We start from the raw sequence: 72,089 nt of genomic DNA on the forward strand, positions 1-72,089 counted from the left end.
TGAAAGTTAATTTTATTGATGGCAAGCGTGTAGGGCGAATTGACGACTTCGTGGTAAAATACTTCAACGCCATAAAGGTTTTACAAAAACAGTACTAAACCCACGTACTAAATTTGGAAGCTTATATACATTGCGCCATGAAGGTGAAGAATATGTCGTACGTAGAAATGGGTATGTCGACAAAAACTTTTCAATGATATTAAAAACGAATACAAATGTTGATCTTCGTATTAAATGATTCCATCAAAAAATTGCATGAAAAAAAATCGCATTGCATGAAAAAACAGCATTTCCATGTTACAATGTTGCGCTATGTGCATGCACTGCATGAAAACTAGCAGTTTTTTTTTCTTTGTTTGGACAAATAATTGGTCAGGAAAATGTAACCATAGCCCAAAAAACAACAGTACATTGTAATGGTTAAACTACTAAATTTGTCCAAACAAAGATTTTATCTGCAAAAAATAAAACCACTACTGTTGTCGGAACCTTGACGTTGGTGTAGTGGCTTTCAACCAATACCGGCAAAATAAAAATTGTAGGCGAACAGGGTTAAAATAATAGGCCCGAAAAGATTTCAAAAATTGTATTAAACTTAGCGTATTTCGTCAGTTTCGGCATTTGGCCCAAAGAGGGTGTTAGTTAATTGCATTTTGCTGTAATTATCGAGTCGGGTTCACTTTTTTGAAACCGGATTAATAAAATAGACTAAAAGATGAGGCAATGTTGCGAATTTAAAAAAAATAATGGGCCCGAAAAGATTTCAAAAATTGTATTGAACTTAGCGTATTTCGTCACTGTAGGCATTTGGTCCAAAGTGGGTGTTAGTTAATTGCATTTTTCTGTAATTATCGAGTCGGGTTCACTTTTTTGAAAACGGATTATTAAAATAGACTAAAAGATGAGGCAATGTTGCGAATTTAAAAAAAATAATGGGCCCGAAAAGATTTCAAAAATTGTATTGAACTTAGCGTATTTCGTCACTATAGGCATTTGGTCCAAAGTGGGTGTTAGTTAATTGCATTTTGCTGTAATTATCGAGTCGGGTTCACTTTTTTGAAAATGGATTATTAAAATAGACTAAAAGATGAGGCAATGTTGCGAATTTAAAAAAAATAATGGGCCCGAAAAGATTTCAAAAATTGCATTGAACTTAGCGTATTTCGTCACTATTGGCAGATGGTCCAAAGTGGGTGTTAGTTAATTGCATTTTGCTGTAATTATCGAGTCGGGTTCACTTTTTTGAAAACGGATTATTAAAATAGACTAAAAGATGAGGCAATGTTGCGAATTTAAAGAAAATAATGGGCCCGAAAAGATTTCAAAAATTGTATTGAACTTAGCGTATTTCGTCCCTATTGGCATTTGGCCCAAAGTGGGTGTTAGTTAATTAGCGACAACGTAAATGGGGTGATATCATTGCCGATATGCAACGGATCGAACTAAAATTTTGTATATAAGTTTGAATTTAATTATTCTGATTTTTAGGTATTTTAATCTGATACATATTAAACTTCATTTACAAAAGTACCTCAATACCGGCGTTACAACTTCAAAACCTATGACCTGAGTTTACAGTCCTCTCATCCATTTACAACAAGGCGTTTTTTTCCAGTACAAAACTAAAACATTTGGTTGTTTTGCTCAAAATTGGGCAGTTTCGAAGTTTATTCTTGTCAAATTGAAGACGGTGTCTCGCCGGCGTTTGGAATTTATTCGCAATGTCGGACAGACTTGATAGAAAGGCGGAATTGGAGCGAAAGAAAGCTCGGCTTGCCCAAATCCGAGCTGAAAAACTGAGCAAAACTTCTCGCAAAGAGGTTAAGTTTACACGTTTGATATTTGCACATCTCTTGCTTTATTTAAACTAAGTCTGCAATTGCTGAACATAATACGTAAACAGATTTATTGCACTTTTTTTAACAAAAGTGAAAACACTGCTTTTTAAAGTGTTGACATCAAGACTGACAAAGTTGATATGATACATTTTGCTGATAATATTTTTTTGTAAATTATGCTGCATTGTTAAAACTAGCGGATGACAGCGGATAACCGTCTGATATTGTACTGCAATTTTGTTTGGTGTTTTTGACATCAAGTCAGTTTTATAGTAGTTGACTTTACAAACCATTTAAAAAAAATAGAAAGTGCAAATAATCAGTGTGCAAATGCCTAGAAGTGTTTCTTTCATGTCTGCACATGCAAGCATATTTTGCTTCAAAGCGAACTGTTCAATACTTTGCACATCTTTAATACATGTAATGCTAAAGGAACTAACCCAACTTTTGTTAAATAGGAAGTTAAAAAGGCTCCAGTTACAGTTGCAAGTGATTTGGACAAGAAACGACAAGAAGCATCTAAGATTATAGAGGAACTGGGTATTGACAATTTTGCTACTGCTGGTTAGTTTACAAGATTTTGGGTTTGAAAAAATGCTGACCAAAATGTCCTGAATATACTGACTGATAAACTTTTGTTAGAAATAAGGTTAGGTGTGTTATAAGATAAAAGTTTAAATTTGTTATTTTGTTTCCATTAAAAAAACTATTTTTTTCAGGATGTAGTTTCACAATTCTTATGCACAGATTATAACACTAGTTCTCAAACTTTTTTTGTTGTGACGTCTCTGGAAAAGTTTTCTGGACTTGCGACGCACCAGCAAATAAAAGTTAATGAGAAAACTTACTTTTAAAGTTGTGTTTATTGATACAACAACAAAAAGCCATGAAACGGAACTATTCTGTGACGCCCTTGGAAAATTGAAAGACGCACCAGGGTGTTGCGACGCACAGTTTAAGAACTACTGGATTATAAGATAAATTAGTTTGTAATTAATTGGCTTCATCTGTGCTCAAAGTATGTCGCTTTCAATCTATTTCACACTGGGTCTGTTTTTATTCAGTTGCACCAAGTGCTTCACCAAAGAAAACTGGAACAGTTGAACGTGATGGAGCCGGAGAAGGCAACGCTTACAGACCTAGGTAAGATTTGTCTCATTTTTTATTATTGTATCATAAGATGCCTACGTATTTAGCTGTATGCTGACAGCTGCGTCACTTATTAATCATAACATTTTTATGCATTTTTTATTCAAACATTTTATCAAAACGAGACCCCACACTAAAAAACCTGTTTGTAGTTTATTGATATTACCCAAGAAGGCTGTAAAAAGAATAATAACATTATACTGACACATAAAATGTGCATCTGGCTATACCTTTTAACTTAGTGCTTTCCTAATAAGTGCGTTACTCAAAACATACTGATAATTAATAAAGACATGTTATCTTTTTTCTCTATACTATCTTGATTGCTTACATTTTCTAACATTAAAATATACAATCCTTTTCCTAATCTTCAACTTGTTGAGGTGTAACAGTATGGATTGGGACTTGGAACCAAGTTTAGTTGAGCTTCAGGGAGATCAATTGGTGCCCACATGGTAGTAGCCTGTTTGTCTGCACACCTAGTGTTTGGTGTTGTCAATATTTGTGTTGCCCTGCACAGGTCACTGGTTATTGTGTGCTGCACAGTTTCATAAAGTTGTTGTTTGTATGAGATATATCCTGAACAAGTTTAATAAGTTAATACCGAAGTACGTGAACTAAACTACATTTTTCATTTGTCCCTTTTTTCTGCTACAAGGCCAAAGTCTACTTGTATTAATACTTTGGACTTTGTCTTTAAAAAGCAAACTGCCATGGTGGTATTTACTCTAAGGCAGTGGGTGAACAATCGTAATACAGCATGTAATTTTACCCTGTTTCATAAACTAGCAAGGTAACAAGCAATGGCCACTGCCTCATAAATAACAAGATGGTCACTTGGTTAAGGTAAATGGTATAACTTATCTTAAAATTAGACATATCTTACACAGGGTCATTTTTCTACTTTGTTAAAAGAAAACTCCTTACATAAAACAAATCTGCAGTGATTTAAGGAATATATATAGTTTGCTGTTTAAGTTGTTTACGGTGAATTGTTACTGCAGCTATTGGAAATGACTGTTTGGTTTGTTTTAAAACTCATGTACCAATATGTATTCCCTGCTTGTTGTAATGTGTCGGTTCTCCACTAAACTTGGTTCTGCCTCCACTGAAACCCTGAAACCACAAACTGTTGCTTGTCTTTGTTCCTTTTTTTTGCATGTCATCTAATACCTACATATGTGTTGCTTTGCCAGCATATATATTGGATTTATGCAAGTGTCTTCTTATGTTTGGCACAGCTAGTCCTTTGAAGAGCTTTGAAACTGTGATCTTTTCTGTTTTAGGCAAATTAAGCAAACCAAACTCGGACAAAGCAAGATAACCCTAACATCTATTCCACCCAAAGAAGTTGTTTCCTATGCAAAGGAAACACAAACTCCAGTTCAGCAACAAGAACAGGAATCAGAAGGTTAGTTGTATGTGTCAAAACAGGGTGGTCCGAACCCTGGTAGCCTTTATGCAGCCCACAAACACTCTCTGCATATATGCAATTTTTGATTGGATTGCATTTGGCGTGACACAAATCAGACACTATTAATTAGATCAGTATGTATCTATTGTGGGGTACCAGGGCTTTTTTGTGCTTTGTGATAATATAAACACATGATTTTAGTTAGTAATATTCCAGTCTTAAGACATAACAATGATTAGAACAGCAAGTTTAGTCCTCTGATATAAAAAGTATGTTTTGTGACCTGCCAAGTACTTACCAAACCCTAATGTGGCCCTCCATTCTCCCAAATGTCATGGTTTGTTATCTTTTTCTTACCTTATCAATATGGATACTTTTTCTCAACACTATCTGCTAAAAAGTAGTTGGTTTTGTTACATGATCATTTTTAATTCATATGCTTTCTGTAGATGAGTTAGAAAACTACAAAGATGTGCAACAAGAGAAAATCGAGAAGCAAATACTTGAAGAAGAAGCCGCAGAAAAGGAACAACAATTAAAGCTAGAACAAGGTAAAATAAATCAACAACTTGGTTGTACCTTATTATCTATTGATTTTACTTCACCTTTTTCTGAATCTTTTATGCAACTTAAGTGTATGTAAACTGGTAACTAATGTAGCATATTACTTATGTCACTAATGATGGCATAAGCATATGTTGAAACACCTGACCATTAAAGCATGGGACTTTTCTGACTATTAAGGCCATTATATACCTTGTTAAACTTATGAACAGATCCATGTATATTGTTTCATTTGTGCACGCATTTGCATAAAATACAGAAATGACTGATGTTTTTCTGTGCATGGTTGTATCAAGTTTCTCAACCAAGGCTTTATGATGTACAGAAATGATACAAGAACTGTCAGAAGATGACAAGCGACTGATTGAGTCCTCAGAACCCTATCAGGCATTTTTCCTTCGTTCCTCAAAATTTGTGGAACGAGCTCTCGCGCATCAAGTTGACATCTTTACAGAATACAGCTCACAAATGGACGAAGAAGGGTAAAATTACATCATACTGTAATGACTAATGATTGTATTTATAAGTTGTTGTGTTTGCTTTGGTCAGACTCCATTAAAAGGGATTTGGGTTTTTGTGTTGACAACATTTATGGTCAGACTGTCATATGACAAGCGCTTGCCATTCAAAGTTATTGTGTATTTGCAAATAAGCAAATAAGGTGTGTGGTTTATGTACATCAAACCAATAAGGTGGTTAAGTGTTTCAGGTAAAGTTTTTGCCATCATTAGGGTAAGGGACTAAGGATACATATTTTACCTCCGTTTTTCTCTGGGACAAAAACATGGGAAAACTTCAGCCTAGGAGTTGCCAAAAAGTTTGCATGTGGCAAAAACAGGGACTTACCCTAATACTGTATTAATTCATAAGTTTACCCTGACGGTACAAGAGGAAATTTTGCCTCCTCGTTTTCCTTTTTATGTTTGAAAAGTTGCTTCTCTCGTTTTCCCTTTTTCTTGTAAAATGTTGCCTCTCTCTTTTTCCTAAAGTGTCCAAAAACTTCCTTTCACAGTGCTACATTAATTAGACTCTGTGAATATACTGATGAATATTGTTTCATTTTTTTTTGTTAAAACTGACAAGTAACAAAGACTATTTGGCAGTGAGATGGACCGCGGAATGAAACTTTCTGCAAACCGAATTTTCTCAGACGAGCGATGGTCACGATTTCGAATGGTGACTTCACTGGATTGGAGCACTCACGTAAGTTAGTTCATTCGCACAGTGGTGTGTTTGTTATATTGTCACAAATGCTCTGTAAACTAATGGCAAGATTGTTACCAATCGAGGTAGTATAACACCCAGGCAAAATTCTGAAATCTACCCCCTGTTTCGCACTGCATAAATAAGTATGCTTGTATGTGCCTCCATGCGCCTTTCTAGCAAAATACCTTTGAGCATGCACACAAGGTCCCTGAATATAGAAAACCTGTTTGAGCAACGCAGAATAAATTTCTTGTTCGCTGGGAACAGTGTAGCACTGTGTAATTGCAAGCGCAGCTGATGGGACGCTAGTTCTCAATGGTTGTAGCTTGAAGGACATACTGTTTGATATATCAACACATTTTTAGCTCTTCCAGCAGTCTTTATTATAGTATGCCGGTAAAACACACAAAAATTGTCATTACCCTGATAAAGGTGTCTCGTATGGGACATGGGAAACGTCGGAATATTATAATAAAGACTGCTGGAAGAGCTAAAAATGTTGATACATTATGCCTGGCAGCAACAGTTTATTCATACTATTTGATACTTTGTACTTCCATATGATTTTGCCACGTATTTGCGTAGTAAACTGAGTATAATATAGAATCAAGTTAACGTTGCCACAGTTGTACATTGGAACCTATACTCAGTATTGTACACCTAACACTTATTGATTTTCTCCAGCACCCCGAATTATGTGTCGCATCATACGGCACCAATGAAGAAGCACCATATGAACCAGAAGGTGTCGCCCTTGTGTGGAACAGCAAATACAAAACCACCACACCAGAGTAAGACCTACTTCAGTACTGCGATTTTCACTGACAGTGTTTCTAACGCTATATGTAACAGGGGTCCAAATTTAATACGCCAAGCGATGGGTTACAATACACAAACGTGACTTATGCGTCCCTGCAATAAATTCCTAAGATATTTTTATGGTCAATTTAATATGTCCGCCAGATGTCGACATTGGGTTCTCACGTGGTGTAATCTGTTAGATTTTAGTGAACACTAAAAGTTTGCACTGACCAAGCCGAAATGTTGATTTTGTGATGGTTTGTTCAAAGCATCTCTTTTTTGTTATTTTAAACAGTCACATCTGTATTTTTAAAAGCTGTTCTAAGCCAAAAGGTAAAAATGAGGTAACACGGGAATGTTTTTTCGTGTCACTAGTAGTTTGTTCAAAGAACTTAAATATAATTTCGCATTTTCTAACCTTAGCCTACTTGTCAATTTTCTGAAATCGGATAATTTAAAAAAAAATGCCAAACTTCATTTTTATTCTCAAGATATATCTTCCAATGCCAGTCATCAGTGACCGCATCATGTTTCGCGAAATTTCATCCCAATCTTGTGATTGGTGGAACGTACAGCGGGCAGATTGTCTTGTGGGACAACAGGGTGAACAAGAGAACAGCTCAACGCAGCAAACTATCAACTGCTGCTCACACGGTAAGATATATGTATGATTTTTATGGTTTCTGAACTGAAAAGGGATTTTTAGTGGGTGAATATTGCACCTGAATGCCAAAAGAGTGTCTTGTATTTTATTTTACCTTGCAGAAGTACGGTATAAAGGGTCGAGTTTTATGTATGACGTCCAAAAATGATTTTAAAATATAAGTAAACTTTTTAGACTTCTGATTTTAAATAACAAGAAGCAATTTTCTATTAAGGTTTTTGGATAATCTCTTTTCAAAGTTACAACCTGTATTTATCTTGTCACCACTGACAAGCGTTTATAGGTTCGCTCGAGAGTATCTCTGATAACTACGGCTTCTTTTTTATCAATAATGAATGACAGCAATATTTTGGCTACGTCATACAACCGCTAATCTCATCTTGCGGCAATGACGTAATGTTTTACGCATTGTTAAAATGAACATAAATTCAACACTGGACTCAGCCATAAAGCGTTCATGCAGACCAGCGATCCCGACGCACTCGTATATAAATCCCAGTATGCCAGGACCATTAAAGGCATTTTACTGTAAGCGGGTCACCAAGCGTTTCTTTACAGCAAGGCGTAGGCCAGTGGTTCTTAACCTGTGGGTAATTACCCCCAAAGGGGTAATATGGCATTTTAAAAGGGGTAACATAGATTTTCTGTTATAGTTATCTTTAGATTCTTGATAATCATTATTGTAACCAGCAAACATTTTGTAATGAGGGTAAAATTTATTCAAAATTATTCAATAAACAGTCAATCTTAATAGATTTCTCGGCGTCCTGTCACATTTTCAAAATAAAAAAGAAGTAACTTCGATGGCAAACGTTGTCATGCGCTTCTACTCTAAAAGTCTCAATGTTTCACTCATAACCATGCTATTTGTGATGTCATAAAACTAGAACTAGAGTCTCTCGTAAATATCTGTTTCGTATACAATTGACGGTATAGTCCAGTTAGTGATAGGCATCATAGGCGTGAGGTAGCATTTGTTTCTTTTGTAGTAGTAAGGCTAATTTAGATCCCCAAATATTAGGTGATGTTTTTCTAAAAAGGGGTAATTGATATCGATCCAAACATTTTGTAGGTAACAACAGAAAAAGGTTAAGAACCACTGGCGTAGGCAATGCCTAAAGACCGGCCGATTCGGTGTGACGCTGTAATAGGCCAGGCTTACGATGTTTTACGTTGTGGCGACCTTGCGTTTTAAGCCAAACTGTTAAATTACAGGGTCATTGTTGTTTAAATATTTGATTTCTGTGCTTTGTTTTTAGCATCCAGTTTACTGTATAGATGTGGTGGGAACGCAGAACGCACACAACCTAATAACCATTTCAACTGACGGCAAAATGTGTTCATGGAGTCTTGATATGCTTTCACAACCACTGGTAAGTTGGTACTGTTTGCGCTAGACGAGTCCGGTTAATTGCATCATGAGCGATTAACCGGGTAACCAATAAAAACAATGTGTACTTCTTGTAGGAAGCAATGGAACTTCAACATAAGCAGTCGAAATCAGTTGCTGTAACCAGTATGGCTTTCCAACAAAACAATGTAAACAACTTTGCTATTGGGGCTGAGGACGGATCTGTATACACTGCATGCAGACATGGAAGGTAAACCCCTTGCTTACAAATATAGATACAATTGTTCCTAGTCTGGGCTTTTTATGTACGTTTCTATGCAATGCAGCATTCAAATTCGGACTAATACATATATCATAATACATGACACGCCAGGCCCATTAAAGGCGTAATATCGAATCAGCCGGTCACCAAGCATTCTCATATGGCAAGGCATAGGCTAGAAAAAAACAAGCCTGCGATGGGATTCAAAACCACAACTGGAGGACATGCGCAGTGTTTTTTTAAGGTGTTTCGGTCCCCCAAATTTCTCCAGCGGTTTCCCAAAATGAGCAAATATGGCTATTTTTTGGTATTTAAATGAAACACTTGCGGTCTCTTAAAACTACTTAGCGGTCACCCAAACCAAACCTTAAAAAAACCCTGGACATGCGTGCTACCAATTGATCCCAACAGGTTCTTCGGTTAACCTGTCGAAAGTTGAATCACAAGCACCGTTACCTACCTCGTATGCTGCACATGTCAGCTTCGTAGTATATGATCTGCCAGATTGACTAGTAATCAGTTAAGACAAAATTTATTCATAAGTGCAGACCAGCGATCACAACACACTCATATATACACCATAGTATAAACCCCGAGTTTTTGCAAAATTGGAAGGTGGCGGACATAAAATATGACGTCACTAATGCTTGCAACCACAAGAACGCAAATTCAAAGCCAAACAAACTTCCCTTAGAATGCAACGTTCGTAAAAATCAGAAAAAAAGTTATGTTTGAAATAATGTTTAGTTCGCAATTGCATCACGTCGCTGTAACGTTTATCATTGGATTAGCATCGTTTAAAAAATGTTTCGTTAAGTTTAACTATTTGTTACAACACATCTGCACTGTACACACTAATGGCCGAACATTGACTGGCAGACAATTGTGTGTTTGACGTCATAAACAAAGCACTTTAACCAAAACAGGTCGCAGTTTTAAGCCACGTTTTGTGACTGTATCGCCAGTTTGTTTAAAAGCAAAATTCTTCCCAATTTTCTTCAGATTTGACGATATTTCGTACGATACCGCCACAAACTAAACAAAATATCCACGGTGGCCGCCACCGTGCTTTGAAACCCAAGGCGCCACCCCGCCACCGCCTACTCGGCGCCTATGCACCATAGTACGCCAGGTGTATTGAAGGCGTTATACCGTATACACCTACTGATAATGCTTTTCACGTGTTACTAGAGTCACTAATCGTAAGCATATAAAATATAAAACAATGTGATGATACATACAGCGTAAATTAAATGAACAATTTTTGCGTGTTACAAAAGTCTACTAGACTAAATAAATAGCTACTTGGCCTACAAAATATTGATCTGTTTTGGAATGTAAATCGCGAAAATGCAAAATTGTGGCCCAAATTTATTATTTTCAACATTGTCCTTACAGCAAAACAGGAATCAGTGAAATATACGAAGGACACACGGGTCCAGTATCGAGCATCGACTTCCATAGATGTCCAGGTCAACTCGATTTTTCACATCTGCTGCTTACATCGTCGTTTGACTGGACCATTAAACTGTGGTCAATTAAAGTACGTACGTTAACATACACAGGATTCATACCTGTAAATAGGGATAGGATATTTTATGATTCAGACTTTTTCTAAAATAGTTCATACTCATTACACAATGCTGTACTGTTTTTTACGCTTAAGCTTTCCTATTTTAGATATTTTCTTTGATTCGGTTTTTGTAACATTGGGCAGCATGTATTACTCATTACTTAGTGAAGACTGCAATAATAGGAAATTTAAATAGCTTCTGACTTTCAACCATTAATGTCTCAGCAGACAGCCAAAGTTTTGGTTTGTCTACCTAAAAGTTTGCACCAACCAGTATAATAAGTCGGCTTCAGTTTAGGGCCCGGCTTAACCTTAAATTAGAATAAAACGGCTTTCATTCGGGTCTAACTTCTCGCTTGGTCACAATTGTGCAAACTTTCGGACCAAATTTGGCCTTAAAAATTAGATTTGGCCCGCTTTCAACTCAGGTTCTAACTGTCTGATCAGACCAAAAAAACGATTCAGTCGAAATCGGTAATCATTAAGTATTGATTAACGGAAAATAAAATAGCAAAAAAAATAATAAAAGAAAAAAAACGTTTTGTGTAAACCGTTGTACGTTCAATTCAGTGGTTCCCAAACTTTTTCCTTTTAAGGCGCATTTTAGAAAAAACAAAAATTATTTGACGCACTTCGAACATTTGAGGTCACTAACTATGCTGACAAAGGCACTAACTATGAGGTCATAAAGCCGCTATACCGGTCACTCTCATAGTTGAATAGCCTAGTTGAACATCTCAGAGACGTGGAGCATGTTGGCCTAGTGGTCTAAGCACCTGGTACTACTACTCTACTTGACTGATTTTAATTTCAATATTTTTTGCGGCACACCTAATGACATGTCGCGCATAGTTTGGGAACCACTGGTTTAACTTGAACTTGAAAAAAAAACTTGTGTAAACAAAAATCAGGATGTCGGTGCGTTTCTCTTGTGGTTTTAAAATATACTCATCAACACATCCTAAAATTTCGTGTAACATCCGGCAAAACACCTTAAACACTTTAATTTTGACCGCTGTACGTTAAATTTTTAACTAACAACAAACTGACAGTGTTATGTGTAAACGTTTAATTTTGAAATAACAACAAACTAACAATGGTATGGGAAACAAAAAACATGATCTCGGTTCGTTTCTGTTTTGGTTTTAAAAAATGCGCATCAACACATCCTACAATTTTTCCCAGGCCTGAAATATAACTGCAGGATTGCTTAATCTGCGGCCCGAGGGCTAAAAATTCAGGCTATGCAGCCCGCGAAAGCGTTTGGATTCTATTTTTCCCCGAATTAACAACCGTGCTAGTCATAGGCGTAGAGTTTTACAAACTACCGGGGGTGCGCCTTTTGATCTTCAAAAGCGATGCCTATACCATGTGCAGTATCTGTAACCGTATAAAACCAAATAACGACGCTTTTTACGTGCTTTAACATGTAGTTTCTATCACATTAATTTGCGAATAGTCACTTGGCGCAATTTCTTTGTGTTCGATTGGAACGTTTGCTCTGCGTCTGATAACGTCTGATGTAACGAAAGGGCGATTTGCCGAATCAGCAATTTTAACAACGATTTAGTTTAAAGTAACGTGTTACGGCGGGAAATAAAAGTAAAGCAATTCACGTTTTAAATATAGCCGATTATGTATTGTTGACGCTTAAACTTAGGTCACCTTGGATCAAGTTTAGGACGTTTCAGAGCTTTGCAAACGGACATTAAACTCGGCTTAGGAAACAATATATTAACTATTTTTATATTTATTTTTTATTTGCAGAGAGTTATTGCGACAAATAATACTAAAACGTTAGTCTATAAGTCATGTTTATGTTGCATTAAAATGCCCATTTATTGCGAAACAATTGCAATTGTTACGTTTCAACCGACGTCTGTTCAAACAATGGCGTGAGTGCAAGCGCATTTGTTTAGATGGAAACACGTTTTGAAACCGACGTAACTTAAACAAAGATGCGATTTTGACGTTATACAAAGGTCAAGGCCGGGGGTGCGGGGGGTACTCTACGCCAGTGGTGCAAGTATTAATTGCATATTTGCTTGTATAGCTGTACACTCAATATGTGTGTGTTTAGGACGCGCAAAGTCATGTAAAGGTGTACCGCCAGAGTTGTATGTCGGGCCGGATTCGGGCCAAGGTTTGTTAAAAAAAACTATCTTGATTCAGCCCTGACTTTACACTCTTTGTCGGTATCTTTTTAATAAACTAGCTTTAGGTAGCCAGTTGCTGGACCTGACTTAATGTCAAACAGCCCTAAAACGCCTTGTTTAAGACCAATCGTCTATTGTGTTTGTTGTATTGATCTTTCCTGAGCCTTTAATGTATACGCCTGTCAATCAAACCTTTGGGTCTAAACGGGTTTCTTAAAAACGATTCGGGTTCGGGCCAGGTTTCGGGCTTGTATTTTCCGTTTCGGACCGGCTTCGGGCTCCTATTTTAGGCCCGTTTACAACTCTGTGTAGCACGTGGTATAATTTTGTTGGTTATATTTGGTCCATCAGTGTTGAAGGTTCCACACCCCAGCAATGTTGTGTAACGGTATATGACTATCGTAAAGTTTGGTATAATCAAGGATAAATTACGACCCCACAGCAAAAGGAAACATTACCAGTAAATCCGAGAATATGCATCTTGTATTCATGCTTAACTGATCAGCGGCCTCGCAAACAACCTCTTTAGATTCCATACATCACTTATCATCGGGTTATGGCCTTGCCATGGTTTTCGCTGAGTATGAAACATGCCATCATATACACCAGGGCTACTCAATTAGTTTTGTGAAAGGTCCAGATACAAAAAGGTAAAAACACCAAAGGTCTAGACCAGTGGTTCTCAAACTGTGGTTCGCGTACCACTAGTGGTACGCGAGTAGCTTTCTGTGGTACCTATTTCAAGTCCGTTCTAAAATTCGAACACAAAGGACCCAATTGATCAGCTCTGGTTTGAAAAAAGGGTTTTGGTCAATGGTTCCCAACGTGGGGTCCGTGAGATCCCATGGAGGCAAATATGTTGAGTATCTTAACCAACAGAAATTTATTTTAAGCTTCTCAGCAGTTTTTACAATCCTACATACAAGTGCATACAGTATAACAAACCTTAATTAGGTCAAGAACAATTACTTTTTTATAGTTATTTACCCTATTGTGACATCATAACACACATGGACGATAGACTTCATAGGACAAGGTTTGAGTCAAGTTATATATAAACTTACCAGAAAATTTATCGGTTTGTTGTGTTGACCGCTACTGTACAGAAACTTAGTTTAAAGTGAATTTGAATGCTTCAATAACGTATAATGCAAGTCACATGTAAAGACGGTAAATTACGTTGGTGGTACGCAGACTTACAAAAGGGGGCCGTGACTACGAAAAGGTTAAGAACCCAGGTTTAGGTGGTACGCAACAATAAAAAAAATTGTCAAGTGGTACGCGATCCGTACAAATTTGAGAAACACTGGTCTAGACACATCTGTAAATAATGCAACATGTCTTAGCCAACTTTGGTTATAGGTAATGAGGAAAATAGTGGTACAAAATTAACACATTTCTTCAAGCCAAATGTTTCTGTCAGCAAAACAAAAGCTTGAATTGGGCACTGACCATAAATTAAGTTTTGGCACGACGACATACAAAATACAGTTTATCTAGTTTTGCAGGATTACTTCCTAAGCCAGTGTTTCTCAAACTTATACGGATCGCGTACCACCTGACAACTTTTTCTGTCGCGGCGTACCACCTAAACCAGTGGTTCCCAACCATTTTGTAGTCACGGACCCCTTTTATAAATCTTAAGTCTGCGGACCCCCAACGTAATTACCAACAGGTCTTTTTATGTTTCTCGTTTCTTGCGTTATACGTTATTATGCTTTTGAAGCATTTTCATTCACCTTCACAGTCCTTTAATTTCGAAGAAGTTTCTGTATTGTAGCGGCCAACACAACAAATTGATACATTTTCTGGTATATTTATTTAACTTGACACAACACTTGTCCTATAAAGTCTTTTGACCACGTGTGTTATGATGTCACAATCGGAAAAACAATCACAAAAAGTAACTGTTCAGTGTTTCTGGCCCAATTAAGGGGTGATCAATAGTTTGCATTTGTATGCAGGATTGTAAAAACGGTGGAGAAACTTAAATATATTTTTCTGTTGGTAAATGATACTAAACATATTTGCCTGCATGGAACCCCTGAAACCATCTCGCGGATCCCTTTGAGGTTGAAGGCCACTGACCTAAACCCGGTTTCAATAGAGCGTTAGAAATAAGCCTACTTTCTCGAACCGGCTTAGCGTATTTAGCAATTTCAAGACACTGTCCAAACCACGAGTATCGCCTAAACCAGGGCTGATCAGTTGGGTCAGTTGAGGTGCAATTTTAAATTGAACTTAAATTAGGTATCACAGAATTTTACTCGCGTACCACCTGAAAAGTTCCGGCGTACCACTAGTGGTACGCGTACCACAGTTTGAGAACCACTGACTAAGCCCTAAGGTAGTAATTCAAAATTCTGTTATTGCGTCATAGATACAATTGTGCGGAAACAATCGCCGTTTCGTTAATAGTCTATTGGAGTTTGGAAATACTTCATGCTCCTAGCAGTACTCCGAGAATCGCTATGCGGGCTCGAGTTAACTGTCGCTACATAGCAACTATCAAGAAAGTAACACACAATACAGCGTATGTGGCCGCAATCAAAAGACCGTCGGGGTCCAAATCCAACGCCCCCAAAGGGCCGGATTTGGACCGCGGGCCGCCATTTGAGTAGCCCTGATATACACGTTGACGTTTTCGCAATACTTTTAAGCGGATTATATTACCGCATAACGAAAAAACTGCGATCCGTGTAGACTACACCATAAAATATAAAAGTTTTAGATGAGTGTGTTTCAACCTGTTTTGAGTCGCGGAACACTTGATGCATTAAAATAATTTTGCGGTACTCCGAACAAATGTTGCCATAAAATAAACAAGTTGACACCTAATTACTTTAGCAGCAATTAAGGCCCACGCAATTACACTATTTTTATAACACAACGAGTCTTATTCTTAGACAACAATAAATGAAGTAAATACTGATGGAACTTTCAAACTGGTGATATAGTGGACAAATACTTTCATAAATAGAAAACCTATTTACGCCCATTGTGTTAAACGAGTGATGACGGATATTCTATGGAAGACTAGTCAAACTATTATTTTTTTTGCGGAACACCTGACGATCTTTCACGGAACACCGGTTGAAATTCACTTGTTTTAGATAAACACAAAATCAGCATTTAACTAACAATTGTTTTCTGCAGAGCGGCTCACGGACCTGTCTGCACTCTTTTGAAGACCGCAGCGACTGTGTGTATGATGTATCATGGTCTCCCACACACCCAGGACTCTTTGCTAGCGGGGATTGTGCTGGTCGCGTTGATCTGTGGAATTTTAACGCAGATACCGAGGTAAGATACCTGGTAACTTGGTACCGTCGGCGGTTACATGGCTAGATGCAGCAGAATGCCACGTATGTAGTATAGACATGGGCCAAAACTGCTATTCTGCTAATGTTCTGTTTGGTTGAGCACCGAGTATCTCATGTTAATGCTCGGCGCATTGTGACGTCACAAACGTTCCCAATTCCAAACTAGTTTTGTAGCTTTCAAAGGTCCCTTGCGTTACCAGCGGTATATTAAGCTGTACATTTTCCACCATTTAACGCATTTTTAAAAAGTCATTTTTGTTCTTGAATATCCTTTCGTGCACTAGTTACAAATGTTAGCAGGGTATGAATATGCAAACTTAATGCTCGGGTCAGTTTGTGTAACTGTAACAACTGGTCGGCCCAGCACCGAGCATTAAAAACAGCGATGCTCAAGTAGCAAGAGTTATGATACCTCGTGAGTTAAGGATATTCTTTAGCGGTTAGCTCAGTGGCTCTCGAATGTCGTAAACTTGGGTTACACGGCCAAACTTAATCTTTTCCCGGGATATACTTTGCTCGCCTAAGAACACACATTTTTTTCCAGTGAAATTGTTTGTAACTTATGTGTCTTATTAAATTATACATTATAACATCAAATTAGGGTTTCAATGTACCACCACGTGTCATACACAAGTCCTGAAAGCATAAAAAGAGATTTTAGTGCTTTCTTCAAAACGATTTTTAGCTCATTTTAAGAGTCCTTCAGTTTATCGCTTCCACTATAAACCATAAACCAGGGATGGCGAACCTTTTTAGTTGAATGGGTCAAACATGAGATCAAAATTCAAAAAGAAAACAAAGTGGGTCACATATTTTATTATATGTCAATGTCAATGCTAAGATGCTTGTTGCTGCATCTTTTCTGCAAGTCTTGTAATCCTAGGTAGTTTTCAGTTTAATACACACAGCAGTCCTATCTGACCAGAGACGATTCGTGGCACTTGCTTTTATGAAATTCATGTGTGAAAACAAAGATTCGCATAAATATGTGGAAGCGAACAGCGTCAACAAAGTTACAACAAATCGTTTCAAGTTGTACGTTTAAATAAACATATCTGTTGCCTCACAATTAAGTCAACAATCTGTATTTTAAGACAATAGGCAATCTGGCAAAGGGCCTAAAGTTAACTGTTGTGTTGCTTTTTAATCTTGGAAGTCTTGTAACCCTACCATTAGTAATCAGTATAAATTTATAAAACTACAAGTGGGTCACTGGAATTCACGTGGTGGGTCACTTTGTGACCCGCGGGTCAGTGGTTCGCCATCCCTGAAATAAACCATGGGTGTGCAACATTTTTCGTCGGTGGGCCATGTAACCTTTTTTTCTATCAATACATTTTTTTTCTAAAACATACCGATTTTTGCCGCAACACTGGCTATAACATGAAAAAAATGTTACTAAACAAAGAAATTATCATGCGGATTGTGGCCCACGGGCTGCCTGTTGCACACCCGTGATATAAACTAACTTTGTAAATTACCCAAGTCGGAACGGTTTAAAGTACACAGCGTAAATTTCAAGGCACTCGCAAATGCAACAAAAGAAGCCAACCGAAATTTATTTTTGCAACTTTTATGTACTTTCAGGTCCCAGTGGTTACGACGGTCTTGGATTCGGCACCCGCCTGCAATAAACTGCGTTGGAATTCGAGTGGAACTCAAATTGCTGTTGGTGATAACATGGGTCGTGTTCACCTTTGCGAAGTGGGCGAGGTAACAACACAGTTTATTCTTTACTCCTGTATAAATTATTACCAATAGGTTGTTTAGGGCTTTGACCAATTTTTTTACTGTTTTTAAAAGTAGGGCTTGAGAATTATAGGCTTCAAAGCTTCCTGAAAGGAGTTTAAAAACTCTACATTGGTTTTCGTAAGTCGGTTTCTATTCGTTTGACGACTGCAATATTTGTCGGAAATGTCGTTTTCGTATAAGATCATAATTGTCAACATATAAAACAAAACAAAAATTTCAAAGTTTCATCACAACCCAGCGACAAAAACAAACTACAATCGTGGAAAATAAGGCAAACGATATATCAATACTTTGATAGTGTTTGTTATGCCCAAAATGCCACCTTATACGGGGAAAATTTTGTAAACAACTTTTTTACGCTGTTGTGCTGACTATTAAACGGGATTTTGATGGTCAGACACAACCCGATATTGGGTTATGGTGTGTAGTAAACATTGAAATGTCGTATAGCATAAAAAGAAACATTATACCCAGCGGAAATCTACTAATTCAGAATCGTAACGGATTTTGTCTATGTTATGAAAATCAATGTGATTTTTATTTTACTAACCAAAATTACACTCAAATCAGTTTTGAGATTAGGTTTCAAACAACTCAATGCAAAACTGAGGTTGACCAACTGAAATAGATTTTGAAAATATCAGTTACAACAAACAAAATCATTTTTCCAGCAAATCGGCACCCCGCGCCCTGACGAGTGGACACGGTTCGTGAACACACTAACAGAGATTCGAAACATTCAACAGGAAGACGAGGAAGCTCGCATGGTTGCCAGGCAACACTGACCCTAAATTGCTCCTCTTTTCGTTTCTGCTGATCCTACCGAGTGTTAAGAAAAGTTCAAATGTATCATTCGGTGTTGCTTGCTATTGCAATTAAGTTGCAACCTATTTTGTTGTTTATCAAAAAATTGATCAGTGACGTCATAGTCCACGTCATTGATTAAAGTGACGTCATATTTCACCTTGGCGGACTGTAGCAACGGTTTAGTTTTTCTCCGTAAATCGTTATAGTTCAGAGTGTCGTCATCAAATAGTATGACGTCACAGCCGCGAAACTCGGTACTTCATGACGTCATGAACTCTCGGTGCAACGTTGCGTCATAAGGTTTGATGCAGTTACCTATGTCTTTTTGTTGCATGCGCGTTTTCGTAACCCTGTAAGCTATTGTGTGCTGCAGATGTATTAGAGAAAACTTGCAAGTAATTCTACGTACTGTTTGGCATGACTTTGCGATTTCTCTCGGGTCAGCTATCCGCTCACGTAAATTATCTACAGAGTTATGCGTAACGTATCTAAACCAATCACGATGTGCCACGTACCCTGCTGCAATTGGTCGCCAGAGAAGGCGCACTGTTTTTTTGCACTTTCCGCTGTTATTTCCCCGAAGCTGCTTGGAAACACCAATTCGCTACAACGAAAGAGGGACAATACTCGGTATGACCTTTAAAATTAAGGAAAAAAATTGTGTCATTCTGTAACAAATTATTCCTGAACAAAGAAAAACACGTGTTTGAATCTGTATGTTCCACTTACGTTTTACGTCGTCACCTAATAAATTCACGTTCTAAGCATATAAGTTTTGATGTCCGTACAATGGGGTCAACCATATCCATTGTTATAAGACTTTGTTTTAGCTGTTACCACCAGGCTTACTAATGTATGAAGAACTATTGCTCTTCTGGTTATAAATCAACCGATGTTTTGACGTCCCACTTCAAACGCCCTTTTCGGGGTAATGCGATATTACGAAACAAAACATTTTATTTCTAAGAACGCCGATATCGGTTGTTTCACACACAAAAATAAAAAAGTAATGTGTATAAGTATTCATATGAAGATTTAGAATCATTTAATTGAGCGATATCTGACCCTCTGACAGGCAACATACTTATCAACCATCACTGTTTCTGTTCAAGTATAATTATGGGTCCCCTTCCCTGAAGGGGACACATATTGTTTTTGTCCGTATTTCTTTTTTCTGTCTAACGCTGGTTTGTTAAACGCATTTGGCCAAGAAAGATTGCTTCAAATTTATTTAAATTTGGACAGATGTTAGTTATTAATCTAAATTTGATCCTCCTGAAGTTTGACCCCGAATTACCCAGCGGTTCACCCACAGGCCCCCAAAATGCAAACTTTTTAAAACATGGTTTGTTATATGCGTTTGGTCAAGAAAGAGTGCTTCAAATTTGTTTAAATTTTGTCAGATTTTAGTTATTAACCAAAATTTGATCCTCCTAAAGTTTGACCCTGAATGACCCAGGGGTTCGCCCAAAGGCCCCCGAAACGTAAAATTTTTAACGCTCGTTTGGTAAAGAAAGAGTGCTTCAAATTTATTCAAATTTGGGCATATGTTAGTTATTAATCCAAACTTGATCCTTCAGAAGTTTGACCCCGAATTACCCAGCGGTTTACCCACAGGCCCCCGAAACGTAAATGTGTCTAACGCTCGTTTGGTCAAGAAAGACACTGTAGGCAGAAGTCCCACGAGAGTAACTCACTGGTTTACGATAGAAGGAGGGTTCAGCTTGACGTCGGACAGACGTTTTACGAGACGTCGTTTTGGTGATCAGAAATCAGCTGTTTTGCACAGCAATGCTATTTCGTTTTATTAAGTTATCACTCACATTTTCAGTTTTGGCAAAGGTTTCACACCTATGACGTGATTTAAACCTAATAAGCGTGCTTCGGTTTCGTATATGTAAAGCAAAACTTGTTAATCAAAATAAAGTTGAAAAAATAAACTTGACATTTTTGCAAGATAAATGTTTTTTTTTAATGCTCGTTGTCAGGTCGGCCGCCGCATGACCACGGGTTACTTAAGGTCAACTAGTAGGTATTACTTACACAGTTCAGAACTTTCTTTCGTCATAACGTAGCGTTTTTTTGCAATAAATTTAGGAATCAACACTCAAGGCATGTATAAATTAGGTTAAACGGTGTTGTTGAACAGTAAGGACGGCGTGCTATTGAAAACGGTGTCAATAGGTCAAACAGTCGTTTGGCGTGTGCACCCTGAGAGGTTACTACAGGTCAATGGTTTTGCGAAACAAAATTAAATGAAAAACAATTTGTTATGTGTACACTTGTAGCAAATTGCTTTTTAATTTAAAGTGTCTGTAACACAACTGTTACAGCTTTCTAGAAAAAAATGTGTTTAAAACCCGACCTTGGACGACAATATCTGGGTCAAAGCAAGAGATTAAATTGAAGTATTTGTTTCGTTCTTTTTTAATGGTTTTGTAATCATAGGACAATAATAGTGCAAAAAGAATACGAACAAAAATTTTTATTGTTGGGTTAATGCGTTCTAAAAATTTGTCCTTAAAAATCTAAAAGTCACCGCAACATTTGTTTACCGTAAATCCGCACAAACACGCGTGTGGGGACCCATTCGTTTTTGTTTACAAAAACAATCATATGTGTAGATCAAATGATGTGTATAGTAAATTGGTAAATATCGTATAGAATATATAAAATGGAAGTATATCAGAAAGCCACCCTTCTAGTTCTAAATATGGAAACAGGCATCCAAAGAAGCAGAATCAGTCGATAATACTCAAGAAAATATATATTTCGCCTATTGGCACCGTCAGTTTCTGTAAAACCATGCATTAAAACAAGGTAAAACCAACGACACAGAAGCTAAACCACTTCTACGATGGAGAAGCGCTGACTGTGTGCGTATTGGTCCGGCAAGCAACGTTGCCAGAAACCCGCACACCAATCGAGTCTTATCAAAAAGACCGTTGAAACGTACCTAAGAAATAGTGCGGGCACAATAAAATATAAGATGCGGTACTGGAAGGCGCAATGCTAAAACACGAGGTTGGAAAAAAAAACAAAAAAAGAGCAACAGACGCAGCAACAGCCTGGTCCAGCAGGGCTGCTCCCGGACTTTAACAAATGTTACATGAAAACGGCTTTAAGTATGCCTTGGCGTATTCTAAAAGACCGGACCTCGCGGAATGTTCCATGTAACATTTGTTGAGAATCCGAATGCCGCTGCTTACCAAATATGCTAAACTACAAGTATAATTCGTATTTGATTCCAGCCACATTTTGCCAGGTCGCAGAAAACTAGCATCAGGCGCATTAATGAGCTCAAAAATATGTAATAATTGGACTCGTTTGCCAGTACATTTGAAATCCAAGCGTCTCTGCGGGCCGCACAACCTTTAAAGAAGGGCCGCAGGTTGCCCACCCCTGTTTTACAGAAACTGACGATGTCAATAGGCGAAATATATGTTTTCAAATTTAGATTCACGTAAAGATAAATTTATTTGACACCTCAGAACGGCCGAATCATGTCATGTGTGATCTATGAGCAGTCGATACAGCTATTTTTAAACCATGCGTTTAGCTTATGGTGAAAGTTAAAATCATTTATTTACGTTTAACGTTAACTTTCCAAGATGAACTTGTAAGGTAGGTGATCGTTTTTTGCAAATGAATTTAGGAATAAAGTATATAGCTTTGTATTACGGAGCCTCGTATGTTGTTTTTATTTGTCATATGCTGCAACATCAAAATAATCATAAATAACAACGGTGTAACGTCCCGTGAACGCTCCCCGGTTACAGCGCGGAAGGTCACACGAGGGGGGGGGGTTGAAACGCGATTCCTAAAGGTCTCCAACACGCAGTCCACACAGATAGGGTGTTTTGTAGATCTTATATTCAAACACTTTCAATGAAGAGGACGGTGGGAGGCGATAGAAACGAATAGGAAACGGTTTCTACATAAAGCATGACATTAACATTGCGCTTTAAATGTAGAAATATAACTAAAAGCTTACCAACTGTTATGGTAACCGGAAGAAAATATATAACATGGGCAATCCCAGAAATCACTGTCACACACCTAAATACACAATACAGCATGAGACCACAATACGACATTGTGACGCCATACACAATGCTTTCCAAGCTATGTAGAGCGACAGTGTGGAAAAGTCACGCTTCACGTGAATATCGTACAAGAACGCTGCCTAAACAAATACAACTTAAGCAACTTAAATAAACCCAACTACGCGTACAGTACGACTATGAAAAAGGGAAATGACATTTTAGGTCATTGCAGTTTAGGTCAAGTTCACAGCGGTTAGCATTCATTATGGTAATTTACAATATTGAGTCATTAAACACGTATATACAAAGTGACTCACCAATAATCGTCAACACGACAATAAACAGCTTTTCTACAACAACCGACGCAGCACCGTGCTCCACGGAAGTCAGCAACAAAAACAACTAAACCACGTTGCGTTATCACACAAAACTGGTAGTCAATTGTTACGTCACACAACGCAATAGATTACAACACAAGTTGTACTGAGGAAATGCGGGAATCAATAGAAATCGGCAATTACTGGCAGATAAGATGTAACAAACGGGAAAAATGTTAAAACGTCCCAGGCGGAAAATTATCCCCGAATCATACATGTAATATATAAGTTCATGGTTGTAACACGTACGATTTTCTGGTGACAATCGTAGATATATAGGGTTGTTGTACACGGAAAGTTTACATCGGATCATACATGATTTTCAGGTGAAGTTCTTAGATGATTTTCTGAGAATATACTCACATAATCCGTACATATACCTGCGGTTTTCTGGGGTTAATCTATGATAAACCTATCATGATTTTCTGAGAATATACTCTCATAATCCCTAAACATGTGCAGTTTTCTTTCACAAACTAAGATAAACCTATCGTGTATCGTCATTGTTTCACAAATTTCACACTCAAATAAAGAACATATTTTATTGAACGAAAAGCTATCAGAATATACAGTCGATTACAAACATGTCGCAATAAAATAGTTGTGGGTGATCACATTATGGTAATTTATGGGCGACCACAAGGCTTAGTTGCGCTAAGCCTCGTCCTCATCGGATGATGCAATAGGTTCTGTTAGAGAACCACTTCTGCCGTCGGTTTCTTTTTGCCGCTGCATCCGGTTGTTGTCCCAATCGGCTGCGTCTACCAAAACAATCTTGATGTCGTAAGCGATTATTTTGTTCTTTTCATTCTTGCATTCAGTGATTGGAATAACATCCACACAATGTCAAATTCAATTAAGTTGTTATTTTCATCCGAAAAAGCTTGTACACTTCTACATTAAAGTAAATGTTACTTACTGCGAAGAAGGTAATACATTTTTTAATCCTTGAAAGCTTTTTTTGAATGCTGTCGTTTGCATCCCAATCATCAATTCGTTGTATCAGACTCAGTCTATATTACTAACTTCGGTAACTTGCCTCTATTTTGCCAAATTACTGTTTTTTTCAGTTATCCATCTTTTCCGTTTGGCTTGTCGAACAATTTAATCAAATGATTCATTCTTAATTCAATTATTTCAAGTCTTACCTAAATACTCCTCCCACATATAGCAGCTCAAATTTCATTCCAAAACCGCTGTTAAGTTAAAACCAGTGTTTCATACCGGAACGGAACGAAATCAAATAACGTTATTCGTTCTGAGCAAATTATTTATTTCGTTATTTCGTTCTGGACCGATAAATTCATTAAGCGAAAAAATAAAGAAAGTTGCAACACCCAACAATTATTGTCGGTAGTTGTTCCGTCACATAACATTTGTCAATGATGGTCAAACGGATGTAAATTGTGGAGCTTCAATTTTTATTATAGTTCAACGGCGCGAAATTTTCAGCAATTGTTTCATAATAAATGTCCAGAACGAAATACCGGAATAAAAAATAACGGTATTTCGTTCCGTTCCGGTATCTTGAATATTTTTTATTTCGGTATTTCGTTCCGGTATTTGAGCCAAAAATTATTTATTTCGTTCCGGTATAACGTTGCGCTCCGTTCCGGTATGAAACACTGGTTAAAACCCGTCTCTACAACGTTTCCGCCTCTGTGTGAGCCGCTTTTACGCTTGGTATAGCGCCGCTTTTACGCTTGAAGAAATTCCATTGTCTCATTGTCTTCGGGGGTCGGAACGGGAGATAGCAGCGGGTCATTGCCATGCGATCGCTCGGTTATTGTCGCCAAAAGAGTTCGAAAGAAATGTTCGCAAAAGAAATCTCGGAACAGGACGTATACAGATGGAGATTACAGACGTCATTGTGCGGTGTCGCGCAAGTAACCCAAATCGCTTGGATTGTCTGTGACGTTGTTATCAACGTTTGAGTTACATGTTTTTTTTGACTTTTTTGAAAATGACACTCCCTGTACAACTTTCATACAATGCGACATGTGGCCGTATTAAAAAAAATTGCAACCAACTTTGATATAATGCGACAAGTGGTCGCATTTAAAAAAAATCAATTCGTCACTATATCTTACACTAGCGCAACATTTTACTTTTAAATGGGTATGCAACCAATGATTTAAAAAAATGCTTCGGTAAAAGCATCGAAGAATTGCCACTGGAGTATATTCACCAGAAACACCCACAAAAAGCCATTTTCTTTTTTTTAATACGCATAACTAAGTGTGTGTTGGAAATAACTTTATTCCCAATTTAATCGACTATTTCACACACTATTTGCCTATATTGAGGTGTTTTACGATTAGGGATTCTTTTTTACTCTATTTAACCTGTTTAAAGTCGAAATTAGTACCGAATTCCAACACGGGTTGCCATTTAATTTTTTAAGGGGGGCACAGGACTTACAGGCTTACTTGAAGGGGGCCACAAGGTCAAAAAGTTACGTGTAGGGGGCCATGGTCCACGAAAGGTTGGGAACCACTGGTTTAACTCCTTTATTTTCACACACCTACGTGCACTTATAATCGTTTTGTTTGAAGCGTTGCCTATTGGGTATCCCGGCACTTAACTCTGTTATTGTTGTTGTGTTTAATTGGTTTGTTTTGCCAATCATATTTTCACTACATCATATTTCCATGGCATATATCTTGTTTTACCACCTATTATTATTGTTGTGTTTAATCGGTTTGTTTTGCCAATCATATTTTCACTATATCATATTTCCACGGCATATATCTTGTTTTACTACACACCATTCACCTATTTGTTTTATATTGTAATAGTTGTCTTTTCTCCGTTTGTATGATCACCCTTTCCCCGCCACTAATTACGCTTGATGGTTGTATCGTTACCCGGATGTGCCTTTGGTCGTCACGTGATTGTTTCTTCCAGGTACGTGGCCGCGTCGCACGTGCGAGTAAAATAATGAAGGTCAGTCTTCCTCTGGGCGCCGTGCGAGTTACACCTGTTAGTTTCTGTTCTGTGTTGTACTGGCGTTTACTGATTTTTGAGCGCAACGTATTGAGGTTGGAAATACGTGTTGTTTTACGCCAGTGTATTTTATTGTTGTACTTAAACAAGGCGCCCATTAGTGAAACCAGTTTGTGGTCTCTCTTTGGCTTAGTGGTGAGCCGTTATTGCAGGGTTCGGGCCATTTCCGAATTAGGGAGGCAGTTTTGGTTTTAAAGGTACAGAATTAGGCTTAAGGGGTTGATTGGAATTTAATATCGCCACTTGAAAGATATCTTAGCCGAATTCCCAAAGCTGCCGAAATAATTCCGTAACACTTATATATTAGAATTACACTAGAAAATCATATGTACTCGTTAAACAAGAACTTCTGTGATAACCGAACAATATTTCTGGTATATCATGTATTATTCGAAGATAGCCCTTGGATAAAGTTCGACTGAGGTGAGAGAAAAACGACGCGACGTTTGCCGCTTTCAAGCGTAGAGGAAAAGCGCCACGCGGAAAAATGTTTCAGACCAGGGTGTGTTTTCAGCTGATGTGTACTCGCTTAACAAGCCGTCGTGAAAAAATGCCACAAGTTTTAGAAAGTCCAGCTTAGTACTTTTTTGAACGAATACACGTTATTTCTGTGGAAACAGCATTGAAATATGCTGCTTGGAAACATTAAGGCAGTTTGACAAATAGCAAAAAATATTTCGGTATTTAGACTGTTAACCATGGATTTCAGGTTGTCTAGCACAGTGCTCTTCAACCGGGTATACTGTATACCCAAGTGTATACCACATTAAAATTAGGGTATACGACTGAAGAAAGGTATACGAAGGGAATACAGCTGTGGTCAGTGTTACTAAACATCGCTATTTTTATAAAATGCAGGAAGACATAGCATGCTGGTGACCTATGTGAGACTGACCTGCTTGTTGTAAATATTATTGCGTCAGGTTGGGATTATTGCGTCAATAATGTGAATTATGAAGCAAATAAGCACATACATGGAGTGTAAGGTTGAACAATGTACTTTCTGAAATTTTACTTTTAATATCCCTGGAGTAAAGGATTGCGAATACAAAAAATTGAGAACAAGTCAACACCACACCACATGTCCAAATCGCTGAAAGAATGCAGCAACAAGCCAGCCATTAAATCAACTTTTTACGTTTACACACTTTTGTATGCTAAATTTCCTGGACGTAGCACACGGGGTGCACAACCTTTCCGCTTTAACGGCCGCATCGTAAATCCTTATTAATAGTGCCTGATAGCCAATTTAATTTCTAGCTTGTTACGTAGAACAGTGTAGGGATCAGACTTTACTGTTTATAACGTCACCATCTAAATTGTGACGCTAATGATGCCTGTTTTCACATTGTTTACCCATAATAGGCTTACAAAAAGTCTCAAACATGCGGCTTCTGGGCTGTTAATATTTTTTCCAGCCCTTCAAACTAGTTTTGCAAATCCAAATATTTCAGTTTACATGTTCACGGACACAGGTTGTCTACTCCTGGCCTTGTATAACAATAATTCATGCGACCAGGCAAGTACCTATTGGCAGACTGTTACTTTCTGTGCACAATTATAAATTACAAAAATGTGTAGGGTATACAAAGTTGCTTACAAATTGTAAAAGGTATACAACGGGAAAAAAGGTTGAAGAGCACTGGTCTAGCAAGTGCAAAGCATTTCAAAGGCAAAGAGATTGACCAAATTCCCCACTAAAAATATTAATATCGCACTTAACTAAATCGTTTACAGTGTATGAACGCAAATTTTTGGTTTGAGACTAAAACCGCCTGAAAGAAGGTGATGTTAGTAAATGGTTTTAGTCACCTTTATCTTACGTTGTATTTCATTTCTAATCCTATTATACTGCAATTTGTGTTGTGAATTTCAAAATTTTCTGCACTCGACAAACCAGCGATGTCGCTTACGAAGCAGGTGTTTCATCATTTATCCGCGGTTTGCACTTTTGCTGTTATAGTTTACGTGAACGAAGGGGGTGCACGTTTTACACGTTTAATTGACCACATCCGTTGTATTGTAAATAGCATCAACAATGCAGCGTGAATTAGCATGCAAATCATCCAAAGGATATGCCATTTTAGCGAGTTAAAATCACCGTACGCGTAATCCCATTCATAAACAACATGGCTAGGAAAAGTAGGGAGAATGAATGCCGCATAAACCATGCAGAGATCCAAACTTGTAACGGGAGGTAATACCCCAGATTCCAACATATATGCAGTGTTGTCTATTAGAATCCAGTCAAGAATATGATTAAGTTTGGTTTGATTAGTTGCACAAGTCCTAGTTGTTTTGATGCAGTGGAGTAGAGAGCAGAATTTAAAATAGTTGCACTTGGTTGATTTAAGTCACCTACAATGAGACTATATTTTACAGATTGCTGAAAATGGTCCAGTGTGGTACGTTGTCGCAAAAATATCTTTACGGGCTTTGCGGTAACTGGGAGGTTGGTAACCAACACATAGCAAATCAGACTGCAATTGGGAAGCGTAGTAATTTTAAGCCACATTATGTCATAGTCATCGGTCTCATAAGCGCCCATGCGCTCACAAAAATGTCACTAGGAACATAGCTATGTTGGTAATGACATCCGCTTGCACACTTTTCCACTTAACTGTTTTCCCTTGTTCGTAGCACATGTTGGCATGATGAATCAGAAGTTTTATTTGTGATTGCATCGAATTAGGTAGATGCAGTGGTGGGATTCAGCCGGTTCGCACCGGTTCTATAGAACCGTCTCACGAAATTTTATGAGATCACCGAACCGGTTAGCATTACTGGTTACGGTCAATGGACTTTTTGTAACAGAGCCGGCTGAAAAATATGACTTTTGTGATAGAACCGACCGACAAAAAATTTGAATCCCACCACTGGGTATAGATGCCTTGTAATGTTTGCATTGTAAGACACCGGCAAGACATTTTAATAAACTTTACAACGATTGGGGCAGATTTAGGCAAATTACGGCCCGGCAGGCGGTGTATATTACCAAATTCAATCTTAGTTAGATCAGATGGTGGGTGCTGCAGCTTATCCGTCAAAAACATGCGAACAATGTGTTCCGTTTGATCCGGAGATTCGACAGTAGATTGTTGCGGGATGTCGTGAAACAGTAAATTAAACTCTTTTGAGCGCAGTTCGTCTAGGACACGCTCATGATTTGATTAAAGTTGCGTTTCCCTACGGTTGTTTTCTAACGAAGTTACTTTGCCCTCGAGCCCATCATTGCGTTAATGCGCATTTTCGAGACTAGTTTTAGCTTGTCTGACGCGTTCCCGCAGGTCATTTTTTTATTGAGGTCAGGCGCCGATCCATAGATTGCATGAAGTTTAACAAGTCACGTATCTTGAGCTCAAGAGTTTTCTTTTGGTTCAGCTTTTGTATCAGTTCTCTGACTTCTTACCTTAACGTTATTCATGGTTCGTGTCACAACTAACTTTCGAGGTTTACAACAGGAGATATTACTAAAAATCTTCACAACGAAGTCATCAATGTAAGGCGTTTAGAATAGAGAATCTAATAGCAATAACAGCAGCTGTTCTGTACGACGACCAAGGCCCATTACTGGACATATTCGAAGATAAGTGGCTTAACAAAATCGAAACATTCAAGAAATGTTCCTTACGAAGGTAAAAAAAAATTATATCCCTTATCCTTTTTGGCCAACCATTGCTTTATTGTGTGGTCTGTTGGCCAGAATTCTTATCTTGAATTTTCTTAATTGCCGTGGGTTTTATCAGAAAAAAAGCGTGTGCTGCCCTTTCTTACTCCTGGGCCAATTATAAATGCTGGCTCACATGGCATAGTGTTTACTGAATGTAGTTCACTTGGTGTTGACTTCAGGTGCTGTAACTTTGAACGTTCGGTTTTTAACATTATTTTGCATTTTTAAGATTGTTTTATGTGTGTTTCACCGATTGATACTCTTGCTTGCCTTTAGATACTGAAGTTGTCCCATAGACGAAATATATTCATCTCAATTAATAGAAATGTTTAACTCAATGATTTAATAAATTTGAATCAACAAAAATAAGGTTAATTACATTCTTCATTCACCAAGCAATCCGCTGAGAGAATCTGGTTTAAAGTTTACATATGCTGTATTAAACTTTTGTTTATTGTTTACGTTAAAGCCTAACATTATGAACTGCTCAAACTCTCAGTTACTGTTGTATAAATGTATTGTGTGGCTGCGTTTCCTGTTGGAGAGCATCAATCATTTCAAAATCGCCTGTCTGCTGTATTTAATTTCCGCATCAACAGCAGTTTTGCCATTAGATAGATTGTTGGTGTTTAAATCGTAGCCTACTAACCTCCATTTTTTGGGACATAAATATCATTATGAGTAAAAAAATGCGATTTATGTTTCTACAGATGATTTTTCGTGGAAACATCAGTGCCTAATTTTATAGTGTTATAGCCTTTTTAAAGACTCAGTGCTTTTTCTAGTGTCTATTGGGCTTACATATTCCATATCAACACAGAGGGTCAGCCTGATTTTATACTTCTTAAAAGAAAATCTTAAAAGAAACATAGTGTTTACTGAATGTAGTTCACTTGGTGTTGACTTCAGGTGCTGTAACTTTGAACGTTCGGTTTTTAACATTATTTTGCATTTTTAAGATTGTTTTATGTGTGTTTCACCGATTGATACTCTTGCTTGCCTTTAGATCAGTGGTTCCCAAACTTTTTCAAATTTTTTTCAAAACGGCCCCTTTGCCATTATTTCGAGGGCTCGCGGTCCTTAAGCCTAAATGTGTATTTCATAAAAAACGAAAGTTGATTGCAGGATTTTAGCTAGTTATGCAAAATTGCGCATAACAATCATCCAAAGACAGCATGTGACATCACAAACAGGACAAAAATATTACAATTGTGCGCGAACAATTGCATTTTTGATAGTTGTCATTCAATAAAGGCCATTGTTTAGCAATGGAGACAGTCGATTCTCAATTCTACTTTGATTTAAACTTATTTAGTGGCACAAACTGACGCCAAATAAGGTTATAGAATTACTTCAACCGCTTCGCGGTCCCTCCAAAATTGCCTCACGGACCCCTAAAGGACCGCGGACCCCAGTTTGGGAACCGCTGCTTTAGATACTGAAGTTGTCCCATAGACGAAATATATTCATCTCAATTAATAGAAATGTTTAACTCAATGATTTAATAAATTTGAATCAACAAAAATAAGGTTAATTACATTCTTCATTCACCAAGCAAATTCTGGTTTAAAGTTTAAATATACTGTATTAAATGTTTGTTTATTGTTTACGTTAAAGCCTAACATTATAGACTGCTCAAACTCTCAGTTACTGTTGTATAATTGTATTGTGTGACTGCGTTTCCTGTTGGAGAGCATCAATCATTTCAAAATCGCCTGTCTGCTGTATTTAATTTCCGCATCAACAGCAGTTTTGCCATTAGATAGATTGTTGGTGTTTAAATCGTAGCCTACTAACCTCCATTTTTTGGGACATAAATATCATTATGAGTAAAAAAATGCGATTTATGTTTCTACAGATGATTTTTCGTGGAAACATCAGTGCCTAATTTTATAGTGTTATAGCCTTTTTAAAGACTCAGTGCTTTTTCTAGTGTCTATTAGGCTTACATATCACATATCAACACAGAGGGTCAGCCTGATTTTATACTTCTTAAAAGAAATTCTACTGCAGTTAACATGGCAAACTGTCGAGCATGCTCCCCAGGTAAGCAGTACGTTTTCTTTTCTATTCTGATTTTAAAGCAAGTTTTTAACAGGTAGAAACTAACAAGCGTGTAATAGGGTTTGCATACCTAGAGCACTTTATATGACCCCACCACAATCTTATCGATAATACATGCAGAAAATTGGTGTTGCTTTTGCATACCTTTAGAGCAGTCGTTCTTAAACTTTTTTATTGTCGGGGCCAAATGGCATTTTTTTAAGTGTGTAGAGAGCCGCAAAACAACAAAACCTTGAGAAAATCACTAAAGATTATTACTTTGAAAGCTAAAATAGCAATCTTTGGTGGTTTTTGAGGTCTAGTGCGAGCCGCAAAATAAGTAGTTGGGAGCCGCATGCGGCCCCGAAAACCGAGTTTGAGAACCACTGCTTTAGAGTATAGGCTGTTGTGGTTTTGAATGTTTTGTTGAAACGATAAGCGATCACGTAGGTACGTGTTTACAATCAAACGAGTCATGTTGACCAAAGTTCTTTTGGCCAATTTGAGACTGGAAAAAACACAACACTCAAATCTTTACCCATTTAAATGCACAGAATTCCTGCGGTGTAGAGTATCATGGCGACTGGACAAACATTTCTATTTAACTACTGGCTTTGTCTCAATAAAATAGTTTTTCCACTGTAGATTGCAATTTAGCACAAAACCAGGTTCAAAAAGCAATGTGCCTGGGAAAAAGCCCAGCGGTTTGGCGCCACCACACCAACGCAAGATTTTAATTGTTGTTTTCTCTTTTTTCAAAATGGCAAAATATTTAGTGTAAATCAGGCCAAGTTCGTGCAACGCTTTCATAAAAGAAACTGATCAGACACGGCCCTAAGTTTAATATCTGCTACATCTGCGTCCTTTTGACACGTACAGTAAACCACGGTTAATCCGGACCCGTTTGAACCGTCCGGAAAAAATGTCCGGATTAGGCGAAGATACGTTGTATTTGTTGTGTATTCGTATCATGTAAAACTAATTGTGTACGTTTCTTTGCCAAATCAGTTCATTTCGTTAATGAAACTTGCTTGCCTAACATTTGTGCACACTTGCAGTTCTAAATTCGCAGATTTGAGTGTAAAACTATTTTTTATTATTATTTATGTATTGTGAGCCTTTTTAATAGTTTTTGTTGATAATTTTTTCTTAAATTAAACTTGTATGCTATTTTGCGTCATACAAAACAACACAACTGTGCGCACAAAAATCTTTGAAAATCTTAATTTAAGAACCACCGTTTTGAACGTCTAAAATTGTTATTTGTCTGTAGCGAAAATTGGAGAAAAACTGAAGAACAAGCAAAACTTACAGGTCCTCCTTACCTTGGTGGGTGTAGCTGCAGGCATTGCTCTCGGATTTGGACTTCGCGCAGCCAATTTATCCCAAGAGCAATTGAGATACGTGGCCCTGCCCGGGACATTATTCCTGCGAGCCTTGAATTCGATGGTGATTCCAGTTATAGTGTCCAGTATTATTTGTGGATTTGCAGCCCTAAAAGGCACTTCCAAAGGAAAAATCCTGCTCAAGACGATGGTGTATTATATTATGACTACTTTTCTTGCAGCAATTACAGGTTAGTGCTGGTTTTAGTAAAGTACTCATGTCGTTGTTAAGCAGCATTAACATTTAAATTACATTGGTCACACGCTTTTGAATATCATTTATTCTTTGTCGGAAAAGTTGTGTTTACATCATAAATCTATTAGAAAATCCCAGGATAATAATAAAATCTTGATATAATCTGTTAAACATTGAGTCCCAATAATGTTTTTATGTTATGTTAACTTCAATTATAGTTGTTATTTATTTATGTGGCTTTGTTACAATTAACGTTTTATTTCGGGACGGTATTGGCAAATATCAGATCACTGCCAGTCTCTTAAAGTAAAACAAAAACAGCGGTATAACGTGTTTGTCTACAAGACAATTGTATGTCTAATATTTCATTTCTGATGAATACAAAATGATTTCTATTTATGGTCATATAGGTCATTAGAATTTTACCCTATGATATGTCGATTTGATTTGATTTTAATGCACTTTAAATAACCTTGACTTCACTTTACTACAGTTCCCATTTGTTCTTACACTGCAAATTGTCATGCCTCATTTTTACAGGTGTTCTACTTTGCCTTGCGTTAAAGCCAGGGGTCGGAATAAATGCTTCAGATGTGAACGTTACGTCAAGTGAAGCGAAAGCGAAACTGATTTCAGCCAGTCCGAATGCTATGGATGCTTTGCATGATATGCTTATGTACGTACCATTAAGCTGTAACAGAAGTGGCTTTTCGAGCACAGTAAATAGTTTGTAACTGAGGTTTTTACCATGTTTGGGCCATTTATTACCCCATATGCTGGGAGAAGGCAACCTATTACTTTAAAAGTATATTGTTTAGTTTTTATTCAATGAGTTTAAAAAGTAATTAGCGATAATACAGTACAATTTGAAACGTAGCAAAATAGCCAAGTTTAACAAAATCATATAGATTTTTAAGCAAAAGGAAAACGAAAAGACACATAATGGGTATTATAAAGTTGAAAAAATGTGCTACTATGTTATATTTCAGGAATCTTGTACCAGAGAACGTATTCAAGGCAACTATGTACAAATATAAGACTGAGCGGGTATCACTGGAAGACATCAATATGCAATTAAAAGGTAAATCCTTACTCAATCCGTAGGCATATCGTGCACTGGCATGACTTTCTTATTTTTGTTTTGGTAACCAGCGTAGGACCCAGATATCGGGCAGAGGGAATTTAATGTAAAAAAGGTTCGTGGTAACCGTTTGATATTTATAAATTTTATAAATTTAATTTTTTTTTAATCTTTTATTTCTGAAAGTGATTTTTATTGTACAGCCAACGATCTGGAATATCAAATTGGAGTGTTTTGAGATAATTTTAACTGTTACGTCCCTTGTCTTTCACTTTGCTATGTTTATTATGCCTAAAATCCAGCCTTTAATATGGACGAATCTGGCTGCTTTCAAACTGCTATAGAAACCAATAGACGCAATACCAATATTAACCACAAAAATGCATAACAATTTGACACAACAACTATATTGACTCGGGGCGTTCAAGAGGTTGCCAACGGCTGTGGTGTAAAGTATAACAGACCACATTCCGTTATTTACCGGCCCTTGCCGTGGGCTAAAAGACGCACTGTATGAAATTTGACGTTCCCTCTGCCCTTTTTGGATCTGCGTCTGTTTTCATGCTAACTGGCCTCACGGGGCCGAGTGTATCTTTTTCAAATCGCTCTTGGCTCCTATCAGCAGATTTTCCGCCAAGACTTCTGGTCAAGCACTAACAAACCGGACCCTTGACCCAATGATGGGCTCTCACGTTTTTATACCAGTCTGTTGCATTACCTGGAACTAGCAGAAGAGTTCAGTGCAACGGTCTTTTGAACTCTTACTTCAACAAGGCGAAGCTACTTGTTGCGTAGGACATTTGTTATCAGAGCTATAATGTCTGCATATGGCAGGATTTACCCAGTCTTGTTTTATTAGGCGCCGAAATCTGTGCTTATTAAATTCTTGTAACAATAGCTAAACTTAAATTTCTGATGCTGTTCCTGCTAAAAAAAAAAATATTTTCAAATCAAAAACAATCGTATTTTGTTTATTGTGCAAATGTCGTGGTTGTCTACAAGCTTCATAATTTGTTTAACGCTGAAATGTATTTTTATATCGCTTTACAGCACAGTGTACGATTTACAACTGCTTCAATGTACTACCTACCTTTTTTCTTTTGTAGGATTCAATACATCATCCAATATCACCTTATTAAGTGAACTGAAAACCGTGGCAAAATCCCAGCAATTGGAAGGTCCAAACTACATGGGCTTAATTTCGTTAGGCATTATTTTTGGATGTGTTTTGGGCAACATGGGAGCTGAGGTATATGTTTAACGTGTATTGTAGGTAAATATTAGGCAGTGTTAGTTTGTAATTCAGCCAATTTTGCTTTGCAAATAAGTGATAGCGTTAGTCAACCACGATATAAAAGCCATTCTTAAAAGTAGATAACTTCGTTTTCTGCCGGTAACGTTTTCAGCTAGTCTAGGCCTATGTTTTGCAACAGAAGTAAAAACTTACGACCCTGTTTTGAAACGCGAAACACTTTTTCAAAGGTAATCCATTTACAAATATCTTTAGCCTGACGTCTTGTTGCATCCAAATGCAATAAAGGCCAACCTAATTCTGAGCCTTTTGCGGTGTATACTTACTGTGATTCGCTGACATTTGTCAATGTGTTTTTGGCAGGGGCGTGTGATTATAGATTTCAGTTCAGAGGTCTTCAAGCTTACGACTCGTATCATTCTATACCTTATGTGGCTGGCTCCGGTTGGATTAGCTTTTCTTATCGCTCCAAACATCATAAAAGTCGAAAATCTTGAAGATACGATTGAAAAAGTGAGTCAACATAAATGGGATTTCTCGTACAGCTAAAAATATCCCAACTTGACACCGATTTTTATTTTTTCTGGAACTTGTTGTTTAATTACCTTTGCTAGTTTAGAATTTATTTGTGGGTTAAAGATGTGTCTGGATTAGGTAACCTCAAACGCCTCAACGCCTCAACCGGGGGTTCCCAACCTGTGGTACGCGTACCACTAGTGGTATGCGAAGGTTTTTCAAGTGGTACGCGAGTAGTTTCCGCTTTTTTCACTAAAAGCTAGGTGCGCCTGGAAATGACTTTCGATGCGCTGTTAGCAAATTTACACCGTGCATCGACCAATAGGCGGTCAGTAAACAAACACAAAAATATCGTTAAATTTAGTTGTGGTGCTTTAGCGTTATTTTAGTAGACCAATATTATTATTCTGAACAAAATATATTTCGATTAAGTTAGTTGTTCTGCAAGAAGTGGTATACGTGTGGCAGTACAGAGCGTCCAAGGTTGGGAACCCCTGGCCTAAACACTTAACTTCAATTCGAAACGTCCAACTTGTCTAAATGTTTTGCACAAAGAGACTTTGTTTTATGCGCAGAAATTACCCCAAAATTCACAATATGTGCTCGTAAACAGCAATATGGAGAAATTGTTACCAATGTTTTTGCAAATAAACGTTGTTGTTGTAACTGTTGTATCAGAGTTGTAAGTCAGGCCGGGTTCCGGCTTGGGTTTCTTACAATAACGGGCTCGATTCGGGCCTGACCTAATGTCAAACAGCCCTAAAACGCCTTGTTAAAGACCAACTGTCTATTGTGTTGGTTGTCTTGGTCTTTTCTGATTTAATGTTTTAATGCAGGGGTTCCCAACCTTTTTACGATCTCGTACCACTTGGACGCTCTGTACTGTCACGCGTACCACTTGCAGAACAACTAATTTAATCGAATCAAACGCTATTTGTTTAAGCTATAAGCAGTAGATCAGGGGTTCTTAACCAGGGGTACATGTACCCCTTGGGGGTACGAAGCACCAAAGCAGGGGGTACGACATGCAGTGTGAAATTATACGCTATTTAGGCATATTTCTGAAGAAGGCGTAACAAGTTACTTTGTTATATGTCTTTGACTGATTGGAACTGACTGATTGTTGGTGTGCTGTAAATTTTGTTGAACTTAGGTTACAATGCATGCATTCAACACGTAAGCTATAAATACACTGAGTTTAAATTCTATTATTACAATTTTATTTACTTCCCTCGGCCATTGTAGACAGGGGGTACGAGAAAATTTCACGAAAGCTCAAAGGGTACGAGCGCTATCTATCAAGAGCAATCATTTGACAAAATTAACCCACTGTCCCACAGCGTTGCACGGCTTTTCAAAGCAACTGTGCTTTTGACATGACCTGTATTTTGAAGATCATAATGATACGAAACAACAGGAATAGTTACGTAACAATAACAATAGGCATCAGAAAAAAAAAATGTAAACAAAACCAGATAAACAAAATATAAAGTTGTGAATCAAGGTTTTTGTGAAAAAACGGAAGCTACTTGCGTACCACCTGAAAAACCTTCGCGTACCACTAGTGGTACGCGTACCACCGGTTGGGAACCCCTGTTTTAATGTATTCGCCTGTCAATGAAACTTTCGGGCCTAAACAGGTTTTACAAAAACGATTCGGGTTCGGGCCGGGTTTCGGGTTCGGGCTCCAGTTTTAGGCCCGTTTACAACTCTGTGCTCTATTGCAATTCTATAAAGCCATTCACAACTATTGCATTTACGTCAATAAAATTCTACCAAAAAGTAGGGCTTTACACCTAACCATTAATAGTTTCATAACTGCTGCCAATTTCTTTCGCTAATTTTTTTTTCAATTTCAGCTTGGTATTTACTTGGTCACAGTGATAATGGGATTTTCTGTACACCTGCTGTTCAGCCTTTCTCTCATATACTTCATCATCGTCCGTAAGAACCCGTTCATTTTCTTTGCTGGGATGTCTCAGGCATTGCTTACTATGCTTGGTACGGCTTCAAGGTATTATTGATATTTTTCATTCGAATGAATCCTTTTTATGAAACACAAATGTCTAATGGAGTATTTATGCAATACTAATCCAATATCACAGCGGTTCTTAAACTAGGGTCCGCGGTCCTTTAGGGGTTCGTGAAGCAATTTCGAAAAGGTTGAAGTACTTCTATTATCTAATTTGACGTCAGTTTATGCCACTTGATAAGTGTAAATCAAAGTAAAATTTAAGATGGACTGTCTCCATTGCTAAACAATAGTCTTTATTGCATAACAGCTAACAAAAATCCAATTGTTCGAGCCCAATCGTAATGTTGTTTTTTTGTCTGTGATGTCACAAACTGTCTTTGGATCGTTGTTCTGCGTAATTTTGCATAACTAGCTAGAATTCTGCAATCAGCTTTGGTTTTTCTAAAAGGCACATTCAGGCTTAAAGACCGCGAGCCCCGATATAATGGCAAGGGAGCGTTTTGAAATATTAGTGAAAAAGTTTGAGAACCACTGCAATACCATGACTGTTAACAAACATGTTTTTGCTCTTAACCCTACAGTAGCCAACCATTGTTTTTTACCTTTTATCGAGCCGATTTTTCATTGTATACCGTGTAGGTCAGGGGTGGCCAACCCGCGGCTCGCGAGCTGCATGCGGCTCTTTGCCTGGTTTTATGTGGCCCTTACGTTGTTGTCGAAGTTTGGGGCCACCGTTTAATTTTGGTTAGTTTGTGGCGATCTGTTACAAACTCGTTAAATGTAAAGTAAACCTATCACAATTTTGCTTTTGAACAAACTTACTATCGGTATGGTCACAAAAAACTTTCCTTGAAACTGTAACCTGGCAAATGGCCTGATTATGACGACAAATGTCCAATTGTTAAATAATGAATGATTGCTCATTGTTGCGTAAAATGCGAATGAGACACAAAGCAACAGCAATATTTACAACACCGTGTTCCAAAATAAATAATGTTTTAATCCGTTGTGTTCCGGGTTGACCAACGTTAAATTTTATGGGCAGTTTGTCTCCTGGTCTTGGGTATGAATTGAGCGATTGATGGTGTTGCATGCATTAGTGACGTCCCTTGCATATTCCACGCCTAAGCTTGGGACGCATGCGCGTTAGATGAAATCACCGCAAAGTTTCTCATCAGGGACGATCTTTTAAGCAAACAATTTATATTAAGTTAGCCTTCAAAATGGCAGAGAAAAAATATTTTAGTGCGAAACCAGACATGAATCTCATCGCACGTTTGTGTATGCATTTCGTTGAATTGAGTGTTTGTGTGTGTCAGATAGTGCAAACCATTTATTGTTGAAAATAACTGGATCGTGGTCTGTACGAGCGAAATTGTGTGTGTGAGTATGATATGGCTCTTTGTGGTAACCCAACTAAAAATGTGGCTCTTTATGGTAACATAGTAAAAAATGTGGCTCTTTGTCTTTGACCGGTTGGCCACCCCTGGTGTAGGTAGTCAACCAGCTTTATTTATTATTGTGTTGAATTGTCTATTGTGTTTGTTGTATTTGTCCTTATAGGCCAGGGATGGCGAACCACTGACCCGCGGGTCACAAAGTGACCCACCACATGAATTCCTGTGACCCACTTGTAGTTTCAAAAATTTATACTGATTACTATAGAGGTAGGGTTACCAGACTTTCAGGATTAAAAACCAACGCAACAGTTAACTTTAAGTCCTTTGCCAGATTGCCTATTGTCTCAAAATACAGATTGTTGAGTCAATTGTGAGGCAACAGACATGTTTATTTAAACGTACAACTTAAACGATGTGTTGTGCCTTTGTTGACGCAGTTCGGTTCAACATATTCATGCGAATCTTTGTTTTCACACATGAATTTCATAAAATCAAGTGCCAGGAATCGTCTCAGCTCAGATATGACTGCTGCGTGTATTAAACTGAAAACTACCTAGGATTGCAAGACTTGCAGAAAAGATGCAGCAACAAGCATCTTAGCATTGACATTGACATATAATAAAATATGTGACCCAGTTTGTTTTATTTCCTAATTTGGATATCATCTTTGACCCATTTAACTAAAAAGGTTCGCCATCCCTGTTATAGGCTCATGTCATGTCTATTGTAAATCTATCTTTCGTGTCCAAACGAGCTTCTCGGACGGGCTGGGTTTGGGGCTTATACTTTCTCTTATTTTAGCTGTTGTCGGGTAAAGCATTTAGCAAGGTTTTGTTACACAAATTTTAAAGGAACACAGTTGTTTTCTTTTGAAAGTTTAAATTTATTTTCCTTGTCTTAAGCTCGGTTACACTCCCTGTTACTATGAAGTGTGTTGAAGAAAACAACAAGGTGGATAAACGTATCACCAGCTTTCTGCTTCCCATCGGAGCTACGATTAACATGGACGGAACAGCACTATATGAAGCAGTGTCAGCCATATTTATCGCTCAATTAAACGGATACCCAACTGATTTCGGTTAGTTGTTTGGCTAGCTTGCTTTAGCATATAGCATAGCATAGTAAAAAATCTAAAAACATCAAGCCAATAAACGAAAGTTGCAGGCAGTGCATACTGTGTCGACATATTGTGAACCAGTTTACTTGTGGTTTGTGGACGGAATTGTTGCGGAATTGCTTTTCAGCTTTTACTTCTAGCAAACGGAAGTGCCGTTTGTTTCTCAGATGACCACTTGACCGAACCGTTCGGGGCACTACTTTGCAGCCGAGACTGCACTGGGCAATACGGCCTATGTCTTGTCATCAGTTGTACTGATAAGGCCACTTAGGTCGAAACGGTGTTATGGGTCTGCAGCTTACTTATCATTGCAAAATATTCATTTAAATTACCCAAAAATAAGTAAACGGCGGCCAACGCGTCTTTCCACAGACATGGGTATAGTCACCGGCTTTAGTCAAGATGTATATTTATGCACCAAAATATATTCGAACAGCAAAAACAATAATGAAAAAAGCAGTATGTGCGGGGGAGCGAAAGACTCTGCGGTCACCGTGTCAGCTATCCCTTTTACACTTTTACTTTACAGGCACACTGGTCACTATCAGTTTCACTGCAACCGCTGCAAGTATTGGAACAGCTGGGGTGCCCATGTCGTCATTAATTACAATCCTTATCGTATTGCAAGCTTGCGGATTGCCTACAACGGACTGGTATCTCCTTTTGTCAGTGGACTGGATTCTGTAAGTACAAGCCGTTTTCAGCACCACTTTAAACTCATCAACGGCGGCATAAAACTAGTCATGTAGTGCAGGCCTGCTGCCATTAGGTTGCGCTAGCTGCACAAATTGGTGTTTATGATCGTGCCTTGATCAAGTATGCAGATAAACTTTAACGGCACTTTGCTATTAACCTGTCAAAGTTGTAATGAGGCCATATAGCCTATTTTGGGCCGGAACCAGGTCCAAAAATGTTTGGAGTCCTAATAACGCCTGGGTGTTTAATTGCTGGATCAAATGAATTTACCCAGCAGGCTTGTGGTTCTCAACCTTTAGTGGACCATGGTCCCCTAAAACTATATTTTGGGCCTCGTGACACCGTTTAAGTAACAATGTAAGATCTGTGGCCCCCTGCAAAATGTAAATGGGAAACTCGGAGTAGGTAATTTCCGTATTTTGCATATAGACCAGGGGTCGCCAACCCGCGGCTCCGGAGCCGCATGCGGCTCTTTGATCCTTCTGATGCGGCTCAGTTTTTGAATTTACCAAATGTGGTACATTTGAATAAAAATTATGTGACGAACACAAAAATTGAAGTGCAGTAGCATGACTGTACTCGCTTGTTGTAGTTACCTGCAACCCCATCTCTATGCCATCAAAAGTCTGAAAGAGGCAAACTGGCGGCGCGCAGGTTAATACGCAATATGAGACAATACTGTTTTTGTTTGCAGTGTGTGTGTGCGCGCGTAACAATAGCTGTTTGTTGATTGTTACGTAACAAACGCGCTAACAAAGCAATACAAATCTGCAAAAACAGAATATGCAACGCTACGTAAAGTTGTTTTCTCTGCTGACGAGACTAGTATACCAGTGTGTCTAATATGCAATGAAACACTAGCTAACAACAAAAAGTCGAATGTCATAAGACTAAACACGTTTTGCATTTTATTTTAAATTTTAAAACGACTTTGTGGCTCCCAGTGTTTTTTTTACTACGTGAAACTGGTCCGAGTGGCTCTTTGAGTAGTAAAGGTTGGCGACCCCTGATATAGACTCTAACCGTTTACATTTTAATGATTATAAAAAATAAATAGCCCCTGAACTAGGCAGTTACAAAAATATTTCTTGTGTTTGTGTTGTATCCTGACAAGTTTGTTTTGTACAGGAGCCGGGGCCAAGGCCTTATCAACATTCTTGGCGACAGTGTAGGAGCTGCTGTAATAGAAAAACTCTCCCGCGATGATCTGATACCAAGTTCTGCACAAGAAAATGAAGACGAAGAGGAAAATTTGTACAAAACAAACTACGATAAGAACCCGGTTTAATAGCACATAAGTTTGTGATTGCAACTGTAAAATTCGCTGAGAGAAGTTTTCTCAAAACATATTTTTTTTCTTGATGTTACTTTATTAGGCCTATGTATTTGTCATGGTGATTATTAGTATTAATGTAATTCATGAAGTAGTCTTTCCTGGGCTTATAACGTTAAATCACGATTCTGGCATTTATGTAATTAAGTATTTTATAAATTTTTCTCTTAAAATTGCTGCAAAAATTTCTGCGAAAGCTTTTGCGATATAACTTGTTGACTAATTTCTGGCGGATTTAAAACCGGTATTTGTTATCATTTTTTTGTTGTGTAACTTAGTCTGTATAATCGATAGTGAAGAGAAGTGCATTTATTTGCGACACCAAAATACTTACTTTCTCTCCAGCTTTGTATAATACCAAATGTGAAATATTATTTTGTGGAATTCACATATTGCAGTTTGTATGGAATTAAATATTGCATTTTTTGTCGCATAAAATAAGCTTACAAACCTTACTGCCGAAAATCAGTCACATATAACGCTTGCATTCGCAAAACAGGACAATCTTTGCAAGCTACACATGATGCTATAAATGTTATTTTCCTTTTTTGGTTGGATGCAGTCTACATGAAGTGCCTCAGACCTTTCGGTCAACTGTTTGCGTATAATGCGCAGTTTAGCATTATTATATGCGTTTCCTTTAGCAACATCATCGTGTTATTTATTCTGTTTCTATACATCATGCATTTGTTGAGTCATGTGGTTAATATTACATTATGTCGTTTTGGTGATTGTACTTTTTGAAAGCTTATTAAATTTTTGCCTGCCTTCTTGGTACCATACCCCAACTGTGTCAACTGGTTCGTTCAGTTCTGTGATTGGTCTTGTGTTCTGGAAAGCGAAAAGAACACAAGCACCACACACGTGATGCCGTTTAATTATTTTTGGGCTGCTTGGGAGTGGGACGTTTTGGTTGTAACAGAATTAAAGTGAAGTAGTTGCACCAAACAATATGCAGGTAAATATACAAGGAGTTTGGTGTACATTTTCTGTTGGTGCTACGCAATAAATTCTCACAAGGTGTTTTTAGCATAGTAGAGCATTTTTTACGCCGACGACCTAACAGCGCAGCTAAAATCACGTGCGAAATTAACCTTGTAGCTAAACCAAAGTATCAGTGTTGAAGATTACACACCCCTGCCATATAATCAACTGATAGCGCCACACAGATAACCATTGCCAGAGAACGACTTTGTCTTAGTGAAAGAAGTGTGCGTAAATGACTTAAATCAAACAAAAAGCAGCTAAAGAAAAGACTCTTTTCAAGCCAACAGATTTATTTACACTCTAGTCTAGGCACGCAAAGGCAAGAACACAAACACACAACATCACACCAAATCAAATCGTTGTTTTACAATACTAGGCGAGGCAAAAAAATCATTAGCATGTTGCATTTAAATGGGAACCGAATCCAAAAACTTTTTGTATTTTGTCGTTAATGACTTGCGCTGCTTTGGATCAATGTCCCCGGCATCTTGGATTGCATCTATAGCTTTTTCGAAACATGCCCGAGCTTTATCGTTCTTCTTTTGCCCCTTTAGGCTGTTTCCATCATTTGACAAAAGCCAGCTATACACTTTATGCTTTTTAGCATTTTCATCGAATGCCTCTCCCATGATTTCTACCCCCTTTCCCACTATACTTTTACTTGCTTCCCAATCTTTGCTGTTTTGAGCAACATAGAAAATGCAGTAATACGACATGGCGGCTTTCAAGGCACGAGTATCATTATTACCCCCATCGGTTTCTACTATGACATTTGTGAGAGATTGCATACCTGGGGTCATGTGATCGATAATGAAACGTTTTTCATCCGGTGTTTTGAAGCATTCAGAAAGTTCTTTCATTTTCCAAACACATTGTTGGAGCCCTTCGACACAATCATCTGGATCGGATTGTGCTTGATACAGCTCCGCCGCAATCTGATAGAGCAAAAATCCAATCTTCGGACATTTACTGTTCTTGGCTGCAGCACAAACATCGTTGGCATTTGATCTAAGCTCCAATCTAATGACTGCGGAAATGTGTTGGCGAACTTCTTCAGCCTTGTCGTAGTATTCTTCCATAGAGATTAAAGCACTGTAATATTTCATATTTTCGGACAGTGCTATAACCTGAGGCCTGTTGTATCGAGGTTCGAGCATATTTGCAACCTCAAGAAATTCCTGTTGTTGTAGCAACGTGGAAATTCTTGTATCTGTGAAAAACAGGCACTTTTGAGTTTGGTATCATCTGACAGTGATTACGAGCAGCTAGATTGCGAATCAGTCGGTAAACTTACCATTATTTTCAAGCAGACTTCCCAAAGAAATGTCCACGGGCTCAGGATTGCTGTCATCTAAACAACAAGACTCAATTTAAGCAAAAGCATAACTTGCTCTATAACATATATGCCAACGGCGTCAATAGTGTTTTGGTTTTGAATACGATTAGGAGTGCCGAACTAGTGTACTGCCAACCTAATAAAGCCGTGAGGGGTGTAACAAAATACGAAGTTTTTGTAACAACCATGTGTAGCTACGCGTCGTAGTGTGTGTGTTGTTTTATTAAAAGCCCATGTAATTTAAGGTGCGGAACCAAGGTAACGCCAAACGATGAAAGCAACAAACTAGTTTGTATTGACTAGTCGAACTCTGTAGATCAGTGGTTCCCAACCTTTTTGTAGTCACGGGCGTTATTAACTATTATAAATTTTTAAGCAGCACTTTAATCAACCTTCACAGTCCTCAAATCTCAATGATGTTCCGTACTGTAGAAGTCAACGCAACAGAGAGATAAATTATTTAGTGCACGAAACTTGAAACAAAGCACTATAAATTCTAATGTTCATGTGATTTGTGATGCCACAATGGAAAAACAATCACATAAAGTATTTTTTCCCATTGCAAAAGGTTTGATACACAGTCTGCACTCGTATGCAGGAACAAGATTGTAAAAACAGTTCGAAAACTTACAAATATTCCACCACGGACCCCCTAAAACCACCCCACGGACCCCTTGGGGGTCCGCGAACCCCAGGTTGGGAACCACTGCTGTAGATTGACTGCTTGAGTGTTAGAGGATTTGCTGTTTTCGAGATTTTTGTTATTGTATGTTTTTACAAACCTTCTATTTCTGCCTTAACATCCACAGTTCCATCATCAAACGCCTGAGAATTTAAAAGTACGACTTATAAAGGTATTATTTCACCACAGAAAAAAAAACAGCAGCTATGTTACCTTTCCATTTTCTGTAATTGTACTTTCGCTATGTTTGAGTTTCGTCAATTCTTGTTCTTTTCCTGCAAAAAAGCCATCAGCATCAGAACTTTCAACAGCGTGTAGCAAATACTTTATTATGAAGAATCAATTACTTACATAACAAACTTACCCGATTCATTTCTCTCTGCTGCTTGATGTTCCTGTAAAAAAATAAAGGAACATTAGCATCGCTTGGATTGGGATAACCCTAATACTAAGCCTGAAAAAAGCTTGTCCTTTAATTATATTGTCCAGATTTAGACTACTGATATTTATTGATAGTTGTTATGTTATTTAATTCCCGTGTTTACCTGAGGTAATCCGTACTTCACGGTTTCTTGGATGACTTTTTTGGCGTCAGCTTTCAAGTCGTGTGTCACAACAGCATCCCTTGCAAAATTGTAAATTTCAATGCTCTCTAACTGCCCGATTTTCTCGTTTGGGAATTCTTTCGAATACTGGGCCAGGCGACGATTTACCAACTTGACAGTTTCTTTCTCTAAAGTATCTTTTAAAACTGCCTCACTTCGCGGTTTGTTATACAACGCCGTTAATAAAATGCTCCTGTCACGTTTGGCAATGGACAGGAGTAAATCATCAATCTCCAAAAAGGCCTTTAAGGCACTCACAAAGCGCTCACTATGTTGTAACTTCCAGCTGAAGAAACCAGCAGTCTCGCCTTTTATGGTAATATCGTCAGCTGTACAGTAAGCTGCAGCGGGCCCATTTAACTGTAATGTTACTTTATACATGTTTACAAACTAATGTTTTTTTTTTCTATAAATCTGCAACGTATTTGCCACCAAAACATTCCAATATAATTGTTGTAAATGTGAATTGGCATCCTTCTTACTCATTTAGTGATATATTTGTGAAAAAGCTACACAAGAAAGACGCTGAACTCTTTCCATAACTTGCTGTTTCACAAATGACTTGACATAACCTTGCTTGTGCTTTTCATAGGGTCACGAAGCCCTGCTTTATCGCATCTGCTAACAAAAGAATTTAAAACGTAGAGGTCGAGAAGATGTTTTCTGCGTGGAATTTAAGCCCATTACCCCATTCTTCTCGGGCGATTTAACACAACTACTAAGCGAAACTTTGGTTTTGCTCTGACGCGGAATTCGATCACGACCGTCTTGTTACTCGGCAAATAGCGAGGTGTGGGATTCTTACTGTTTTGTTTTTTTAATTGGTTCAGTAACATTCCTTAGCCTGGCCCTATTTATCTAAGTTTTCCATTTTATTTCTCGGTATTAGAGTTAGCGAATTCGGAAGTTTGTTTCAAACTACCAGCCAAATTAAACGCTAAATTACCTAAACCCTGCAACAAGCACCACTCAAACCAAAGTTATCTTAATTAGGTTTAAGTTAAGGACCTTGTGTTACTAACACATTTGGTTTACAGCCACTATATAGTAAAATCCGAAATTTGCTTTAGCTGCGTTATTAGGTCGCGCAAAAACAGCGCTAGATGCATTATTCACTTCAAAAGCAAACAAGTAATGGATTTAACTCGTTGAAGCACTGTTTCGAAATAGTGTAGGGGGTAAGTCAAACTTCTCCATCGGTCGCACAATGTTTATCACATGGGCCATAGGCCGAAACAATTCAAGAAGCATTATCAGGATTTTACAAAGCTTCTAAAATACTGCGACAAAATGCATAATTTGAGTTGTTTGAATACGAAGGGAGGCCTTCGTTACTATCAAACAGTAGGAACCTCGGTTTTAGGGCAGTCAAAAAAGTATGTTGTTGTCCCTTGACTAAGTTGTTTGTACACCGAACAGGATAGTTAACAGTTTCTTATAGGTGCCGTGTGCAAATACCAGTCAGGTTTTTTGATTTTACAGGGTGCTGGTGTTTAAGGTGATGCGTTTTGTATATGCATGTAACATACGGCTTACCAGTCCTTGCACAACTTTGTACAGTAGGACAGTAGCAGAGTTTATTACTTGACACTGCGTTTTTGAAACTTGTGCAGGTGTGTTTTTGCTTTTTAACAAAATTGACATACGCAAAGCCATTTATTGGTAAAAAAAACTTTGTTGAACATATGGCTGCTGAAACTGTACAACCGATTTGAGGGTCAACATTAAAATGTCGCAGTCCAATTAGCCGCTTGACATTTATTTGCACTTGGTTTTGGAAAGCAATGCGAAACGATAGCCTCCAAATGACGTCATAAACAGCTGAAAATGTTTGGTTAAAGTGCGACAACAATCTGTACGTTTAGACATGGGTAGCCTATGACTATGAGTTGAATAGTAAATAATGAACAATATTTATGGCACCATGTAATGGGATTGACATGTTGGACTGGGTTGGCTTGATACAAATTTAATCGCATATTGTGTTAAACGACTTGGCAAATGAACGGTTGCAGTAGTCAGTAGAGCAATGTTATAGAGTGAGATTTTGGGTTATCACACAGCAGGTTTAAAGCTTTTTTGGTGCGTGCCGTGCTGATTGCGCGAGCGGCGCTTTTTCGCCTGTGGAATTTTACTCTCGTGCTTTAGTACTGACCTGTCATTTTGGAAACCACTAGTTCAGAAAGACACAGATTTTTTGTGCTGGTTGACAGTTACTTAAGTCTATGTTTTTAAGCTTTGTGTGGATAAGCAATTCTAAAAACCAGTAGACAATAATATAGATGACAAAGTCAAAAAAACCTAAGATTGAATTAAAAAATAGTTTTGTTAAATTTTAAGATAAGTTAAAGCGTGATGATTACTGTTTTGCAAGTGTACTAGGAAGATCATGTGAGCCTAGAATAGATCAGGGGTACACAACCAATTGTTTGCTTGTTTTTGTTTCAAATTACTGGTTTAAAGAAATATGTTTATATCATATATATACCATCTACAGTCGTCTAAAAAGCCCAGATTAATATTTTTTAACTTTGTGCATAGGTTGAGCTGAGCAGTGCTAACTTTTTATGACGTCATAATCTGCATTGTGACGACTGCCGTGCCTGTTTTTCCGCATTTTTGCACACATTATGCGTACAAAAAGTCAGGCGTATATGGTTACTAGGCTGGTAGTCTTTTTTCCAGTCCCACGAAATCTGTTTAGGGCTGTTTGAAAATCAAAATATATATTTAGAAAAATAGTTTTAGTTACCTTACGGCCGCCAGTACATGTATCTTGATATAGTAGGTCACGGCCACACAAACTTGTATCCGCGGCCGCAGGTTGTGCACCCCTGGCCTAGATAAAGTGGTAAATAATGTTTATGACAGGGTGAAAAATTTTCAAATATATTTGCCTGTTTTTGCAGACATATTATATATTATAATATGGTAGAACAATTTCAAATAGCGCTGTTTTCCGCATTTGGAGAAAAATATACGCAATTAGATCAAATTTTAGTTTTTTTATGGGTATATGTTCAACCGATTTTAGGCAGTTTAATTTGCACATAAAATGTCTTCTAGCCAATTTTATTTACAGTAAAGTTGGATTTTTGAACTAGTACGTGTATAGTTTGTAGAATTTAATCACATAGTTTCAAACAATTTGGCAAATGTACGGTTGCAACTCCAGGTAGTCACAGTAGTGACGCAATGTTGTAGAGTCGGGTTTTAGTTTATCACACAGCAGTTTGGAGCATTTTTGGTGCGTGCCGATCTTGCTACGCGAGCGGCGCTTTTTGCCTGTAGCATTTTACTCGTACAGAGTAAGGTATTGCACGGCCATTTTGGAAACCACCAGTTGAAAAAGATACAGATTTCGTTTGCTGGTAGACACACGCTTCCAGTAACTATTTTTTATATGTTTTTAGGCTTTAACATCCGCATGGTAAACAAGTTTTAATCGAGATTTTGCTGTTAGTGTGATTTCAAGCTGACGCAACCGGCCAAGTCAGGATCCTATAACATTTGTTGTTTGGACGACCACGTGTAAGGTGAGATAAAGGAGTATATTATGTTTGTTTAATTTACCTGCCTTTAACCTGTTTTGATTCTTTTCATCAGGCCAGCCGCCTCCTCAAACACTTTTAATATGACGACGATGTACGAAGTTGGAAAGGTACAAAAATATTGCAGTGCCTTTTTTTACGTAAGCCCTTATGCGAATTATCATGTAACCAACTGTGTCGTGGTTGCTTGTGCTGTTTAAATGTATTGATATTTATATAGGTCAGAATGTGCCTCAAACAAAACCTAAACGAAAATACCATTCGAATATTGAATATTTTAAGTCATTTAGGACAGTGGTCGGCAACCGCCGGTCCGCGGCCCGCTACCGGTCCGCGACACTTCCGTTACCGGGCCGTATAATTTTTCAGGTCAAATGTGTTAAAACATTTGCCCAAATATCTTGGAGATGATAAACATTTGTTTGCGTTTCTATTGATAAATATTTGTAGTTTTTTGAAGGCCGGTCCGTGATAAAATTTCAGTTTCAAAAACGGTCCGCAGTAGAAAAAAGGTTGCCGACCCCTGATTTAGGACATAACATAACCTAACAAAAGTAGTTTTTAGGATACCGCAGAAGAGCAATTGTGCCGTTTACCCAAACCCGAGAAAACCTTTCCCTTATTTCACTCTTTAATGGATTTCAAAGGTAAGAAATGCAATGAATTTACATTCCTGGTCTCATGTCTTTGCGTTTGTCACATTAATATTACTGGGCATTTCTCAAAGTGAAAAATCCTGTTTTTTGTTTTTCGTCACTTTTGTCAGTATGGTCTACATTAGCTAGATAAACAAATTTCTACTGAAGATTGTGACGACTTTTAAACCGTATTTGGAGACAAACATCGACACACACTAGAGTTACAAATTATCCTCTTTTTTTGCTTTTTTGTAGATTGGTTTCTGAAACCTGACCCAAAAACCCAAACCATTCAACCATTTCTTGCCCCACTGTCAGGACATGTCTCCCAGGAACGATTTGTGTGTTCTTGCATGTATTTCCACGTTCGTCGCTACGTTTAGCAAGATGACATTTAACATTAGTTCTTCACACAACACATGTAAGTTGATGTTGCTGTTGATTATTACGCGACTGCCGCCGGTATATGAATTGCCCATGTGATACTTAACACGCTGAGCAGAAACTAACTTGGTGTGGTATTTTCAGCAGATAGTGTTCACAAAATAGGAAAGTTGTTAACATAGGCAACTGTTTAAGAATGTCGTGTTCCATTTGGTAAAAAGAAAAATGTTAAATTGCTATTTTAAACCCTTTTCCATGCTTAGCTAAAGTGTGGTTAAAACTATGATTGTGTTTGCATTCATGTTTACGACTTTTACTAAGAAATTATATGTGGTAAAGCTGTTTTTGATGTAATTTTGCATTTAAAGCTTACATTTACACTTGTACTGCATACGCGTTTCAATCACCTTCATTCCAAAGACATTCTTTGACGCGACGATAAAATTAGTCTTCAGGCAAACGCGCTTTTTTGCCGATTCGTTTCTGGCAAAGCGCAAACGTTCAATCTCGCCTCCTTTGTGTTGTGTTGAAGTAAAGCAGGCAGTCATTGTGTCAGTACTAACTTGTGTTTCTGTGCTTAGGAATTATAATGCTGTAATAGTATTATAAATAGCTGATGCGTTTGTTTATTTAACAGTTTTGAAGTGTGATACGTTCTGCTTGGATATGGATTAGAATAGATGATAAAGTAAAAAATACAGTCAAAGACTATTTGCTTTTATTTGCAGTTACTGACCAAGGCATGAACTCCCATCTTCAACACCGACAACGAAGAATTAGGCGAAGTTACGATGTCAGTTAGTTTGTGGAGATCACAAATGATTTCTTCTGCTGTGGTGATTGTAATGAGGGGGTGGGTGAAGGAGGCCAACCTGGGAACTCGCATGATTGTGAAAGGTGTGTTAAGCTCGTGTACAGATGTTGGTATTGGCTAAGTTTTATATTATTTTGTTTACGCAATCCTTTCGAAAACAATACAAGAATGATGCCACATAGATCACAAAACATAATTTGGAGGTGTTGCTAGTCTTGTTGCAGGCGAAAAACAGATTATGAAACAATCACAAGTATCAGTAAAACAGGCAAAGCTGGATGTAGATGATGCAGAAGATGACCACAGCGGCGATGACGATGTAAAGATGTTTTGCCATGACGTTTTTTAAGATCACAAATGATTTCTTCTGCTGTGGTAATAGTGACGAGAGGCTGGGAGAAGAAGGCCATCCTAGAAATTCGCATGATCGAATTGTGTGAGGTGTGTTAAACAACAATTTCCTTAACGCAAACCGTTCTAATAAAACAATGTTGAGAATTTTCAATGCATAATCAGGTAATAACGATGACTAAAAATAAGTCTGCTTTGATCCTATATGTCCATTAATAACCTTGTTTCACAATATTTTTCAGGGAATATCGGTTTTGGGCAAGCTAGATTTCGAAGAAATACGCGTGGGTTATTACTGTTTTATTGGGTTATTACTGTAAAATAGTTTTATATCGGTTTGTTCTGCCTCCTGCCGCAGCTCCAAACCATTTCATAAGAATTTGGATTTTAAAAAAAAATTGATAAGAATTGTGACTCCTAAATTTTCACGTGATTTGGCGAAAAGTGTGTGGGCTGTAGCCTTTTTTCCGGTTTAGACGCTCGAAAAATAAAGAAAACTACGCATATTTTGGTGGGTTCTCGCCTGAATATACTACTTTTAAACTGACTCCAACCGCTTTTAGGAATAACACCGAGGCTATAGCTTTTTCCCGCTGGGTCGAGATTGGTTTCATGTTGACAATCCGCTTTTTATTTGCAGTTCCTAGTCAAGACCTTCAGGAACATCAACTTCGGGGAAGATGACCTAAGTGACAGGGGCAGTTAGAAGACGTTCGATGAGATCACAGATAATTCCTTCAGCTTTTTGAGGTTGTAATGAGACGCTATGTGGAGATTGTCAACCTGTGAACCTGCATCATAAAACTATAAAAGGTGGACCAAGCTCGTGCACGGATGATGGTATTAGCGCTAAGTTCTAAATTATTTTGTTTGTCCACACTTTTGCAAAAACATACTAGAATGGCCCCTTTTCCTGTACATCGGACAGAAAATGTAGCTCATTGGTGTCTTTAGTCTTGTTGCAGATAATAAATGGAATTTAAAGCAATCACAAGCCCAGATGAAAGTAGATGATGCACAAGATGAACACAGCGGCGATGACGGCGTAAAGATGTTTCTCAAGACCAGACATGATTTTCTTCTGCTTTGGCGATTGATTGAGTTGATTGACATCATTTACATCATATAACTGTATTAGGTGAGTCAGGCATGCATGTAGATATTTGTATTGGTTTTTAACATCAAACTATGTTTTTAATAAAACTTTTAATAAAACCTCCTACCTCAACTCCACACCGTTTTAAATACGAATCGCAAACCTAAAATTTTAGCTCAATTTTAGGAAGAACACTAATGATATAGCCTTTTCTTTTTCGATTTTCGACCCCCCTAAATATATAAGAAATAACGCCTCTTATGGACAGAACAAGCTTCAATGCGATATTCAGCTGTTTTTAGGCATGCGCTGCTTTCTCGTCTTTTGGAAAATGACCATGCGATGTTTGTCACGACAAAACATTTGTTAAAACTTGTACGTTTCCAAAAAATTAATACCAGAGAGCTTGTTTATTGCATTCGGTTTGTGACCTTTAGTGCAGTTCTGTCGGACCATTTAAATCCCCGCTTTGTTTCTGCAGTGCACTGACCCTGAAGTGGAGGAACACCGGTAACAAGATAAAGAAAGCTGTGCTGACTGTTGGAAGACGTTTTGGGAGAGTTCAAACGGTTTCTTCTGCTTGGGCCATTGTGGTGGAACGTTTCACAATCTGTGAACTGGCAACAATAAACTATGAGGTATGATAAAGCTCGGGGCATGCTTTAAATATTACCTTGTGACAATCAAAATCACGGATACAATTGTCCAAATGAAGCAATGTGCGCCATATTGACTCGTATTCAAGGCATTCTATAGGCATTATTTGACCACCACTAGGAGTTAAGGCTATATGGTGTCAGTAAAACACGCTTATACAATATAATTCACGCAAATTTTCTCTTCAGTTGGTTTTCGTGGCATAAAAAATGGACGAAATATGCCAATTTTGGTGACACTGCGCCGAATTACATAACTTTTTAAAGTGCTGTTTGTTGGTTTATGCCTTTTACCGCACCTCCAAACGTTTTTAGTACAAATTGCATCTCATTTTAGGGAAAACACCAAGGCGAACCCTCAATTACGAGAAATATGCGCCTATTTTTGGTGAGTTTTAGCTGAAATATATTTAGTCGATTTGTGTCTTCTTGCATTTAAATGTTACATGTTCACTTCTGCTGCATACTTCTTCGATCAGCGTCACTCAAAACGCATTCTTTAACGCAAAGGCAATTAGTTTTTAGGCAAACGCGTTTTCTTGCCGACTCGCTTTTGGAAAAGCGCGAACGTGACTTAAGTCTTTTGCATGTTGCGTTGAAGTGAAATAATCAGACACTGTGCATTCATCAAGTAATGTTTCTGTTATTAGGTATTTTTGTTCTTAATGCTGTAGTGGTATTAAAATAGTTGATTTGTTTGATTATTGAACAGCATTGAAATGTACCATGTTTTATTTGGATAAAGAAATGGTAGAAGCGAATAACGGTCGAAGGCAGAATTTGCATTGTTAACCCAATGTTTTGTCACACACCGAAGACATTTACGTTTTTCATTCTAAGAACGTAATACTGTAAAACGACTATGGGACAGTGCGCGATGCCTAAAAAATAATGAAACGTGTCACGTTTCAAAAACGATTATTGCCAAAAGTGTTTTACATACAATACATCTTAATGTACTCACCTCAACACATGTTGCCACCATCAGTGCTGGTTTCTTTAACTATTTTAAATACCCGCTTTGCATTTGCAGTTCACTGGCCCTGAAGTGAAGGAGCAGTAGCAACAAGATGAACAAAGCTGTGATGACAGTTGGAAGACGTTTCTAGGAAGCTTAAACGATTTCTTTTGCTTGGATCATTGTGATACAGCGTTTAACGTCAAAGAAGAAGCAATGTACCCATATCAACTCATTATTAAGGTATTGGTTGTAAGCTTTGGTCTAGCAAACATGCGTTATGTGTACGATATCAAAATTTTGGCAACTATTCTTAGAAAACTGTGATAAAATGTTTACTTTGATGCGCATATGTAGGAAAACCTAACTCTATTAATATTAGTCTTGTAGCAGATGTCAGAAAAAAAATCCGAATAAAAAAAGAACAGTTGGAAGTGAAAAATGCATTGAAGAACAAGCAAAGACGAATGTAAGTAATCTATAAACGATTACAAAGGCCATTTTATAACTTTTATCACGTAATCTAATAGACAGTAGTACAAATAAATAAACGTTAAGAGAGAAAAAAAATACTTTTCATTGACCACGAGCAGTTCAATAACTACGAAATAAACTTTAGGAAAAGCACAAACACAGAAGATGGCCACAGCGGTGATGACACTTACAACGTTTCTCGAGAGCACACATGCTTTTCTTCCGCTTTGGTGATTGATGAAATCTTGGATGGAGATTTTCAACGTGTAAAGTCGCACCATCAACTGTATTGGGTGAGTAAAGCTCGGGTACAGATATCTTTATTCGTGTTTAATTTCTTTTCAAACTATGGCATTCTTAAATGGGCTACATTTTTTTTACTCTATTTGAAGACAGTGGTACCCTTTTAAGGAACTAAGCTTTTGTTTTTTGGCTTGTCACTCGAATCATGTTTGACTATCTACTTTTTATTTGCAGTTACTGACCAACACATAAATTTCCATCGGGAACACTGGCTACGAAGAATTAGGCGAAGGGACGACTTGAAGAAGTTTTGGAGATCACAAATGATTTCTTCTGCTATGGTGATTGTGATGAGAGGCTGGGTGAAGGAGGCCAACCTGGGAACTTGCATGATTAAATTGAAAGTGGTGTGTTAAACAACAATTTCGTATGCAAACAAGAGATGGAAACGATTATTGAAAAATAATATGAATACTCAAACTAGAAATAAAAGTCAGCTTTGGTGCAATGTAGATTAGTAATATTGGTTTAAAATATCTTACAATAAATAACTCTATGTTCTTGTTAGTGCTGTTGCAGATCTTGGTCACTAACCATGCGGAGTGGAAAAACGTGTGAGGGACACTAGAGAAGAGTAGAAAACAGTGAACTATCAAATGTGAGTAAAGTAAAATAGACATGATCTTCCCCTATATTGGTTTCGGGCAAGCGTTGAGGAAAATCGCCTATTTTAGTCCGTTTCAGTCCGTTTCTGCCTTCAACCGAACCCCCAAACCGTTTTAAATACGATTCGCAAATATTCTTTCCCTTTTCACGATTTTTGGACCCCTCAAAATTAAAGATAGACGTCTATTTTAGTGAGTTATTGCCTGAATTAGCTGATTTTTACAGATTCCAGTCGGTTTCTGCCTCCTAATGTCCCTCTAAACCGTTTTAAATACGAATTGCAAACCGAAAAATTCTGTTCCTTTTTAGAAAACAAAACTCCGAGGCTATAGCCTTTCCCTTTTTTCGATTTTTGGAACGCTTAAAATTAAAGATACACGCATATTTTAGTCGATTGTTGCCAGAATTAAGTGATTTTAAACCGATCCCAGTCGGTTCTACCTCCTACCGTCCCTCCAAAGCGTTATAAATACGAATTGCAAATCGAAAATTCTGTTCCATTTTAGAAAAAAACACCAAGGCTATATCCTTTCCCTTTTCGATTTTTGGATTCTCAAAATTAAAGATACACGCCTATTTCAGTGGGTAACCGCCTGAATCAGATGATTTTCAACTGATTCCAGTCGGTTTCTGCCTCCTACCGTCCCTCCAAACCGGTTTAAATACGTATCCCAAACCCAAAATTTCTGCTCGATTTTAGGAAAAACACCAAGGCTATAGCCTTTCCCGATTTTCGAAATTTTGACGCCCCGTAATTAAAGATACACGCCTATTTTAGTGGGTGACCGCCTGAATTAGATGATTGTAAACTGATTCCAGTCGGTTTCTGCCTCCTACCGTCCCTCCCAACCGTTTTAAATACGTATCCCAAACTCAAAATTTCTGCTCGATTTTAGGAAAAACACCAAGGCTATAGCCTTTCCATTTTTTGGTTTTTTGACCCCCCTAAATTAAAGATACACGCCTATTTTAGTGGGTTACCGCCTGGATTAGATCATTGTAAACTGATTCCAGTCGGTTTCTGTCTCCTACCGTCCCTCCAAACCCTTTTGAATACGTATTGCAAACCCAAAATTTCTGCTCGATTTTAGAAGAAACACCAAGGCTATAGCTATTCCCTTTTTTCCATTTTTTGACCCCCCGAAATTAAAGATACGCGCCTATTTTAGTAGGTTACCGTCTGAATTAGATGATTTTAAACTGATTCCAGTCGGTTTCTGCCTTCTACCGCCCCTCCAAACCGTTGTAAATTCGTATCCCAAACCCAAAATTTCTGCTCGATTTAAGGAAATACACCAAGACTATAGCCTTTCTCTTTTTTCGATTTTCGGACTTCCCGAAATGAAAGATACACGCCTATTTTAGTGGGTAACCGCCTGAATTAGATGATTTTAAACTGATTCCAGTCGGTTTCTGCCGTCTACCGTCCCTCCAAACCGTTTTAAATTCGTATCCCAAACCCCAAATTTCTGCTCGATTTTAGGAAAAACACCAAGGCTATAGCCTTTCCCTTTTTTCGATTTTCGGACTTCCTGAAATTAGAGATACACGCCTATTTCAGTGGGTAACCAACTGAATTAGATGATTTTCAACTGATTCCAGTCGGTTTCTGCCTTCTACCGCCCCTCCAAAACGTTTCAAATACGTATCCCAAACCTAAAATTTCTGCTCGATTTTAGGAAATCACCAAGGCTATAGCCTTTCCCTTTTTTCGATTTTTTGACCCCCCGAAATTATAGATACATGCCTATTTTAGTAGTTACTGCTTGAATTAGAATGATTTTAAACTGATTCCAGTCGGTTTCTGCCTCCTACTGTCCCTTCCAACCGTTTTAAATACGTATCCCAAACCCAAAATTTCTGCTCGATTTTAGGAAAAACACCAAGGCTTCCTTTTTTTCGATTTTTTCACCTCCCGAAATTAAAGATACACGCCTATTTTAGTGGGTAGCCGCCTGAATTAGATGACTTTAAACTGATTCCAGTGGATTTCTGCCTTCAAACGCCCCTCCAAAACGTTTTAAATACGTATCCCAAACCCCAAATTTCTGCTCGATTTTAGGAAAAACACCAAGGCTATAGCCTTTCCCTTTTTTCGATTTTTGACCCCCCGAAATTATAGATACATGCCTATTTTAGTGGGTAACCGCCTGAATTAGATGATTTTAAACTGATTCCAGTCGGTTTCTGCCTTCTTCCGCCCCTCCAAAACTTTTTAAATACGTATCCCAAACCCAAAATTTCTGCTCGATTTTAGGAAAAACACCAAGGCTATAGCCTTTCCTTTTTTTCGATTTTTTCACCCCCCGAAATTAAAGATACACGCCTATTTTATTGGGTTACCGCTTGAATTAGATGATTTTAAATAATTCCAGTCGGTTTCTGCCTTCTACCGCCCCTCCAAACCGTTTTAAATACGTATCCTAAACCCAAAATTTCTGCTCGATTTTAGGAAAAACACCAAGGCTATAGCCTTTCCTTTTTTTCGATTTTTTCACCCCCCGAAATTAAAGATACACGCCTATTTTATTGGGTTACCGCTTGAATTAGATGATTTTAAACTGATTCCAGTCGGTTTCTGCCTTCTACCGCCCCTCCAAACCGTTTTAAATACGTATCCCAAACCCAAAATTTCTGCTCGATTTTAGGAAAAACACCAAGGCTATAGCCTTTCCCTTTTTTCGATTTTCGGACTTCCCGAAATTAAAGATACACGCCTATTTTAGTGGGTAGCCGCCTGAATTAGATGATTTTAAACTGATTCCAGTCGGTTTCTGCCTTCAAACGCCCCTCCAAAACGTTTTGAATGCGTATCCCAAACCCAAAATTTCTGCTCGATTTTAGGAAAAACACCAAGGCTATAGCCTTTCCCTTTTTTCGATTTTCGGACTTCCTGAAATTAAAGATACACGCCTATTTTAGTGGGTAACCACCTGAATTAGATGATTTTAAACTGATTCCAGTCGGTTTCTGCTTCCTTCCGTCCCTCGAAACCGTTTTAAATACGTATTCCAAACCCAAAATTTCTACTCGATTTTAGGAAAAACACCAAGGCTATAGCCTTTCCCTTTTTTCGATTTTTGACCCCCCGAAAATATAGATACATGCCTATTTTAGTGGGTAACTGCCTGAATTAGATGATTTTAAACTGATTCCAGTCGGTTTCTGCCTCCTTCCGTCCCTCGAAGCCGTTTTAAATACGTATCACAAACACAAAATTTCTGCTCGATTTTAGGAAATACACCAAGGCTGTCGCCTTTCCCTTTTTTCGATTTTCGGACTTCCCGAAATTAAAGATACACGCCTATTTTAGTGGGCAACCACCTGAATTAGATGATTTTAAACTGATTCCAGTCGGTTTCTGCCTCCTACCGTCCCTCCAAACCGTTTTAAATACGTATCCCAAACACAAAATTTCTGCTCGATTTTAGGAAATACACCAAGGCTATAGCCTTTCCTTTTTTTCGATTTTTTGACCCCCCGAAATTAAAGATACACGCCTATTTTTTTGGTTACTGCTTGAATTAGATGATTTTAAATAATTCCAGTGGGTTTCTGCCTTCTACCGCCCCTCCAAACCGTTTCAAATACGTATCCTAAACCCAAAATTTCTGCTCGATTTTAGGAAAAACACCAAGGCTATAGCCTTTCCCTTTTTTCGATTTTCGGACTTCCCGAAATTAAAGATACGCGCCTATTTTAGTAGGTTACCGTCTGAATTAGATGATTTTAAACTGATTCCAGTCGGTTTCTGCCTTCTTCCGCCCCTCCAAAACGTTTTCAATACGTATCCCTAACCCAAAATTTCTGCTCGATTTTAGGAAAAACACCAAGGCTATAGCCTTTCCTTTTTTTCGATTTTTTCACCCCCCGAAATTAAAGATACACGCCTATTTTATTGGGTTACCGCTTGAATTAGATGATTTTAAACTGATTCCAGTCGGTTTCTGCCTTCTACCGCCCCTCCAAACCGTTTTAAATACGTATTCCAAACCCAAAATTTCTGCTCGATTTTAGGAAAAACACCAAGGCTATAGCCTTTCCCTTTTTTCGATTTTCGGACTTCCCGAAATTAAAGATACGCGCCTATTTTAGTAGGTTACCGTCTGAATTAGATGATTTTAAACTGATTCCAGTGGGTTTCTGCCTTCAAACGCCCCTCCAAAACGTTTTAAATGCGTATCCCAAACCCCAAATTTCTGCTCGATTTTAGGAAATACACCAAGGCTATAGCCTTTCCTTTTTTTCGATTTTTTGACCCCCCGAAATTAAAGATACACGCCTATTTTAGTGGGTAACCGCCTGAATTAGATGATTTTAAATAATTCCAGTGGGTTTCTGCCTTCTACCGCCCCTCCAAACCGTTTCAAATACGTATCCTAAACCCAAAATTTCTGCTCGATTTTAGGAAATACACCAAGGCTATAGCCTTTCCCTTTTTTCGATTTTTGACCCCCCGAAATTATAGATACATGCCTATTTTAGTGGGTAACCGCCTGAATTAGATGATTTTAAACTGATTCCAGTCGGTTTCTGCCTTCTTCCGCCCCTCCAAAACGTTTTAAATACGTATCCCAAACCCAAAATTTCTACTCGATTTTAGGAAAAACACCAAGGCTATAGCCTTTCCTTTTTTTCGATTTTTTCACCCCCCGAAATTAAAGATACACGCCTATTTTATTGGGTTACCGCTTGAATTAGATGATTTTAAACTGATTCCAGTCGGTTTCTGCCTTCTACCGCCCCTCCAAACCGTTTTAAATACGTATTCCAAACCCAAAATTTCTGCTCGATTTTAGGAAAAACACCAAGGCTATAGCCTTTCCCTTTTTTCGATTTTCGGACTTCCCGAAATTAAAGATACGCGCCTATTTTAGTAGGTTACCGTCTGAATTAGATGATTTTAAACTGATTCCAGTGGGTTTCTGCCTTCAAACGCCCCTCCAAAACGTTTTAAATGCGTATCCCAAACCCCAAATTTCTGCTCGATTTTAGGAAATACACCAAGGCTATAGCCTTTCCTTTTTTTCGATTTTTTGACCCCCCGAAATTAAAGATACACGCCTATTTTAGTAGGTTACCGTCTGAATTAGATGATTTTAAACTGATTCCAGTCGGTTTCTGCCTTCTTCCGCCCCTCCAAAACGTTTTCAATACGTATCCCAAACCCCAAATTTCTGCTCGATTTTAGGAAAAACACCAAGGCTATAGCCTTTCCTTTTTTTCGATTTTTTGACCCCCCGAAATTATAGATACATGCCTATTTTAGTGGTTACTGCTTGAATTAGAATGATTTTAAACTGATTCCAGTCGGTTTCTGCCTCCTACTGTCCCTTCCAACCGTTTTAAATACGTATCCCAAACCCAAAATTTCTGCTCGATTTTAGGAAAAACACCAAGGCTTCCTTTTTTTCGATTTTTTCACCTCCCGAAATTAAAGATACACGCCTATTTTAGTGGGTAGCCGCCTGAATTAGATGACTTTAAACTGATTCCAGTGGATTTCTGCCTTCAAACGCCCCTCCAAAACGTTTTGTATGCGTATCCCAAACCCCAAATTTCTGCTCGATTTTAGGAAAAACACCAAGGCTATAGCCTTTCCCTTTTTTCGATTTTCGGACTTCCTGAAATTAAAGATACACGCCTATTTTAGTGGGTAACCACCTGAATTAGATGATTTTAAACTGATTCCAGTCGGTTTCTGCTTCCTTCCGTCCCTCGAAACCGTTTTAAATACGTATTCCAAACCCAAAATTTCTACTCGATTTTAGGAAAAACACCAAGGCTATAGCCTTTCCCTTTTTTCGATTTTTGACCCCCCGAAATTATAGATACATGCCTATTTTAGTGGGTAACCGCCTGAATTAGATGATTTTAAACTGATTCCAGTCGGTTTCTGCCTTCTTCCGCCCCTCCAAAACGTTTTAAATACGTATCCCAAACCCAAAATTTCTGCTCGATTTTAGGAAAAACACCAAGGCTATAGCCTTTCCTTTTTTTCGATTTTTTCACCCCCCGAAATTAAAGATACACGCCTATTTTATTGGGTTACCGCTTGAATTAGATGATTTTAAACTGATTCCAGTCGGTTTCTGCCTTCTACCGCCCCTCCAAACCGTTTTAAATACGTATCCCAAACCCCAAATTTCTGCTCGATTTTAGGAAAAACACCAAGGCTATAGCCTTTCCCTTTTTTCGATTTTCGGACTTCCCGAAATTAAAGATACGCGCCTATTTTAGTAGGTTACCGTCTGAATTAGATGATTTTAAACTGATTCCAGTGGGTTTCTGCCTTCAAACGCCCCTCCAAAACGTTTTAAATGCGTATCCCAAACCCCAAATTTCTGCTCGATTTTAGGAAAAACACCAAGGCTATAGCCTTTCCCTTTTTTCGATTTTCGGACTTCCTAAAATTAAAGATACACGCCTATTTTAGTGGGTAACCGCCTGAATTAGATGATTTTAAACTGATTCCAGTCGGTTTCTGCCTCCTTCCGTCCCTCGAAGCCGTTTTAAATACGTATCACAAACACAAAATTTCTGCTCGATTTTAGGAAATACACCAAGGCTATAGCCTTTCCCTTTTTTCGATTTTCGGACTTCCCGAAATTAAAGATACACGCCTATTTTAGTGGGCAACCACCTGAATTAGATGATTTTAAACTGATTCCAGTCGATTTCTGCCTCCTACCGTCCCTCCAAACCGTTTTAAATACGTATCCCAAACACAAAATTTCTGCTCGATTTTAGGAAAAACACCAAGGCTATAGCCTTTCCTTTTTTTCGATTTTTTGACCCCCCGAAATTATAGATACATGCCTATTTTAGTGGTTACTGCTTGAATTAGAATGATTTTAAACTGATTCCAGTCGGTTTCTGCCTCCTACTGTCCCTTCCAACCGTTTTAAATACGTATCCCAAACCCAAAATTTCTGCTCGATTTTAGGAAAAACACCAAGGCTTCCTTTTTTTCGATTTTTTCACCTCCCGAAATTAAAGATACACGCCTATTTTAGTGGGTAGCCGCCTGAATTAGATGACTTTAAACTGATTCCAGTGGATTTCTGCCTTCAAACGCCCCTCCAAAACGTTTTGTATGCGTATCCTAAACCCAAAATTTCTGATGATTTTAGGAAAAACACCAAGGCTATAGCCTTTCCCTTTTTTCGATTTTCGGACTTCCCGAAATTAAAGATACGCGCCTATTTTAGTAGGTTACCGTCTGAATTAGATGATTTTAAACTGATTCCAGTCGGTTTCTGCCTTCTTCCGTCCCTCGAAACCGTTTTAAATACGTATTCCAAACCCAAAATTTCTACTCGATTTTAGGAAAAACACCAAGGCTATAGCCTTTCCCTTTTTTCGATTTTTGACCCCCCGAAATTATAGATACATGCCTATTTTAGTGGGTAACCGCCTGAATTAGATGATTTTAAACTGATTCCAGTCGGTTTCTGCCTTCTTCCGCCCCTCCAAAACGTTTTAAATACGTATCCCAAACCCAAAATTTCTGCTCGATTTTAGGAAAAACACCAAGGCTATAGCCTTTCCTTTTTTTCGATTTTTTCACCCCCCGAAATTAAAGATACACGCCTATTTTATTGGGTTACCGCTTGAATTAGATGATTTTAAACTGATTCCAGTCGGTTTCTGCCTTCTACCGCCCCTCCAAACCGTTTTAAATACGTATCCCAAACCCCAAATTTCTGCTCGATTTTAGGAAAAACACCAAGGCTATAGCCTTTCCCTTTTTTCGATTTTCGGACTTCCCGAAATTAAAGATACGCGCCTATTTTAGTAGGTTACCGTCTGAATTAGATGATTTTAAACTGATTCCAGTGGGTTTCTGCCTTCAAACGCCCCTCCAAAACGTTTTAAATGCGTATCCCAAACCCCAAATTTCTGCTCGATTTTAGGAAAAACACCAAGGCTATAGCCTTTCCCTTTTTTCGATTTTCGGACTTCCTAAAATTAAAGATACACGCCTATTTTAGTGGGTAACCGCCTGAATTAGATGATTTTAAACTGATTCCAGTCGGTTTCTGCCTCCTTCCGTCCCTCGAAGCCGTTTTAAATACGTATCACAAACACAAAATTTCTGCTCGATTTTAGGAAATACACCAAGGCTATAGCCTTTCCCTTTTTTCGATTTTCGGACTTCCCGAAATTAAAGATACACGCCTATTTTAGTGGGCAACCACCTGAATTAGATGATTTTAAACTGATTCCAGTCGATTTCTGCCTCCTACCGTCCCTCCAAACCGTTTTTAATACGTATCCCAAACACAAAATTTCTGCTCGATTTTAGGAAATACACCAAGGCTATAGCCTTTCCTTTTTTTCGATTTTTTGACCCCCCGAAATTAAAGATACACGCCTATTTTTTTGGTTACTGCTTGAATTAGATGATTTTAAATAATTCCAGTGGGTTTCTGCCTTCTACCGCCCCTCCAAACCGTTTCAAATACGTATCCTAAACCCAAAATTTCTGCTCGATTTTAGGAAAAACACCAAGGCTATAGCCTTTCCCTTTTTTCGATTTTCGGACTTCCCGAAATTAAAGATACGCGCCTATTTTAGTAGGTTACCGTCTGAATTAGATGATTTTAAACTGATTCCAGTCGGTTTCTGCCTTCTTCCGTCCCTCCAAACCGTTTTAAATACGTATTCGAAACCCAAAATTTCTGCTCGATTTTAGGAAAATCACCAAGTCTATAGCCTTTCCGATTTTTCGATTTTTTCACCCCCCGAAATTAAAGATACACGCCTATTTTAGTGGGCAACCACCTGAATTAGATGATTTTAAACTGATTCCAGTCGGTTTCTGCCTCCTACCGTCCCTCCAAACCGTTTTAAATACGTATCCCAAACCCAAAATTTCTGCTCGATTTTAGGAAAAACACCAAGGCTATAGCCTTTCCTTTTTTTCGATTTTTTCACCCCCCGAAATTAAAGATACACGCCTATTTTATTGGGTTACCGCTTGAATTAGATGATTTTAAACTGATTCCAGTCGGTTTCTGCCTTCTACCGCCCCTCCAAACCGTTTTAAATACGTATCCCAAACCCCAAATTTCTGCTCGATTTTAGGAAAAACACCAAGGCTATAGCCTTTCCCTTTTTTCGATTTTCGGACTTCCCGAAATTAAAGATACGCGCCTATTTTAGTAGGTTACCGTCTGAATTAGATGATTTTAAACTGATTCCAGTGGGTTTCTGCCTTCAAACGCCCCTCCAAAACGTTTTAAATGCGTATCCCAAACCCCAAATTTCTGCTCGATTTTAGGAAAAACACCAAGGCTATAGCCTTTCCCTTTTTTCGATTTTCGGACTTCCTGAAATTAAAGATACACGCCTATTTTAGTGGGTAACCGCCTGAATTAGATGATTTTAAACTGATTCCAGTCGGTTTCTGCCTCCTTCCGTCCCTCGAAACCGTTTTAAATACGTATCCCAAACACAAAATTTCTGCTCGATTTTAGGAAATACACCAAGGCTATAGCCTTTCCTTTTTTTCGATTTTTTGACCCCCCGAAATTAAAGATACACGCCTATTTTTTTGGTTACTGCTTGAATTAGATGATTTTAAATAATTCCAGTGGGTTTCTGCCTTCTACCGCCCCTCCAAACCGTTTCAAATACGTATCCTAAACCCAAAATTTCTGCTCGATTTTAGGAAAAACACCAAGGCTATAGCCTTTCCCTTTTTTCGATTTTCGGACTTCCCGAAATTAAAGATACGCGCCTATTTTAGTAGGTTACCGTCTGAATTAGATGAATTTAATCTGATTCCAGTCGGTTTCTGCCTTCTTCCGTCCCTCCAAACCGTTTTAAATACGTATTCCAAACCCAAAATTTCTGCTCGATTTTAGGAAAATCACCAAGTCTATAGCCTTTCCGATTTTTCGATTTTCGGACTTCCCGAAATTAAAGATACGCGCCTATTTTAGTAGGTTACCGTCTGAATTAGATGATTTTAAACTGATTCCAGTCGGTTTCTGCCTTCTTCCGTCCCTCGAAACCGTTTTAAATACGTATTCCAAACCCAAAATTTCTACTCGATTTTAGGAAAAACACCAAGGCTATAGCCTTTCCCTTTTTTCGATTTTTGACCCCCCGAAATTATAGATACATGCCTATTTTAGTGGGTAACCGCCTGAATTAGATGATTTTAAACTGATTCCAGTCGGTTTCTGCCTTCTTCCGCCCCTCCAAAACGTTTTAAATACGTATCCCAAACCCAAAATTTCTGCTCGATTTTAGGAAAAACACCAAGGCTATAGCCTTTCCTTTTTTTCGATTTTTTCACCCCCCGAAATTAAAGATACACGCCTATTTTATTGGGTTACCGCTTGAATTAGATGATTTTAAACTGATTCCAGTCGGTTTCTGCCTTCTACCGCCCCTCCAAACCGTTTTAAATACGTATCCCAAACCCCAAATTTCTGCTCGATTTTAGGAAAAACACCAAGGCTATAGCCTTTCCCTTTTTTCGATTTTCGGACTTCCCGAAATTAAAGATACGCGCCTATTTTAGTAGGTTACCGTCTGAATTAGATGATTTTAAACTGATTCCAGTGGGTTTCTGCCTTCAAACGCCCCTCCAAAACGTTTTAAATGCGTATCCCAAACCCCAAATTTCTGCTCGATTTTAGGAAAAACACCAAGGCTATAGCCTTTCCCTTTTTTCGATTTTCGGACTTCCTAAAATTAAAGATACACGCCTATTTTAGTGGGTAACCGCCTGAATTAGATGATTTTAAACTGATTCCAGTCGGTTTCTGCCTCCTTCCGTCCCTCGAAGCCGTTTTAAATACGTATCACAAACACAAAATTTCTGCTCGATTTTAGGAAATACACCAAGGCTATAGCCTTTCCCTTTTTTCGATTTTCGGACTTCCCGAAATTAAAGATACACGCCTATTTTAGTGGGCAACCACCTGAATTAGATGATTTTAAACTGATTCCAGTCGATTTCTGCCTCCTACCGTCCCTCCAAACCGTTTTTAATACGTATCCCAAACACAAAATTTCTGCTCGATTTTAGGAAATACACCAAGGCTATAGCCTTTCCTTTTTTTCGATTTTTTGACCCCCCGAAATTAAAGATACACGCCTATTTTTTTGGTTACTGCTTGAATTAGATGATTTTAAATAATTCCAGTGGGTTTCTGCCTTCTACCGCCCCTCCAAACCGTTTCAAATACGTATCCTAAACCCAAAATTTCTGCTCGATTTTAGGAAAAACACCAAGGCTATAGCCTTTCCCTTTTTTCGATTTTCGGACTTCCCGAAATTAAAGATACGCGCCTATTTTAGTAGGTTACCGTCTGAATTAGATGATTTTAAACTGATTCCAGTCGGTTTCTGCCTTCTTCCGTCCCTCCAAACCGTTTTAAATACGTATTCGAAACCCAAAATTTCTGCTCGATTTTAGGAAAATCACCAAGTCTATAGCCTTTCCGATTTTTCGATTTTTTCACCCCCCGAAATTAAAGATACACGCCTATTTTAGTGGGCAACCACCTGAATTAGATGATTTTAAACTGATTCCAGTCGGTTTCTGCCTCCTACCGTCCCTCCAAACCGTTTTAAATACGTATCCCAAACCCAAAATTTCTGCTCGATTTTAGGAAAAACACCAAGGCTATAGCCTTTCCTTTTTTTCGATTTTTTCACCCCCCGAAATTAAAGATACACGCCTATTTTATTGGGTTACCGCTTGAATTAGATGATTTTAAACTGATTCCAGTCGGTTTCTGCCTTCTACCGCCCCTCCAAACCGTTTTAAATACGTATCCCAAACCCCAAATTTCTGCTCGATTTTAGGAAAAACACCAAGGCTATAGCCTTTCCCTTTTTTCGATTTTCGGACTTCCCGAAATTAAAGATACGCGCCTATTTTAGTAGGTTACCGTCTGAATTAGATGATTTTAAACTGATTCCAGTGGGTTTCTGCCTTCAAACGCCCCTCCAAAACGTTTTAAATGCGTATCCCAAACCCCAAATTTCTGCTCGATTTTAGGAAAAACACCAAGGCTATAGCCTTTCCCTTTTTTCGATTTTCGGACTTCCTGAAATTAAAGATACACGCCTATTTTAGTGGGTAACCGCCTGAATTAGATGATTTTAAACTGATTCCAGTCGGTTTCTGCCTCCTTCCGTCCCTCGAAACCGTTTTAAATACGTATCCCAAACACAAAATTTCTGCTCGATTTTAGGAAATACACCAAGGCTATAGCCTTTCCTTTTTTTCGATTTTTTGACCCCCCGAAATTAAAGATACACGCCTATTTTTTTGGTTACTGCTTGAATTAGATGATTTTAAATAATTCCAGTGGGTTTCTGCCTTCTACCGCCCCTCCAAACCGTTTCAAATACGTATCCTAAACCCAAAATTTCTGCTCGATTTTAGGAAAAACACCAAGGCTATAGCCTTTCCCTTTTTTCGATTTTCGGACTTCCCGAAATTAAAGATACGCGCCTATTTTAGTAGGTTACCGTCTGAATTAGATGAATTTAATCTGATTCCAGTCGGTTTCTGCCTTCTTCCGTCCCTCCAAACCGTTTTAAATACGTATTCCAAACCCAAAATTTCTGCTCGATTTTAGGAAAATCACCAAGTCTATAGCCTTTCCGATTTTTCGATTTTTTCACCCCCCGAAATTAAAGATACACGCCTATTTTAGTGGGCAACCACCTGAATTAGATGATTTTAAACTGATTCCAGTCGGTTTCTGCCTCCTACCGTCCCTCCAAACCGTTTTAAATACGTATCCCAAACACAAAATTTCTGCTCGATTTTAGGAAATACACCAAGGCTATAGCCTTTCCTTTTTTTCGATTTTTTGACCCCCCGAAATTAAAGATACACGCCTATTTTTTTGGTTACTGCTTGAATTAGATGATTTTAAATAATTCCAGTCGGTTTCTGCCTTCTACCGCCCCTCCAAACCGTTTCAAATACGTATCCTAAACCCAAAATTTCTGATGATTTTAGGAAAAACACCAAGGCTATAGCCTTTCCCTTTTTTCGATTTTCGGACTTCCCGAAATTAAAGATACGCGCCTATTTTAGTAGGTTACCGTCTGAATTAGATGATTTTAAACTGATTCCAGTCGGTTTCTGCCTTCTTCCGTCCCTCCAAACCGTTTTAAATACGTATCCCAAACCCAAAATTTCTGCTCGATTTTAGGAAAATCACCAAGTCTATAGCCTTTCCGATTTTTCGATTTTCGGACTTCCCGAAATTAAAGATACACGCCTATTTTAGTGGGCAACCACCTGAATTAGATGATTTTAAACTGATTCCAGTCGGTTTCTGCCTCCTACCGTCCCTCCAAACCGTTTTAAATACGTATCCCAAACACAAAATTTCTGCTCGATTTTAGGAAATACACCAAGGCTATAGCCTTTCCTTTTTTTCGATTTTTTGACCCCCCGAAATTAAAGATACACGCCTATTTTTTTGGTTACTGCTTGAATTAGATGATTTTAAATAATTCCTGTCGGTTTCTGCCTTCTACCGCCCCTCCAAACCGTTTCAAATACGTATCCTAAACCCAAAATTTCTGCTCGATTTTAGGAAAAACACCAAGGCTATAGCCTTTCCCTTTTTTCGATTTTTGACCCCCCGAAATTATAGATACGCGCCTATTTTAGTAGGTTACCGTCTGAATTAGATGATTTTAAACTGATTCCAGTGGGTTTTTGCCTTCAAACGCCCCTCCAAAACGTTTTCAATACGTATCCCAAACCCAAAATTTCTGCTCGATTTTAGGAAAAACACCAAGGCTATAGCCTTTCCTTTTTTTCGATTTTTTCACCCCCCGAAATTAAAGATACACGCCTATTTTAGTGGGTAACCACCTGAATTAGATGATTTTAAACTGATTCCAGTCGGTTTCTGCCTTCAAACGCCCCTCGAAACCGTTTTAAATACGTATTCCAAACCCAAAATTTCTACTCGATTTTAGGAAAAACACCAAGGCTATAGCCTTTCCCTTTTTTCGATTTTTGACCCCCCGAAATTATAGATACATGCCTATTTTAGTGGGTAACCGCCTGAATTAGATGATTTTAAACTGATTCCAGTCGGTTTCTGCCTCCTTCCGTCCCTCGAAGCCGTTTTAAATACGTATCACAAACACAAAATTTCTGCTCGATTTTAGGAAATACACCAAGGCTATAGCCTTTCCCTTTTTTCGATTTTCGGACTTCCCGAAATTAAAGATACGCGTCTATTTTAGTAGGTTACCGTCTGAATTAGATGATTTTAAACTGATTCCAGTCGGTTTCTGCTTCCTTCCGTCCCTCCAAACCGTTTTAAATACGTATTCCAAACCCAAAATTTCTGCTCGATTTTAGGAAAATCACCAAGTCTATAGCCTTTCCGATTTTTCGATTTTCGGACTTCCCGAAATTAAAGATACACGCCTATTTTAGTGGGCAACCACCTGAATTAGATGATTTTAAACTGATTCCAGTCGGTTTCTGCCTCCTACCGTCCCTCCAAACCGTTTTAAATGCGTATCCCAAACACAAAATTTCTGCTCGATTTTAGGAAATACACCAAGGCTATAGCCTTTCCTTTTTTTCGATTTTTTGACCCCCCGAAATTAAAGATACACGCCTATTTTTTTGGTTACTGCTTGAATTAGATGATTTTAAATAATTCCAGTGGGTTTCTGCCTTCTACCGCCCCTCCAAACCGTTTCAAATACGTATCCTAAACCCAAAATTTCTGCTCGATTTTAGGAAAAACACCAAGGCTATAGCCTTTCCCTTTTTTCGATTTTCGGACTTCCCGAAATTAAAGATACGCGCCTATTTTAGTAGGTTACCGTCTGAATTAGATGATTTTAAACTGATTCCAGTCGGTTTCTGCCTTCTTCCGCCCCTCCAAAACGTTTTCAATACGTATCCCAAACCCCAAATTTCTGCTCGATTTTAGGAAAAACACCAAGGCTTCCTTTTTTTCGATTTTTTCACCCCCCGAAATTAAAGATACACGCCAATTTAGTGGGTGACCGCCTGAATTAGATGATTTTAAACTGATTCCAGTCGGTTTCTGCCTTCTTCCGCCCCTCCAAAACGTTTTAAATACGTATCCCAAACCCAAAATTTCTGCTCGATTTTAGGGAAATCACCAAGGCTATAGCCTTTCCCTTTTTTCGATTTTTTGAACCCCCGAAATTAAAGATACACGCCTATTTTAGTGGGTAACCACCTGAATTAGATGATTTTGAACTGATTCCAGTCGGTTTCTGCTTCCTTCCGTCCCTCGAAACCGTTTTAAATACGTATTCCAAACCCAAAATTTCTACTCGATTTTAGGAAAAACACCAAGGCTATAGCCTTTCCCTTTTTTCGATTTTTGACCCCCCGAAATTATAGATACATGCCTATTTTAGTGGGTAACCGCCTGAATTAGATGATTTTAAACTGATTCCAGTCGGTTTCTGCCTCCTACCGTCCCTCCAAACCGTTTCAAATACGTATCCCAAACACAAAATTTCTGCTCGATTTTAGGAAAAACACCAAGGCTATTGCCTTTCCCTTTTTTCGATTTTCGGACTTCCCGAAATTAAAGATACGCGCCTATTTTAGTAGGTTACCGTCTGAATTAGATGATTTTAAACTGATTCCAGTGGGTTTCTGCCTTCAAACGCCCCTCCAAAACGTTTTAAATACG

At 38.2% G+C, this 72,089-nt stretch overlaps 2 protein-coding genes and 2 long non-coding RNA genes across 10 annotated transcripts; 3 read left to right on the forward strand and 1 right to left on the reverse strand.

The window, feature by feature from the left end:
• The first annotated feature begins 1,603 nt into the window (after nt 1-1,603).
• LOC145218174 (dynein, cytoplasmic 1, intermediate chain 2a-like) lies at nt 1,604-19,632 on the forward strand. Of its 4 annotated transcripts, none has more exons than XM_080085570.1 (16): nt 1,604-1,820; nt 2,297-2,402; nt 2,903-2,981; nt 3,371-3,442; nt 4,274-4,398; nt 4,851-4,952; nt 5,291-5,447; nt 6,069-6,168; nt 6,856-6,962; nt 7,464-7,626; nt 8,896-9,009; nt 9,104-9,237; nt 10,648-10,792; nt 16,135-16,281; nt 17,889-18,014; nt 18,725-19,632. In XM_080085570.1, exons 1-16 carry the CDS (start codon nt 1,722-1,724, stop codon nt 18,836-18,838), a joined length of 1,890 nt encoding a protein of 629 aa, XP_079941696.1. In that variant the 5' UTR covers nt 1,604-1,721; the 3' UTR covers nt 18,839-19,632. The 4 variants fall into 4 exon arrangements, with proteins under 4 accessions (XP_079941696.1, XP_079941697.1, XP_079941698.1 ...); XM_080085571.1 differs by having other exon boundaries at nt 3,380-3,442; XM_080085572.1 differs by having other exon boundaries at nt 2,297-2,378.
• Nucleotides 19,633-22,672: 3,040 nt separating this feature from the next.
• Nucleotides 22,673-24,650, reverse strand: LOC145218419 (uncharacterized). The gene is made up of 3 exons (XR_013857600.1): nt 24,203-24,650; nt 23,224-24,044; nt 22,673-23,042 (listed from the first exon to the last, which is right to left on the reverse strand). It is a non-coding gene; the product is annotated as an uncharacterized LOC145218419 (long non-coding RNA).
• Nucleotides 24,651-28,123: 3,473 nt separating this feature from the next.
• Nucleotides 28,124-43,735, forward strand: LOC145220189 (excitatory amino acid transporter 3-like). 4 transcript variants are annotated; one of them, XM_080087466.1, is made up of 12 exons: nt 28,124-29,924; nt 30,670-30,868; nt 31,893-32,005; nt 33,276-33,578; nt 34,124-34,259; nt 34,573-34,664; nt 35,771-35,913; nt 36,280-36,429; nt 38,292-38,446; nt 40,710-40,885; nt 41,454-41,607; nt 42,749-43,735. In XM_080087466.1, exons 3-12 carry the CDS (start codon nt 31,978-31,980, stop codon nt 42,906-42,908), a joined length of 1,497 nt encoding a protein of 498 aa, XP_079943592.1. In that variant the 5' UTR covers nt 28,124-29,924; nt 30,670-30,868; nt 31,893-31,977; the 3' UTR covers nt 42,909-43,735. The 4 variants fall into 4 exon arrangements, with proteins under 4 accessions (XP_079943592.1, XP_079943593.1, XP_079943594.1 ...); XM_080087467.1 differs by having other exon boundaries at nt 30,745-30,868; XM_080087468.1 differs by lacking the exon at nt 30,670-30,868.
• A 6,248-nt stretch (nt 43,736-49,983) lies between these two features.
• Nucleotides 49,984-51,299, forward strand: LOC145220294 (uncharacterized). The gene is made up of 4 exons (XR_013858089.1): nt 49,984-50,099; nt 50,170-50,224; nt 50,680-50,761; nt 51,008-51,299. It is a non-coding gene; the product is annotated as an uncharacterized LOC145220294 (long non-coding RNA).
• The last annotated feature ends 20,790 nt before the right edge of the window (nt 51,300-72,089 follow it).

Source organism: Phallusia mammillata, chromosome 3 (assembly GCF_965637545.1).
Source record: "Phallusia mammillata chromosome 3, kaPhaMamm4.hap1.1, whole genome shotgun sequence".
In the NCBI taxonomy this organism is placed as follows: domain Eukaryota; kingdom Metazoa; phylum Chordata; class Ascidiacea; order Phlebobranchia; family Ascidiidae; genus Phallusia; species Phallusia mammillata.

What these genes read in the sequence shown, in the direction of transcription:
- LOC145220189 (XM_080087466.1), top strand. Translation starts at nt 31,978, where the DNA reads ATGGCAAACTGTCGAGCATGCTCCCCAG. An exon ending in CTGTCGAGCATGCTCCCCAG is followed by an intron (nt 32,006 to 33,275) that starts GTAAGCAGTACG and finishes ATTTGTCTGTAG; the next exon opens with CGAAAATTGGAGAAAAACTG. An exon ending in CATCAATATGCAATTAAAAG is followed by an intron (nt 34,665 to 35,770) that starts GTAAATCCTTAC and finishes TTTCTTTTGTAG; the next exon opens with GATTCAATACATCATCCAAT.
- LOC145218174 (XM_080085570.1), top strand. Translation starts at nt 1,722, where the DNA reads ATGTCGGACAGACTTGATAGAAAGGCGGAATTGGAGCGAAAGAAAGCT. An exon ending in ACTGCATGCAGACATGGAAG is followed by an intron (nt 9,238 to 10,647) that starts GTAAACCCCTTG and finishes TTGTCCTTACAG; the next exon opens with CAAAACAGGAATCAGTGAAA. An exon ending in TTAAACTGTGGTCAATTAAA is followed by an intron (nt 10,793 to 16,134) that starts GTACGTACGTTA and finishes TGTTTTCTGCAG; the next exon opens with AGCGGCTCACGGACCTGTCT.